This window comes from Cygnus olor, chromosome 4, assembly GCF_009769625.2.
Source record: "Cygnus olor isolate bCygOlo1 chromosome 4, bCygOlo1.pri.v2, whole genome shotgun sequence".
In the NCBI taxonomy this organism is placed as follows: domain Eukaryota; kingdom Metazoa; phylum Chordata; class Aves; order Anseriformes; family Anatidae; genus Cygnus; species Cygnus olor.
Window position 1 is genome coordinate 7,242,890 of NC_049172.1, and position 52,878 is coordinate 7,295,767.

Here is a 52,878-nt window from a genome sequence, read left to right on the forward strand (position 1 = left end):
TCAACCCCCTTGCACAGACCATACAGTAATTGCCTTCTCTTTTCAGTGCGGGAGATATGCTTTGTTTGAAGGAGCTCCTCTGCCATGCTTTTCATGGGATATTTAAGGGTAAAACGCTCTGCAGCACATTTTGGGAGGAAGCCTACAGGTGCTGTCTTTCATGGTGAAATTTTTGGAGGGTGGCTGAGAATTTTTTCTTCCTTTTTTCACATCCCTCTTTGGGTTGCATGCTGACACAGGTGAACTGCAAATCTCACTGCCAACAGCTGAAAATACTTGGTGGTTTGTGCTTCTAGCAGCTCAGAAAGGAGCTCCATTTAGTAGCAGCAAACAATTTGGTTTCATGAGGTGGTGGAGGTCCAGAGAAGTAGCCCAGTACTTCATCCCCAAAGCCTTGCCTGTGGTTGACTCAGGGAGCCTGGCTATAGGTAAGTTGGTTGGACTACAAGGGGGACCCAAGCAAGAAAGTTCTGTGTGGCTGACAGAGAAGTATCTACTAGGAATGATTAAAGTAGAATGAGACTTTTATAAAGCCCTCTGATTGTAGGCAACAGTGGGTCAATTGGTCTGTGAGACAGTTATGTCTCTGATCTCTTTTTTTTTTTTTTTTTTCCAGTTCTCCATAGGAGCTTGAAGCATTTCTGTGGAGTCTACATCGGCTCGGAAGCCATGCAAGATCTATAGTATGCACCAAATCCGAGACAACAACTGTGAGTATACTTGCAGGGAAATGTGTGTAAAAGGCTCTTTGGGCACTAACCAAAATTGTATTATTTTTCTGTAAAACCTATATTGCTTTTTCATACACAAAGCCTAGTGTTTGGAAAACTCATCTTCCCTAAATTGCTTTCTGTGAAAGCAGGTATCATACAGTGTGTTATACAGCGCTGGGGAAAATATATTTTTAAGGATCAGGTCACTATGGTAACCACTTATCTCAGAATCAAAAAGCAGTTATGATTGTAATTAAAAAAAATGTATGCTGTCTACCAAGAATTACTCTGAATTATAATTCATTTTCTGTCACATATTGGAGATATTTTTATTGCTCCCAAAGGCATCGATTTTTATTATAATTCAGCAATGCAACTCTTCATACAGATAGACTATACCCTGCTTCGAGTAGACTGCCAGAAATCATGGTCAAAGATTTCAGCCTCGGAAATATTTCAGCAAAACACCAGGAACACTTTGTGTCCTTACGAAGGGGAAACTGTGAGATAAATACAGCCTCGTTGAAAGCTCATGCTTCGTTGCGAGTGGCCACGTGTCCCAAGACCAGTGATGATGAGTTACAGACATGAAAACTATGAACTAAGAGCTCCCGCCTAGTTATTGATGTCTGCTGTTGCTGGCAGCTGGTGGAGAATTTCCTTCAGCTTGCTCAGAAGAGTTCTCCTTTAAAAAAAAAAAAAAAAAAAAGGAAAAAAAATAGATGATGAAACCCTTTCTCTGCTTTTCTTCCTCAGGCATTTGTGCCCTTCACTTCTGTTCCCAGCACCAGGGCCACGTGTGGAAGTCTTGGTGAAATCGCTGCGGCTGCCTTTAAGAGCCATAAAGTAAGTAACACAAGCATTGTGCTCCAAATGGTCCCGAAGGAGCTGCTTGGGAGTTCAAAAGTGCGTCTTGAATTTGACAGGAGCAAAACTGGGCTCGTGAGTAGGTGACCTGCTCCAGCTGGCTCTCACAGGGCTCAGCCCCACGCTGCTTTGTGGAGGAGAAAATTACATTTTTTATTAGATTATTTTAACCATTTTCAAATAGCACCAGGGTGGCCCCATGGCTTCCTCCCCAGTTTGGGTCTGCTCGCAGCTGGAAAGCCAAGAGATTGTTAGCGGGATCTCTGGCACTCACCCCAGTATTTCATTTTTTTGGACTACAACCTATTCATCCTTCAGCTAATATGCTACAGAGCAAATATCTGCTACATTTTATGTAAGCAGTAATAGAATTGTTTGCCTAAATTGTTTTTCTTTTTTTCACCCTTTCCAAGAGGGAGGCAGAACAAATGTTTATCTTCCCCAGACCTGTAGCTTTAGACACTTTTTTTTCTTTTTTTTTTTTTGGTCTCATTTCTCTATGATACAGTCAAGCGCTCCCACAGATGACCAAGCACTTTCCCTTAGAAATGGATTTACTGCTTTGGTGTCTGCAATTCTTCTAGAAGCGCACCCTGGAAAGCCTTTTTGGTGCCTAAAATGTGGGATTTACTCATCCTGGTGTGGGGAATTAGGCTCCCATGATGGGGCAGCCTCCCAGTTAGGAGTAATCAGTCAGGTTAATGAGCCAGGGACTAATCCTTTGTATTCTTTTGGAGCTGCTCCAGCATGCCAAATGATGTGAGGTGAATGGGAGGTTTTAATGAATTAAGGCCCCCATTTCTCCTTCTTCTTCCTCCATCTTTTCATCCTCCTTTTTCCACCCCTCCTCCTCTTCCTCACCAGGCCCTTGCTTTATGGAGAGAGCAGAGGAGTTTTAACCCCCCTCTCCCCAAATCCCTGATGCCCTAAATCCCTCCCAGAGCTGGCAATGGCAGGGAAAGGTTTGGGTGTGGTGATGGGATAGGGTGGGGTGGGGAGGATCTGTACAGGTGGGAAATGAGGGTGGCAGGGTATAAGGAGCCGTGGCTGCAGGGTGGTGGTGATGCTTGCTGTGTGCTTTATCTTCATGGGTTTTGTGTATTTATTTTTTCTCTGTTAAAATAGCTCACTTCCACCAGAGCAGAAAGCGGTTGTTTGTATTTCCCTGTATTGCAGCAGTACTTCTGAGAAATCTTGGGTGTTTTTTCCCTCCAGCAGGTAAGATGAAACCATACGCTTCATCTAGGCAGGATTAACCCACTCTTATCCGCTCCAGAAAGTCTGTCTGCGTAAAAGGAGTGATGTGCTTTCCTTTTAGTAACCCAGAAGAGCACAAAGACCCCCTCACCAACACCATGGCTTCCTCAGGTGGACACTGAGAGAAGAGAAATGCTTCACAGTGGCTATAATGCATTTGAATGGCAAATGACTTCATTAAGCCAGCAGTGATAATTAGTTTAATCAGCTGAAGTGCGGCTCAGCGCAGCACACTTCAGAGGTGTGTGGCATGGCAGGGGCTGCTGCTGCTGGGCGGGAAATCATCCTCGGCCCGATGTGTCTTCAGGCAGGGGGCCGAGCAGGGGGTCTTCCTGCTCCTCCCGTCATCTTTGCAATTAATTTCCTGCTTTAATTAATTCCCTGATGCCACTCGGTGAGACCAGGCTGAGCTTCTGGGAAGAAATCACAGCTTAGCTGTGATTCAAGCTACAGGAAAATGTCCCATTCACCCCAAAACCCCAATGACTTCTCTGCCTGAAATCCCACCCCAGGCACCTGGTGTCCCCGAGCCCCACCAGGGAACAGCATGGGTCTGTGGTTGTCTTTCTCTTGAAGGGGAAAAAAATACAGAATAACAAACACTGTTCTTCTCTTACTTCTTTTGGGACCAGACCCAAAGGAAGCCGCTTTGGGAGCAGCTGAGGCAGATGCCCTTCTGTGGCATGAAAACTAAAGGGGTCCCCTCATTTTGATGTTCAGATCTTTATGAAAACTGCTTCAGTACCAGACGTCACAACTGCATTAATGTGTCAATGCAAGTGTTTCGACCTCTTGCACCTATCCTGTTTGTCTTTTTTTTAAAAAAAAAATATATTTATTTTTATTTCACTTCTTGTTTGTAAAGGATGGAGGGTGTGTACAATACTCATAACTCTCAAGGGCATTTAGATTTGCAGGTTTGCAGAACCTCCCTAGCACCTGAGTCTGTCTTGCTGGGATCTGGCTGTTGTAACTTGTCTTGGGTTTTGTACCTGTGATGGTTTTAATGGCCATCATCACTTTCTAGTCTGGTAGTGCTTGTGGAGGTCGGTCTCCAGCACCACCATGGGAGGCTGGCCTCCTCTGCTGCCCTTTTGTCTTTCTAGATCCGTGATGGCAATCGCTTGCTGTTGTAGCGCTACCCCTAAATACACAATTTGATAGAATGAAAGGGGCTTGTCTGTGTCAAGGATAAGGATCCTATTTTCATCTTTCATTGTAGGGAGCCTGCTGTGAAATGCTCCTTACCATGAAGGCCGTGCATTGTGGTCCCAGACAGTGGAGATCTCAACTCCTCCCTTCATGAACCGCTTGGTGAGCAGTAGAGATGAGATGTGCTGCAGATGAGGGCAGAAAGGTGCCCCAGCACCACAGCCTCAAAACAGGAGGGCTGGCCGGGCTGCTTTCATAAAGCAAAAGGTGGGTCTCAAGCGAGTGTAACTCCCATTGTTCTTGAGCAAACTCACCTGACAATGCCTGTGCCATCTCACACCAAAGAGCTCATCATTTTGGGCGGCCTGCTCCTTCTTGGAGCCACCGCAGTAGGTGACCCACAGCAAATTCTCCTGCTCAGGGGGAGGACGCTCCGAGGCAGCTGCACCAGGCCCACACGGTGTCACACAGGCTGGATGGAGCCCAGGGACCTCCCTTTTACCCACCAACCCCTCTCCTTCAGCAGGAACCTTGTGCAGTACCATGGCTCCAGCCGTCCTCACGCTAAGCCGTGAGGAGTGCTTGTGACTGATAATTATTCAAGATTAGAGGCTACAGCAATCAGAGTGATGCTGAGCTTACAAGAGCCTACTTCAGCTTGAAGTACAGTAACGTGCCTAGTGCTGGAGAGCAGAAACCAGCGTGAAGCGCCCAGCCTCGCTTCGCAACACAAGGAGCAAATCCTGCTGCTAGAGCTGGCTACTGCGATAATCAGGCCATCCATCTGTTTTTTCAGTCTTGAATTCATTTCCTCATCCTCTGGAGAGGGTAGGACGTGATCATCTTTGCCCATGAGACCTCAGAAAGAAAATGACCTCACGGAAATGGAAGGGATTCACTCACAAGACAGAAATAGTGTGTTGCTAAGGTAGGACCAGAGCTCCCTCCAACCCATCTGTTCTCCTCCAGCAAACAAAACTAATAAAAACCCTCCTGGAGTTCCAGATCCACTGCTCTCATCCTCTACCTATGGCTCTGAAGCTAAGTACATATCCTTAAGAGCTTCTGTGTGCAGGAGGGCCTGCCCTGCAGCCTGCTGGTGGAGTAGCTCAGAAGGCCAGGGTGTCACACTGCTTGTACTTCTCACAACAACCTCCTGCCATGCTGCTGCTTTGTGGAGCAAGCTGGTTAATGGAGTCAGGGGAGAGGAACCAGGCCGAAAGAGGTGGTCAGGAGATCCAGGCAATGAAGTGTTGTATCAGCAAAGTCTTTCAAACAGGAGCCCTCGTGGATGAGAATGGAGGTGTGGAAGAACTGGATGTAAATGCCTTCAGCAGATGTTGTGTGTGAGCAGATTACTCGCTCTGAGAGGCAAGCACCTGGAAGAAACAGCCTTTCACGGTTCTCTGGACAAGTTCAATTTTCCAGCCCTGTAAATCCACCCTGTGAATAAAAATGAGGCAGAAATCCTGGGAGGTCATGAGTTTCGTGGTAGAGGTGGCCAAGGAAAAGCAATGCTTACACAAAGCAGGGACAGCCCAGTCTCACCTCCCTGCCGCTCCCACCATGTGCTGTGACATGGGATCCCAGGTTGATAGGTTTCATCTTTTCTTCTTTTCTTTATTTTAACACTGCCCTTCCTTCAGAGGATCACAAATGTGGAAGAAGAAGGTTTTCTAGTGCTCAGGACAAAACTTGAAAAATAACAGTTGCATTGCTGACCACAAGGGCTTCCTGTGTAATGGAAACCTCCACTCCAGAAACCCATTGGACACCTTCTTTGCAATAAAAGAACAACCCCACCCATCACCAGAGCCATGGTGCACCTAGGTGATGGAGCTGTGATATAGAAAGAGGGATGCATGCATGTCTTGAAAATAGTTTCAGGAAGCTTCTCTCTGCTGGGCTCCCCACGCCTCATAAGAAGGGAAATGTGTGTGCCTTTTTTTTTCCCCTCTAAGATGTGAGCTGTATGACAGCTGTGGCTGCTGTTTTGTGAACAGGCTGCAGGCATGCCACCTGAGAACAGCTGGAGGTGCTCTGCAGACCAAAGATCCCAAGTCAGTTGCTTGTCCTGCTTTATAAAATAATTTAATACGAAGTAATTCAGGCAGGGACTCAAGTGCTTTGCTGAATTGGGGCTTCAGGGCAAAACATGCTGGATTTTTTTCTTCTGATAAAATCCTTCTTATCTTAAGCAGGTGTTTATCAGAGGTTGGGCAAAACCGCTGACATTTTGCTTGGAAGTCTTTCACAAAGATCTCATTAGTGATAACCTGGACACCAGCATGCGGGCATTTGGGAAAAAAAAAAAAAAGAGCATAAACCAGCGCTGTGTTGGGTGAGTTAAATGGGAGAGGGAGAAATCATCCAGTTTAGCTATTTTTAGGCAGACAACTGTGCAGATGTGAGACACAAATAGAGGAGAACCGGGTGAGAGCCAGCGACGGTGGAGACCTTGATGGGCAGCTATTCATTTCAGAGGAAAATTGGCAGTGAAAGGGATCTGGTCAGCATTAAGCTCCGGCAGCACTTGCTCTAATCCTGTTGAGCTGACTTCTTGCTGCCACTCAATTAAATGGCTGCTTTACAGGGAGCAGCAGATATACCAGGTGGAGGCTGCTGTCCCACTTTTGGGTTTTCTTTTGAACACCAAGATTGGTTTTCAATAGCACCCAGGCACTAACCTTTTGCTAAATAACAACTTAATTCTGGACCCGTCTTGGGTCTTCAGAAGATCTCATGGCAATCAACTTCTCAGTTAAACTCCACGCAGTGCAGAGAAAAGAAAAAAATACATATATATGCTTGCAGATTGGCAGCCTGATTATTTCATTGCATGCTCCTCACTTCAACAAGAGTCACTGACTGACTGCTTCAGGCAGTAGGTAAAGATTACCTTTTAAATACAGACAATGAAGTTGCAACTGTATGTGTCTCTACCTATTTTTGGAGGAGACTTGGATGGTGTATTTGTATGTTAATGCCTCTCATTAACCCAGTATCAAAAGGCAAACATAGTAAAGCCATGGAAGAAAAGTGGTAGTTCAATCGCTTTTTCCCCAAGTTTCTGTTTTCCTGTGCCTGTATTTTTCTCAGGGTCTCAACCCATTATGTTCTCCATCTCACAGTGCTCTTTCAACAGGATTAAAAGAAACTTGAGAAGTATGAGAAATGTGGTTGTTCCCATCTTTACACCACTAAGATACAATGCTGGCTCTACAGAATTTAAAAGCAATGTTTTGGTAAGTCATGTCTATGGTTGGTGGTGTAAATGGGGCTGGAAAGGCAGGGCTGGAAGGTGGGTCAGCAGCTAGATGTGAGTGCCTGGGCACCAGTCACAGATAGTCTGGATCTCATGTTTGTCTCTGTCTTTAAAATAAATTAAATCTCTCTTTATTGTGGCTGGCAAGCAGCCAAGGATGGCTCAGCTGTGATGCTCCCCAGGATGAGCTGTGTGCGCTGTGTGTGGATGGTTTTGTTCAATAACCCCTAAGCAGAGAAAGAAAAAATTGCCAAAGCCTGGAAAAATGGGACTTCTTATCTGTAAGACCCCTGAGCTAAAACATTGTCTTCCCTCAGCAGCATTATCCAGGCTCAGCAGAGGAGACTCATTGCTTTAAAGCAGGATCTGCTCAGCCCTAGGCTCCACGAGGGAGGACGGGATGGCCTCTTGTCGGCAGTGACGGGTTACTTTTTGCCACGGGATTCCTTTATTGGGAGGCTCAATCCTCAGCAGGTGCCGTGCGACATGACGGCGTGTGTGTGTCCGGGAGGTAATAACGCTGTGCTGATGTTCTACCACGCCGCCAACCCCCGGTGCAGTGAAGTGTTACAAACAGCATTCATCTTCCCTTCTATCACTGACAACGCGCCCTCGTGCCAGGAGCCGTCTCACCCGAGCGGTGATGGATAGGCAGCGGGGAGCGGCGTGCTTCCCAAGGCCACAGTGATTTATATCACTGCACTCCACAGAGTGGAGGCTCTGGCTATGGGATGGGGCACGGCCTTGTTTTGCTGCTGTCTTGTTGCACGTGTCTTGTAGGGTCTTGCATTTTCATTGCTACTTCTGCCTCTTTTCTTTGTTAGCCTTAAGAAAGAGAAATGGTAAGAAGCATCATGGTTTTCTGAAAGAAATTTCAATCATACTCCATGAAATACTGCTATAGTTTCCTCCAAATCTACTACTAACCTTCGCGACAGAGTCCCGTATGGATGGACCTGTAAAACATTTCCCATGTTGGAAGTTTCCCATTGAAACATTTCCCATGTTTCCTTCATACTACACAAGTTGCATCTCCTTGGTTCTCTGCTGGCCAGTGAAAACCGTGGGGCTTCAGCTCAATTTCAGTAGAGGGAAAGGAGCAGGATTAGATGCGTTTGGGTAATGACTTGTATATGCATTAAATATTTTCCTGATTATGGTTTTGGATAATTGGGGAAAATTTCAAAGTAATTAGAAGCCACTAAAGGGACACGATGTTGTTTCATGTAGTAAGCTCTGATTAACTGAAGTGTGGAAAATTTGCGCTGAAGAAAACAGCCGAAAACTTAGGGTATGTCTTTCATACTGAGTGGGCCATTACAGCACTCACTGCTTTGTAGCTTACACAACCAGAGGTCATCTGTAAGAAAACCCCAATGCTGGAGACCCTACTGTCACCCTTGGCAAGTCACTGCTAGGGCTGCAATTCACCCCCAGTCCTCTGTCTGGTTTTTGTCTTAGTCCTGCTGCCAGCAGCTTGATGCCCCTGAGGCTTGCAGAAGTCTTCCCTTGGGTTTGTGCATTGCCCTGACTCCTTCAGGAAGGCGCCAGCTGGTGCCCTGGGTCTCCATTCACACATTGGCTAAATAGCTGCTGGCATCGTGAGACCACCAGTCTACCAACAGAGCCAACGGTGGGATAATGTGTAATTGCAGAACAATTACATGGCATCTGTGATTACGCAGATGTCTGTGTGTTAGTAGTTGTGATGATAAAAAAAAAAAAAAAAAAGGAAAAGAAAGCTGGCCTGGCTCTTGAATGCCCCTAAAACAGGAGAGGTTTCTGCCTGGAAGTGGTGGGATCGCTGTCCCTGGAGGTATTTAGGAGATGTGTGGATGTGGCACTTAGGGATGTGGTTTAGTGGTGGACTGGGTGATCTTAAGGGTCTTTTCCAACCTGATTCTACGGGTCTAGGTGTCAGCACTGTCCCCAGAGCCACAGCCTCACTCCCCAAATGTTGGAGGTGAAATCCAAATGACCCAAAACCAAATTTATCCCCAAGCTGTGCTGGCAGTATGAACCGCTGTGCTGCTGATCACCACGTGTCTTTTTAGCTGTGCCTGTTCCTAAGGCTTCCAGCTGCGGTCATCCATTTTCCCTGTCACTGTGCCCAAAGCAAACCCACAAAATCTCCCAGAGAGAGTCTGGACCCAGGCCATCCCGAAAGCACTGGGGTTTTCCCTGAAAACCCTGAAGACCGAACTGAAATAGGTAGCTCTGTAAGGTGCTTTTTCTGCCTGCACTTAAGAGATTTCCCAAAAAGATTTTGGCTTTGAATGCTCAGGAGCATGCATTTACACATGGGAAAGCTGTAATGTTCATAGAGCAAGCTATCACGGATGGCCTTTGGGAATACCCCAGGGGTGACTGAGTTTTCCATTAATTTCTATCATTTACTTTACTGTCCAGTGACAAAGTCCAACAGCAACGCAAAGGTGTTTCGGCTCTCTGCGTTGCACGTTAGGCTATAGGTGAAGGAACTGACCATCTTAAGGGATACCTGGAAACTTGCTGTAACGGGGGGGTGCAGATGAAAACCTCATTCAGAGGCATCTTGATAGCATCAGGGAAACTGAAACAACCAGAAATTACTTGGATTTTATTATTTATTATTTGGATTTTATTGCCTGGGCATCCCCTGTGCTGTGGTTCCTTGTGAGCAATGGGCATCCCCTGCACTAAAAGTCCTAAATCCTGTTTTAAAGCAGCTGCCAGAAAGTGCTCTATGCAGAACACCAACAAAGCATAAACACAGTGTTCACTTTGTGTCTGTCTCACATTAAGCATTTCTTAAATACTAAAGGCACAATATTGTATTTTTCCCCTTTGTAATCCACTGGGGAAGGGGTGTGGCTTATCACATGTGATAATCTGCGGGCTGAATATAGAGCTGTCAGGCGCAGGACATGGAGGTGGCAGCCCTTTAAAGTGCTGTGATGGTTATGTTGGATACCTGCATCAAAAAGCATTCATTTTAGCCTCAGAAAGTCAAATCCACCTCGTCTTCCCTCTCTGGGGGCCTCCTTAATTCAAAGCATTGATATGCAACAGTGGGATATGTAGCAAAAGGGTTTTCCTGACATTGTCTGTGCTGTAGGTAAAGTTACCTCCCCTCTGTGACCTGAATCACTGCAGTGCAATACCCAGCGGTGTGAAGCCGTGTTTCTAAGAGGGTTTTCGCAGGCTCCGTGCCCTCCATAAAATGCTGATCCTATGGGATCCTCGCGGGATGCTCTGCGCAGACCAGCTTGGGTTTGCATCTCCTGCCAGCCCAACCCTGCAGCATCCCAGCCCTTCTCAGCACCTGGTGAAGGTCCTGGGGGAGAATTACACGAGGAAGAAAGCCCCGGTGACAGCACCCATTGCCTCACACATCTTGTGGTCCGTAGCCCTGCTCCGTGCCCTTGGCGAGGCACGGTGGCTTCTGCTCGGCTTTGTGTCAGCGCGTTCCTGCTGCTTTTTGCCTCTGGTTTCAACAGAGCCTGGCTGGCGGGTGGGGGGGTGTGAGATTTATGTTGCAAGGAAATTCAGGGAAGCTTGAGAGTTTCTTTTTGTTTGTTTCTTTTTTTTTTTTTTTTTTTTTTTTTTCCCTACAAAGCTTTTGAAAGTCCACTGGGGACCCCTAATGTTTGCCTGCTGCAGAAGCACACGCCTCTGAGCTGAAGCTGCAGGAGCCTCTTTGGGTATCCCTGGGTTTGGTTGTTTTGGTCGTTCAAAGGTAAGAGCCCCAGAATGCTTTGGGGTGCAGAAATCTTCGTGCTGCCCATGTAATGTATGGGAGTCCCTTGTGCCCTGAGCCATGACAGCAGAAACGTATAACATGTCCAGCAGAAAAGTCAGCAGAAGGAAAATAGTGCTTGCTTTGCTCCATGGCAAGACATCATCCATTCAAGCGAGCAATCATTAAAGGGAAAAATACATTCATAAAGTGGGTGGTATGGCAACAGGACTTATGGTCCTTGTCAAAGGCAGTGGGAGGAATAACCCTATCAGTGGTTTTTTTTTTCTTAAGGCCACTCCACAGCCCCAAGATCAGCTTTATTCTGAGCTCTCTGAGTCCCACCCCATCCAAAAATGCTGCTGTCATCTTTCCCAGACCAGAAGCATCGTTATCTCCCACCCTCAATGTTACAGAGGAACCAAACCTATCTGAAGCTTTACACAGAACAACACTATGCTTGCAACGGGAATAAATTGCCCTTCTCTCTTTCAAGCCTCCAGCCCCAAAGCCAAGTAAATCAGCAAAACCTGGACTTTAAGTGGCTTCTAACGTACTGAAAGTCAATTAGAGTGATTAAAATGGAGCTGCTAACCACAGGTCTTCATCACCGATGCCGTGCTGAACATCTATTCTGTGTGGTTTGCAAGTAAAAGTGCATGGAGAGGAAAGGATTTTTTTTAAAGCAGCCAAATTGCCTCTAATTAGCAACACAACTGTAGTCAAAACATAATGTGAGGATAATAAATTGATATTTGCATAATGGAGACACTACCAAAATGTACTTCAAATAAGCTGAATTGGATTATAATTAGAGCTGTGTTTTGGGAAAGAAAATCCTCCTAATTGCCTCCGTACCGACAGCATCAAGGAGGAGAGGGCTGCAGGCATAGGGCATGGCCCCGAAACAGCACGGCAGGGCTGGGGGCCTGCGGGAGTGGCTCCAAAAGGCAAGGCAGGCTGCCTCTTTTCCTTTTTTCCTTTTTTTTTCCGATGTTGGGAAACACTCCCAAAGCAGCTGCTGATGCTGGGAAAACCCCACGAAGCTCCTGGCTTATTTTCTACAGCCAAAACAGCACAGCTGAGCTGCTGGGTGCAAGGCATCGCATGCCTCAGCAAATGAGGATGAGTTTAGGAGCCTGTGACTGGGCTGGTAGCAGCGGCAAAACATCCTCCTCCTTCAACACTGTGGTTCGTGTGGTTGTGCTGAAAGAAAACCTGGGGGAAATCGTGTGGGAAAACAAGCTGGGTGGGAGAAACGTGTGTCTCTGGGGAGGCAGTGCAGGGATAACAGTGCAAGTGCTATTTCTGTGCCTCGCATGAAGCCTGTGGACGAGGGGAAGCATTGGTGCTGCACCAAGTTGCCATAGCCTTCTACCAGCTTTAGTCAATCAGCAGTTACTCGTTTCTGTTGATATGTATGCAAGTTGGCTCTTATTTCCCAACCATTACCAAATTAAATAAATAAAAAAAAAACCGGCTAGCTGGAAAGCACTGGGTGACAGGATGATAAGCCACCAGCTGGTTGTATGGGGCCATGGGTACCAGCAAGGCAGAGATCGTGCACCTACACGGAAGTCCCCGGGGAGCAGTGTTATCGCCAGTAAAACACCCTGGGGCTCTGCGTAGTGAGCGAGCTTTCCATCAAATGCAATTGCTCCCGCTGTGGTTCGAATGAAGGCAGTTTCCATTAAATTTAATTACGTTCCCCCCAAGCTGGTGCAGTAATGGCGAGCTTGTTAAGGAGAGGCAGCTATGCAGTGAGGGCGTTATTTATATTTTCTATTAAACCATGGTTATTTCTATTACAAATGACATCACGCATGTGTGTCATGCTGATTTAGGATGACAAAGATAAGCTGTGATCATTCATTGCAGCACATAACCAGCACATGAAATACACGCGGCACAACTGCACCTACAAGCTCAGGTCAACGTCTGGATCTAGCTTAATATAGCAGACGAGTTGGTACAAGATGTGATTACCAGCTGGCAATTAATTATTGGTAAAGGAGAGGTGGATCACTCCCTCTCTATAACATGAGCAGTTCTTGTTCAGCAGTGTGTGTAGGTCCATTGTCGAGATAACCCTGAAGACTATTCATCTCCCTCCCACCTTTCCAGAGTTGTTCAGACAGAAAGCACTGATGAAACCAGATTCAGCACCGATCCCACTGGAAGAGATGTCTGTAACTTTTTTTCTTCCTCCATCTTCGAGAAGTCACTGCCATAGACCTCATCGTGGTGGTCCAGTGCAAAACAAATGTAGTCTCCTATTAAGGTTTCAGATACCTAAAGGTAAGACACAGCACGGACAAAGCAAGGCCACCAGGTGCAGAAGAAGGCAAAGCTGGAAGAGCATTGGTGCAGGCATTCAGGGCAGGTTTCGGCTCTTGAGGATGTTCTCCAAAAGCTCCTGAGCTTCTTGGAGCCCATGGGCTGCAGCCACACTGAGGAGTTTCTCCACTTCCCTGAAGGACATGAAATCTTCATAAAGAAAATCTAGAAGAAGGTATGGTTCGTTCCTATCTGACTTTTATTTACCCAGATTTTTATTAGAGGACCATGATTACTCAATCTGAAAGAATCTGTGAAGTCAACTCTCTAATATTCAGAAAATTATCTGGTTTTCTTTTTGCTTTTCCCTATGGTCTGGGCATGCATATTTGGGGTTTGGTGATTTTCCCAGACTAATTAAACTGAAGTAGAAATGATTTGGAGCTCCTGAAATACATACACCTACTGAATAAACGAGTCTGCCTGTCTCGGGAGGAATTGGGCCCTCATCTGCAATGGAAAGGGGCAGGAGCAGCTGGGGTTACCCTTCCTCCAGCGCCGCCGTCATGTTTCGGAGAGCTCCCAGCGCCAGGTTGAAGGAGGAGTGAGGGTGGCCCTGTCCTGCTGCCTGCCTGAAGGGAGGAGAGGGGGCAAGGAAGGCATAAAGGAAAATACAAAAGAAAAACCTAATTCGACTATTTCCCCAAGCACCTGCAGTCTCGATCTCAAGATATTTTTTGGCCTCCCACTGGCTTAAAATAAGCATGAGAGGATGGGGAAGGCAGAGCGAAGTGTCTTGACCCCAAGCGAGACTCAGGGAGGGCCGGGCACGCACCAGCGCTGTGGGATGGTGCAGCGCATCTCTCCCCGCAAAAGTATCACCAGTTCTTTTTCCTCCTCCCACACCCCGACAGACTTTCCCAGAAAAGAGCCATGCACCGTGTCAGGAGTTATTTTTTTGCACCTCACCTGAACCAGCACATGGCCAGATCCTCGCTTTTTTCCACTCCAGCTCCTGAGATGGAAACAAAGCAGCAGAGTCATGGTGAGGATGTAAAATACGGTGCCCAAAGCCCAGGGTGCAGAGCCACGTTTGTGCTCCCTGTACACAAACGTCCTCTGACAGGGAAGGTTACCTTGCAAATACCTCTGCCCCACGATGTGCTGGGCATGGGGGTACCCCAGGCGAGCGTACGCCTGCGCCACGCGGAAATGGAAGTCCTGGTGGCACAGCGCCATGTACAGCAGCAGCAGGCCAGCCGCAGCCACAGCCAACAGCTGCAAAAGAGGAGGTGCGAGGAGAGAAAGGAGCTGACGACCAGCTACAGCAAACACTTCATCCAAGCTGTAAAGCCTCCCGAAGCTCTTCCCCAAAGAGGAATGGGCGGAAAGCCTCACGGACCCACAGAAAATCAAAGTAACCTTTGATGCAGAGCCACTTCCAGCACCCATTAAAGCCAGCAGGAAAGGCTCTGCTGGCTCCAGATGGGTCCCAAGTCAATATCACTTCATTTTCCAGCAACCCTCTTGAAGTAAAAAAAAAAAAATAAAAATAATAAGCTCGGCACAAGACACTGGTCTTTGAAACTAACATCAGAGGCAAGGGCTCTTCAAACTTTTGGTGCAAGCCTGCACCAAAAGACGCCACAACTATGCTGGTCACTGCTCATACCTCATCCTGGGGTTAAAATGCTGCAAATCACAGTAAGACTGAACTTCGGGATCCTACCTCAACATCCAAGCCAGGAACTGAAGCAAGCCCTTGTCCTGGCCCCCACCTGCGTGGCCAGGACAAGTCTAGTTTTTTCTTTGTGTATCATTTATTGCTACGGGCACTTGCAAATAACAACTGGTTCTGGCCATCGCTAAGTGGGATTAGTGGGTGATGAGACTTAAAGGAGCCCTGCTGGCTAGTTAAGCTAAGTAGTTAAAATAGGTGAGCTTGAGCTATAATTACACACAAATGCCCCAGCATTTGATTTTCCGGCTGATGAGCTTAAGGACGTAATGACGGTCCTCCCTCCTGGAAAAAAACAGCTATGGCTGGAAATACGGCAAGACGTGCCCCTTGCTGGAGACACAGCTGCTGTAAAGGGTCCAGCCCCAGCAAAGCTGAGGAAAGATCTCCAGGAAAGGAAAAAACAGCATTTCTGGCAAAGAGCAGGGGCTGCTGAGTAAGGTTTCGCCCAGCGGCTGTGCACGACCCGGCAATGTTACTTTGCAGTTTGGCCACCGCGGCACCAGACAGGCTGCGAGAGGTGGTGGGGGTGCTTTCCTTCCCTGGTGACTCACTCTGAAAGCCCCCAAGCTCTGCTCATATTGCAAAATCTTTTGCAAGCCCTTCATCATGCTCCCTGTGCCCGTGAACACACAGCCCTGGGGACTTTGCAGAGGCTGCGCTGACGCTGCCAAATTCAACGCTGCCACCCCAAGTCCCACGCTTACCTCCCAGGTGCTCCACGCCACGCTGGGGGGCTCCCCCCCTCGCGGGGAAGGATTTTCCTGACGGGTGCCAGCGCTGCCCGTTCCCACCCATCGCCGCCGCGCCGGGGGCTTGGTGTCCCCCATGGCTCCCAGCCGCTGGAGCTCTGAGAGCTGCCTGCCCCCCGTCCTCCCTCGCCGCAGGTCCCCCTGGTCACCTTCTCCCAGCTTTGCTCCTGATTTATGGTGGTAGCAGCCCAGCTGCTTGGCTGAGATAAGAGGGATGGATAGGCATCCCTCAGGGCATCACAGAAAAGGGGACCATCCTCTGCCAACACCCTTTAAAACTGCTACCATTTAACTCTGCGCTGGATGCTTCTCCACCTTCAGACTGCGCCAGGGCAGGTAAACAGTTAAATTTGACAAAGTTGAGGAAGAAATTAAAAATAAAAGTGTTTTCTTTTCCTGCTTTTCCCACGAGAAGGCAAGTGCTTCGCGAGCAGTGATGACGCTGCTCAGTGCCACAAATGTTCAGCAGCTTGTTATCTCAGTTGCTTGGGCTCCACAGGCTCCTGTCGGGCTTTGAATGAGCGAGATAAGATGCGGGCCCACCCCCAGGTGAGAAAATCAGAAAGGGTGCAATGAGGTATAACCAGGGAATTATCAGAACACACAACCCCCCGCCCTGCCCCAAAGTTTGATGGGATGGCATTATTATTATTTTTTAAGCTGGAAAAGGGCTTACATGCTAAAGGCAGTCATTTTATAGCTGTGTAATTGTGCCTTTATTCATCTGCAGTAACTCCACCTAGTGAATTTCAGACGGTAAATCATGTTTTGCCTTCACAGCTGAGCAAACGTCTGTTTTTAACACCAGGTGCTGCCTCCTGCATGTTGCCTTTTCTGCTCTGGAGCCCTAGCCAAGGACCTTCACTGAGTGGCAAGGCAGATGAGATGCATCTCATGCAAAGGGCTGACCTTGCCTGGTTGCCTAAGAGTAAAAAATTAAAAGTTTTTTTTTTTTTCTTTCCAATCTTACAGCAAGGGGAGTGCCATGCTGTGGTTTTGAAGGCAGTGATGACTCAGCCTAAAACCCTTACTGAAGAGGAAACCCTTCATTCTTCTGCATTGAGGTCAGGTTCTCATTTCTGGTGTTGTGCTGCCATCATGGGGCCAATCTCATTTGCTTGGTCACAGCCACATTACAGTCTGAGGTCCATCTTCATGCTCCTCATCCTCTTGATCAAAATGCAAAGCATTTTCACAGTATATAAAGCGAATGGGACATGAACAGTCATACCGTAGGGTCAACTGCTTCTAAAGCAAACCCTGAGGAGAAGGACCTAGGCTGCAGTGTCCTTATGCTCATTTACCTTTTTTTTTTTAGCTACAATTATTGGAATTTAAAGACAAACAAACAAAAAAAACCTCATGGAGTCATTCTACTTGGAAATGAACCAATCTGTAGCTGCAGATCCCAAATTTTGGCAAAAGTAAGCGCCTGAGCTACTGTTACCATTGCTCATAAAGGATTATCTGCAGTAGATTCATCCTGACACCTAACCTAGCTCAATGAAATTATACTTTTCTCTGTACAGTCAGGTCCTGGTGCTTGCAGTTCTTCATTGCAGGTGACTGCAGTGATACATGGGAAAGTGTTATTACTTGCACATTAATTAATTGCACGTTATCAGTGAGGGGCATGCTGCTTGTGCTATAAGCCAGATGTGGTAGTGGTTCTCACGCCTGCAGTGAGCTTGAGCTGCTTCTCTGCAAAATCAGCCTTCAGCACAAGGAAAAAGTAAATCGGGTTGTCGATGCAGCAGCCAGTGATGGCTGTAGTAGCTGCCTCCTACCAGCACAGAAGAGTTGGATCACTTCTCTCTACCATGGCTTTGGCAAGGAAAGGACAAGGGGCAGGTGGCGTTTCTATTCCCCCTTTCATCTACAGCAAACAAGTTCTGAAGAACGACTTCCATCTTGTACAAATGAGCATTTTGATTGAAAACCTGGAGCCAGCCACGTTCAGGAAAACACAATTTTCCTCACGTTTCTTTTTCACTTGAAGGGTTTTGCTAATCATGTGGTTTCTCTTTTCCTCCTTGCTGTGTCGGTGTGGTTAGGGCTGGAAGCACTTAAATGCTCCATTTCAGTTGAAAGGTGGAGATTGAGTGCTGGAAGAAGAATGGGTGGCTGTGACTGGAAGGAGTTAATAGGACAACATCACTGTTCGGGAGAGCTGGTGCCTAGACTGAGTCCCAGAGAGACAAGAAAGGAAAGAAGAATAATGGATTGCACTGAAACCCATATGTGAACACTGTGTTCATCCCTTCTCATTTGTTTTCTTAAAGTTTGCTATGCTTTGTCCCGAATGAAGAAACATATAATTGTTGAAAGAATGGTAGATGAAGGCTACGAAACCAAAATAAGCCATGCCCTTAGCACATTGCCAGTTCAAACCAAACACATTGACCTCGCCACCTCAGACAGAGAATCCAGGCACTGCCTAGGAGTGTCAGTGGCTAATCAGCCTCAAGGAGTTTTTCCAATTCACTTTGTTAGGAAAAGAAATGGGTATAGCCAAATTGATGTAACTGGTACGAGTCTATTTAATCAAAGTGTCCCCTAGGCACCGGTAACATGGGGCAGATTGGATTCACCCTACTTGTTCGCCAACTTGAATGTGGTTGAGTGCGTACTCACATATGGCTTTACAGCACAATACAAAACAGTGTGAATACTCCTTATCTCAGTTACCCTGCTGGTTGGAGCTCAAATGGAGGTAGCAAGGGGGACCGAGGTGTGCAGCAGCAAGGCCTTCCTTGCAGGGCAATGGGCAGGAGGTGGGCAAGGACTTGTAGCTGGCATAGTCTCTGACAGGCTCTGGTTTCATTTTGCCTAACTCTCTACAGCCTCCCTTCACAGCTGGCTAAACAAGAACGAGATAAAAATCTATTCAGACCAGTCATTATGGCATTATTAATAGCAGACAGAAGAGTGTACAATAAGCAAGACCGTAGGTATAAGGGGAGTTCGAGTCTGTCTGATAATCAGCATGCACACATTGTCTACAGATCTATTATGGAGATGTGTGAAGCAGTTTCCAGATACCAGATTAACAAATGCATCTGTTAAACCCAACAATTGCCCCCATTCATCATCACGCGCAGCACCACAGTGCTAGCAGAGAGCAGGTGATCCTCCTGAACCCAGGCACGGCAGCCAGCAGGGAGACCTGATGGAGACTGCCCTTTAAGGTGCAGCTGTGGGCACCTGTTCTGCTTCTTCATCCATTTTAAATGGCAAATAATTTTGCCCAGAGGTCATAGACTTGTGATATATCTAGACAACACCACATTCATGGCCTGGTGGTTAGTGAGGGGTGGGAAGGGGTCCCTGCTTTACAGGATGTGTCCATGCTTCAGGGGTGAGTGAAAATGAGTGTTAGCCCCCAAGGAAATCAGATTAAGTAGCAGACAGAGCAGAAGGGAAAGCGGCACTGCATCCCCAATCTCCAAAGATGTGCCAAAAAACAGAGGGGAAAGCAATTACATTATGCAAGAAATCGTCGATCCCCAGGACAGGCCTAGGCGAAGCACTGGTAAGGCACATCTTCCCCTGAGCATCGCCCAGGTGTGGAGGTCAACTCTTACACAGTGACAAACTGGGGAACTACTTTTTGGGGCATAGCCTTCCCTGTGAAGTCCATAGGAAGCTTCAGCCTCTCATGCAGGGTGCCCCTGGAGTTCATCCAAGTTCCCTAAAAGTACCTTACAGGCTCCTGTCCTTTACTGTGATGGACATGCTACACAACAGAATAAAGAAATGCTTCCCTTGTGACCTGGTGTGCTCCAGCTAGATGTTTGAAAACCACAAATGTCAGAAAATAGATCTGTAAATCCATACCGTAAGCAAAACCTGTGTCTACCCTATACTTTGCAGACAGAGGAAAATTAATCCTGCACATTGTCCAAGCTGATCAGAGGGACCTATCAATGTTAATTGGACCAACAAATGCCAATTTACTGTGCTCTGCCCCATTGAAGCGTATCTTCCCACCGCCACCACAAGGTGGTTATGCTATAAAAGCCATCTGAGTCAGTTTTTATTTCTCTCTTCTTAAATATTAGGGAGGGAGTTGTGGCGAGAGGCTTATTAGCTAGTGTGGGGCGATCCGAGACTAGTTTCACATACTGTGGCATGTCTCTAACGCTATATATACTGCATTCAATACATACACACCTTTGCATTAGCTTAGTAGCTACATGCCCTGGTCTTTGGTGCGTGCTGAACGGGGCTGTGCTTGCTGGAAGCCCGTTGAGCAAAGCAGCACCTCAGGTGTTACGCTGCTTTGCCCACATAGTCCAGGCTGTAAGGGACCCAGGTGGCTGAAAGCACACGGCCACAGCGAGCTGCTGGGGAAGCGCATGAGAGGCCTGTGTCAGGGATCATCTCCAGCTGGTAGGAGATGGACTCCTTCGTCTTTCTAGCACTTCCCTGTACAGAAAACAGGGAGAAAATCAGCTTTCTCCTCCTACGTCTCTGTTGCCAGAGGGTCGTGTGACCGGGAACTTGGCTTCTCTTGCCCCTAAGGGAAAGGGCGAATCAAGCCTTGCTAGAGGCACTTCGGACGGGTCCCGTTTTTAAAAACAGCAGGTGGAAGGAGACCTTGACTTCCACAGGCTTCTGTAAAATCTTGATATTTTTTATTTTTAAACTCAAAAAACCCCAACTCTTCTTTCTTGCTGAGGGGAAAGCACAAACAACTAATGCTTCAAATAGAGGTACCAGACAGTTACATAAAATCAAAATGCCAGCCTCCTGCAGGTAGGAGTGTCTGATCCCAGCTTGGCCCTGCTTCTCTGTGCTTGTGGAGGTGGGTTTTTACCCCAAAGCCGCATTAGCATGTTGAAAGTAGACAAGTTGTGTCGGGAAGAGTAGCCCTACCATAACTTTATGCGTTTATCTCCTGTTAAATGTCTGTCTGCCAGAGTATTCCTCTTGCTGGGGACCTTCGATACTGAGGCAGAGGACATGCATATCATCTCCTACTGAGGTGACTGAAGTGTTTTGTGATTAGGTTGGTAACGTGTGTGGCTCGTGGTTAGGTTGGTAATACTGAGCTACTGGGTTGGCAGGCTGAGCTGCTCTTCCCTCCCAGAGCTGCCCGGTTCATGAGGTACCGGGATTTCCCCCTGGATACGCGCAGGGGACCTGTGAGGTGTACGGTGTTGTGGAATATAGCACAGTGTGCGGTTATTGACTTGGAGCTGAGGGAGGCAGATGAACTGAGGACCCCTCCAAGCGAGCTCTGAGGTGAAATGGCTTGGCTGCTTTTTTTGTGAAGCAGGAATAACGGTGCCCTGCTGGAGGCGGCACCTGAGACAAGGCACGGGGCTAAGGGTCCTTGTGAGGGGGACGCGGCCACGGGCGTGATGTTAATTAACTGTTACGCAGTTAATAGACAAAGGGGCGCGAGGCTGAAGCGATGTCCCCGGGGCCCCCCCGTAAGAAAAGGCGGGCGCCTGTCCCTTTAAGCGGGGGCGGGGCCTCTCCGGCAGCGCCGCAGAGCGCCGCAGAGCGCGACCGGCCCCGCCCCGCGCAGCCATTGGCTGTCGCTGGGGGAATCGCCCCGCCCCCGCGCGCTGCGATTGGCCGGCGGCGAGGCCGGGGTTCCCGGATGCGGGCGGCCGGGCGGTTATAAAGGGCCGGGGGAAGGCGGGAGCGGGCGCAGTTTGAATCGCGGCGGGCCGGGACAGGTCGGTGCTGTGGGCCGGGCTCGGTGCGTGCGGGACGCTCTCCTCATCCTCTTCCTCCTCCGACGGCACCCGCGCGGCGCCGCGCTCCGCTTCGCGATGGTGAGGAGACGGGGAGGTGGGGGGCGGGGAGAGGGGCGTACGTGCGGCAGCGTCGCCGGCCGATGGCGGGGGCCGCGGGGAGGCAGCCGTTGGCGGGACGGGAGGGCGAGGCTGGCGGCGTGCGCCGGGGGCCGTTACCTGCCGGTAGGTGGCGACGGGGGGGGGGGGGGTTGGGGGAGCCGCATGCGCAGCGGTGATACCGGGGAGAGGGAGGGGCGGCCGCGCATGCGCCCTGGGGCCGGCCGTGGCCGCTGGATGTGACGGGCAGCGCGCAGGCGCAGGGTGGAGGGGAGGGGGGAGGAGGGGAGCGCATGCGCGGCGCAGCGCTGCGGCCTCCCTCACGCGTCTGCTGTCCTCGTCAGGCTGGTGGCAAAGCCGGGAAGGACTCCGGGAAGACCAAGACCAAAGCGGTGTCCCGTTCGCAGCGCGCCGGGCTGCAGGTGAGCCGAGGTGGGGTGGGTATGGCGAGGTGGGGTTGGCCTTGCATCTGCCGCCTTGTACCGTTTTGAGTCCTGCTGGCAACCTTCAGACTGCCCGGACCGGTGTAAGGAGCTGTCCCCCTCTGTTCTTTTAGGGCTTCTGCGTGTCTGTGCTGGGGTAACAGCACGGCCTTGCTGCTGACGTCGAGTTGAGAATCTAGCTAAGGGCACTATGCAAAGCATTGAGATTGTGTTATGTACAGTGAGGTATCTCTGGTGTTACAGCTCAGTTCGCTTTAGTTGTACATCTTTTACTAGGGCTCTGTTGCCCAGCATCTGTTTCAGGGTGGTTTATTTCTTTCGTTATCTCTGCAGTCACAGCCTGTTCATGTTTCTGTTACTTTTCTAGTTCCCTGTAGGCCGCATCCACAGGCATCTGAAGTCTAGGACTACCAGCCATGGGCGTGTGGGAGCCACAGCTGCTGTGTATAGCGCTGCGATCCTGGAGTACTTGACAGCTGAGGTAAAATGTATGCCAAGGGTGCATGCAAGCTGTTCAGGTCCAAAATGGCACAATGACCAGAGCCTGCTGTCTCTTGCAAATTTGGACTGGGGCGCGAACTCTTCACTCACTTTGAGCCAATTTTAGCCGTGTGCTTCCTCAGGAAGCTGCAAAGCATGCGTGGAATTTCTTGCTTTGCATTTTATGAGGATCAAATAGCTGTGATTTACAGCCAGGATGGAAGTGTGAAGTACTTGATAAAATGTGTAGCTGCAGCACTTCACGTCTGCTGTAAAATATTTTGTTCCTGGGGAAAACTAAAGCCATACCTTGAAAGGGGGAACCCTTAAAGATGCATTGTGTGCTGTCTTGGTGGCACTAACAGTGCATCTGATGTAGAGAGTAAAATGGCTAATGCCATGCAGTTGTTCTCACTTGATTTGTGTAACTCATCTGAAAAACATTCTTGTCTCAAGGTTCTTGAGCTGGCAGGAAATGCATCCAAAGACTTGAAGGTGAAACGTATCACTCCCCGTCACTTGCAGCTTGCGATCAGAGGAGATGAAGAGTTGGACTCTCTCATTAAGGCAACAATTGCTGGCGGTGGTACGTAAACTGCTTGTGAACTGCTTGTGGCGAGGCCTCTAACAGATGTAGAGGTGGCTTTTCTTGAAGTGTGAAAACTAGCAAAATAGTTGAAGAGAAATAACGTTATCTTAATTGTTGTTCTCCTGTAGGTGTAATACCGCATATCCACAAATCTCTCATTGGGAAGAAAGGACAACAGAAAACTGTCTAAAGGCTACGAGGATCCCTTGTTATCTCAGGACTCTAAGTACTTATTGTCCAGTGTTGGTGATTCCAGTGGACTGTATCTGTGAAACACAACTTTGCCTTTTTGTAACTTTAAGAAGCTGAAGCTCACCTGAGCTTTCTAACAAACCAAATTTCTGCATTGAAGTCTTAACCGTATTTAAGTGTTACCATGGCTTCAAAGAAGCTATTGTATTTGCAGTGGGTTTTGATTGAGCTGACTGTTTTTAGATTGGTTTGACTAAGTAAATGGAATTTGACTAAGTAAATGTTTGGTTTTGTACAGACTTTTCATCCACTAGAGTGGAAATATTCAATAAATGTTATATGAATACTGACCGTCTCTTGTCCACTAACTGAGAAATGGTTGGTCTCTACAATGCCGCTCTTGAAGAGCGCATGGCCCTGCAGCCTGCGAGCTGTACTTGAGGTGTGGGAAACGCCATCCTTGTGAAGTACCGCACTTGGTAAACATCACTGGGAGAGACGGTGTGCATGTTCTGGCAAGAGCTGTTTTAACTTTGCATACCTCAGTCGCATATCTCAGGGTGAGTTCCCTTTAGCAAGGCAGCTGTAAGGCTTCTGCTACTGGAGGATGGCTCTGTTTGATGGCAGCCCTCACAGAGGGAGGGATCCGTCACAAAGTGAGGAAAAAGGTGAGCTAAAGGGATGGATGTTGGTAAGTAGGTGGTGTCAGCCCGTTTTGTATTAGAGACCCCAACCTTTTTTGCCACTTTTTGTAAAAGGCTGTGAAGACATCCCTAAGAAGGCACGTACTGCGGCAGTGTCTGCTGGCTCTTGATACATTAACCCTGAGGAAGTCTAAAACCAAAGCAGCAGTCAAGTGCCTCCTCCTTGACGCTTGTTCTGTTTTCCTACAGCCAAGGTAAAGCCCACCTGGCTGCAGTGGTGTGGGCTGGGAAGCGTTTCCGTTGCCTGCAACCCTACAGCTAGGTGCCAAGCTCCATGACTTAGGGACGCGGGGGTAGAGCCGTGGTTTGAGCTCACCGTGCAGCAGGAGCACCCCCAGTGCTGGGGGCCTAACGGGGCGTTATTCACGGCCCTAGCTCCCTGCAAGCCCCTTATTTAAGGAGGGGCCGCGTTGGGGGCGGGAAGCTTGTGCCCTCCGAGGCCGAGGGCTGCAGCGGCTGGGGAAGGGGAGCTCTGCGCATCCCCGTTCCCGTGCGGGCAGCCCGGTGGGGTCGGGCCTCCAACGCGGACCCCAACCCCCCGCCGTGCCCTCCCCGCTCCGCCCGTCCCTCCCGGTGCTGCCGGGGCCGGGGGGCGGCGCATGCGCGGCGCTGCCCCGGAAGCAGGCGGCGGGCCGGGCCGAGCCGAGCCGTGCCGGGCCGCGCTGCGCTGCGGGTTGGGCCGGCACCGAGCGGCACGGCGGGGCGAAGGGCGAGGGGCGAGGGCAGGGCGAGCCCGGCCCGGCCGAGCGAGGGGACCCCGCCGCCCTGCGCCCGGCCCCGCTCTGGCTTCGGGCCCCTTCTCCCTGCGCTGCGGCGGGCGGAGGCGGCGGAAGGAGAAGCCCATGGAGGGGAACCGGGACGAGGCGGAGAAGTGCATCGGCATCGCGCGGGAGGCGCTGGAGGCCGGCGACCGCGACCGCGCCCTCCGCTTCCTCGGCAAGGCCCAGAAGCTCTACCCCACCGACACGGCCCGAGGTGAGGCCCCCGCCCGGGGGGGGGACCGGGGCCGGCGGCCTCCCCGCGGCCCGGCCGTTGGTTTGGGCCCCGCTGCGGTTTGGGGGTTGAGGCGGCAGCCGGGTTGTGCTTCCCTGGGGGAAACGGGGCGCGGAGCTCCCGGTTCTCGGGGCTGCCACCCGCACCGGTCAGCGTCCTTCTCGCCGTTGGAAATCCTCACAGGAGGGGAGCGCGCTGGGGTTTCCGCGCTCGCCTGTCCCCGTGCCTTCGGGGAGCACGGCGACTTGCGGCGTTCCTTCGGTGCTCGCTCCGGGTGTCCGTGCCGCTGGGGAGGCAGGAAGGGCTGCGCCTAATGCCCTGTGCTGACCTAAGGGCCTCGCTACGGGACAAAACACATCGCGGAGTGCTTCCAGTTGCAGTTTCGCCCCAAAGCCGCGCTCCAGAAATGGTAAACGTGAGGCCTTTTTTATCGTTAGATGTCAAGCGAGGAGATTCAGTGACCGTTTTCCGTCCTCTCTTACCTCCCGACTCTTATACATAGGCAATAAGCTAAGGTGTCATCAGTGCTCTTCTTTTTTTTATAGCATATAGGGTTTGTTTGTTTTCTCTGCAAGACCGGATGGATGTGGCTGGTAAATCAGCAGAAAGAAGGTAACTCTGCTGCCTTGTTTGGATCAAGCATGTGGCACTGTTTGTATTCTTGCCGCTTTACATACTTCTCAGAAATGAAAGCAAACAGAAGCTTGCTGTGTTCCCCTAAATTTCTGTAGTGTGAGATGATGACATGCATGGAAACGCGTTCAGCTTTTTGGAATCTGTGTGGGCCAGGAAGGCTGAGGGTTTCAATTCAGCCTGTTCCACCAAAGGGCACAACTTGTTTTGTCTGCTTCACGTACCTTATTACTACCCTTTGCCTCCAAAATGAGTTAGAGTAGCTCTTGGGAAGACAGAAAGACATCTCCATGTGATTTGTTGTGAGATCTTGTGTTTTGTTCTGTTTTTTATTTTAAGTAGGACCGCTACTGCGTAACCACCATTGCAAAGTATTCAGAGCAAGAAATAGATGGCTAATTAGGCTATTGTCTGTAGGACACTTGTTTTATTCACTGTGGAAATTAGCAAAGTGTGTCACAAATGAGGTACGGATCTGGTGAAAAGAGGATGGTCCTGTGGTTGTGGTAGTGGCCTGTGATCTGGGGAACTGTGCACTAAGTGCCTCACAGCGTTTCTCTGTGAGGTTAAGTAAGTCACTTCACTCTGTTTCCATTAGTGGCAGCTAATTGTTTGTGCTTCGTTTTCCAGGTATTCAGCTTGAAACAAGGGCCTGATTTGTGGAACTGGTGGGCAGTTAAAGCTCCATCTGAAGCTAACGAGAATTGCAGATGCCCTAATACCACTGAAAAAATCAGGCCCTAGGCCTGATTTGAACTAAGTACTTAGAAATTAGGGGACACTGTAAACCTATAATATCTCTATGCTTCAGTTCGCTAGCTGTGGAGGTTGGTAATTCTTTTTTAGTCATCCCATTTCCTCCCAAAATAACACCAACTCCTTGAGTTTGTTTAAGTTTGTCAGGCACTGAAACTGACCTGTTAAGAGTGCAGAAAGCTGCAAAGACACAGAATATCCTGTTCTCAGGACAGGAACTGGAAATTGTGCAGTAAATCAGGGCTGGAATTTTACAGGGACAAAGAATAAATGAAACGCCTGCTTCATTATCTCATTGTCCTTTTAGATAAATTAAGTTAGGGGTCCACCTGGAAAAAAAAAGAAAACAGTAATTCATTAGATAATTAAAAATTGTGTCATAGCATATACACAGGAGAAGAAAGTAGTTGAGGTTTCTGACTTAATTCTAACACAAATTCTTATTTTACAGATGTAAAACCCCATAAAGGGTTGGTTTTCTATGGTGAAAGGATAATATGACAGCCCTGGTTGCCCTTGTGCTGACTTGTTCTCTCTTTGGGATATGTATTAGGAGGTACTTCTTTCCAGTTTCTCTCTGAAGTCACAAATTCACCATAGGGCATACCTTTAGTGTAAGTTTGGGAATAATTGCCCACCGTTTCATAAATGATGTTCCATCGGTAATACAAGCAGCGAGAATGGTAGTGCTGAGTTGGGTTTTGTTTTTTACTGGTGGGACCTTCCTTCTCCTCATGTTACAGTTGATTGCAAAAGGGCGTAGAGCAGGTTTTAACTGTTATCTCTAAAATGATATTACATGTGGCTTACTTTTGGCAACATTTGCATTTAAAGTTCGGTCATCAATGAAGTTTAGTTTTGCTAAACAAAGCCTGAAATGCGCTGACTGCAGCGGTGGTGCTATTTTAAGGCTTTACTAGTGTGAAGTGGAAGGTCAGTGTTTATTCAGTGGCACTTAGCTGATGACTTCATAGGAACCGTTCACGTTGACGTCACTCTTTGCTAGAAAATTGTTGTGTAATTCAGCTGCTCAATCAAAATATTAAGTTTGATTATGATTTTGATAGTGATTCATCTTGCAACTGAACGGAAACTAATTGCTTGTCTGGAAAAGATTTGTAAGAGTGGATTTAAAGATAACAAAGGATGATCTCCTTTTCAAACATATGCACCATTCTGCTTGGAGCTGAAGGCACCAGATGACATTACGGACAGCTTTATTTTTCAGGGCTTCTCAAGATTTCTTGCACTGCTTCTGATGCTGCCTTTAAATGCAAACGTTTCTTTTCAGGAGTATGTGAGCTTCATTTTTTTTGGGGGTGGTGTTCTAGTAGAAAGAAGTTCAGCTGTTCTTTCCATTAGTGAAACAGGAGTCGTGTTCGATCCACAGTGGAATCAGATGCAGTGCGAGGATCTTTCATTCAGAATTGAGTAACAGTGCACACAAGAGAGCCTTCGTACACTTGGAGGTGAGATTCATTGTCCTAACCTGCCAAGAAAATAAATCATTGACTCCTTGCATATCCTATTTTAAATCATCTGTGCGCACTCTGAAATTTCTCTTTAATACACCGTTAGTAGTGCCATTCTAACATCTGGTTTTACCACCACCAGTTCATGGATGAGTCAAAATTTGCTGTGACTATGTGAACTGAATATTTTTACCTGAAGGAAACAACAGCTCCAGACCCTTTGTAGGATTTTCTTTTTCAACGGAGAGCAGTAGCATGTTTGTGTGTGCTGTGTCCTGCTAGCTTGCAAAGTTAACGCTTACGGATTTGACTTAATAACGCTTACTTTCTGCGAGTGTCCTAGATTGTCTCCTCGGCACTGCAGCTCCATTACATAGATGAGAGCTTTGGCAAGGTTTTTAGGAAGTAGTGGTGTTGAAAGCGTAGTGCAGGCAAGGCAGCTCCTGAACAGACTTACCGCCTGGATTTGCTCTGAGGAGTTGCTGGAGGTTAGAAATGCAAATTGTTGCCTGCATCTGCGTTTCTACCATTACTAGTCCTTCTGCTACTGCACAAGCGTTAGTGTAGGGATGGGGATTTTCTAGAGGAATACAGGTACAAAGACAGGCTCTGCAAAACTGTTCATTAAGCATTGTTTATAGAGGGTAAGTCAGGGTGGCGTGATCGGTAGCATCCCACATTATACCATTATTAAATATTGAAGGACACAAAATAGAAAAAGAATAATTTCGTTTTCTCTTATCACTTATCTGGAGCAAATCTGGTCTGCAAGCGCTTCATTGTGAGGGCACTTGTGTTCACATCTCTATTCTCGATTAGTTATTACTTCACTGACCTGAGAACTTTAACTGCTGTACCAGATGGTATTAGAAGCAGCTTGCAGCTACTCAGATGGGTGCTTCAGTTATAATCCTTATTGCAACTATAGCTTTCCTGTTTTCAAGAACCTCACTTCGTCTGTAGTGAAAACATCCCCTGAGTGTACAAACCAGCATATAAATGTGAGCCTCGTCTTTATTTCCGCAGTGAAAAGCCTGACCTGACCATTGATGAATCGTGCTGAGGCAGGCGCGAACGCGAGACCAGCGCTGAAATCAGCTGACTGTCTTGGTCAGGCCGCGTGGGGCTGTCTGCCTGCAGACCTTCGGGCTGCTGCTGCCAGCGGGTCATGGGCAAAGTATCAAGTAAAAGCAAACAGGGGAGCTCTAAGAAGCACGTCTCAGAAAAGTGCTTCTTTTCCTTTTAAACAAAGCTCTGCTTCCTTTTCCTTCCTGTGCTTCTCTGAGGTACAAGCTGGAATGTGTAGGATCCCAGTTTGCTGCTGCTTTGGGAGAGACCGTGCTAGTCAGAAGAGAATTTTTTTAATTAGATTTAGGAGAAAGTCCTTCAGGCTTCTTCTCATTAGCTTCTAGAGGAAAATGCTTTTTAACAGTAAAGCTACAACATGCTTTCATGGTGCGTGGGATCTTTTTTAATGACACTAAATCTTGCTTGTTTATGAAATGCTATGTAGTTTGCCATCTTGCTCTGGAAGACTGTCTCTTCAGTAAAGAGAGGCTATTTAATAACCTATTATCTACATTATGTTTCTTGTGCAGTCCCCTAGGTTAGAATGGGACTGGTTCTGATTTATTGATAAGACGGATGTCCCCAGAATGCAGGCTTATATCCAGAAGGAAAAAGGCAACTTCATGTCTGATGCTTTGTTAAAATGACTGTATTTGAGATCTTTCCTTCTGTGATCTGAGAGAGGATTTAAAGACCTAGCAAAAGTACACTGGCTTTCAAGATTGAGGAATCAAGAGTTGGGAGTAGCTGACTGGTCCCAATTTACCTGGGGCAAACAATAGTTGAAATTGCAGCTAGTGTTGTCTGAAGGGGGGTATAGAACATCGGTTTGTGGCCACTGATGGCTCAGGTTACAAATACCTGTATAATGCAGCAGCTGACATGCTGAAGAAGCCCCTAGTAGGGTGTGTTGCAATTTTCCAGTCTGATGAAAATGTGGGTTCATCTTTCTGGTTCTCATCACTCTTGCCATGACGAGACATTATCAATGCTTTTCTGAGATGTAGGGGTTCTTGTTCACTTCCCTGGATAAGCGTGGGCTAGGTTGTGACACTAGTCAAGTCATTCATCCTGGAGCTCAGGAACTGAGCCCATGCCCTAAGCCATTCTTTGTGCATTGGAGTAAGGATGCTGCCTTTGTGTTGTCTGAAAGCATTAACACCAGTGTAATGAAGCAGCCTTTATTTTGGAATCCAAGATTGCTGACATTCACATGAGGCCTACCCCTGTTGCACAGGCAGGGAGGTACTTCAGTCCTGCTACCTATTTTCTGTTTCCTCTAAGCATGTATGTGTTCTGTCATGTTTGAATTTAATCAGGAAGTCTCTTGATTGTGACCTTACTAGAGGTAATGAGGTAACCCCAAGGCTGCTTGTTGGGAAAGGCATGGAGCTGAACAGCCCTGTTTTCCTTAGCAGCTGCCAACAGAAGCCTGCACCTTCAGTGCAAATGATGCCCAGAGTTTGCAGCCTAGTTTGGATTAGGTGCCATGGCCTTTTCCCTGGGACATTATACGTTACTTATCTTTTTTTTTATTTTTTTAAAGAAACAATGGAAATGAATTGTCAGTTTTGCTGTAAAGTCCATAACTCTTGGTTCAAAAGGCTGTTAACCAGATAAATATCACCAAATATTATTGTGTCATAAATATCAATAAATCTGTTGTCGGGACAAGTTTGCCTACTTAGGCAAACCAGGAGCTGAGTTTGGGCTCTGGGTGGAGTAACTGTCAGGTTCTTTAGGGTGTTAGATTCGTTCCTCTTTTGTTTGCAGTTGCTTATTCAAGTACTTTGATGTTTTCACCCCGAAGAATGCGTTCAGTGCCTCTAAAACACATGGAGATGGACTACCTGGAGATACTCTCTCCAGTATTAAATTACCTTGACAGAGATTAAGAGAATTCCAACCATGAATTTTGAAACACTTTTCCACAGTTTTGCCATGAAAAGGAGTTGCAGACTGGTTTCAGATATGTTTGTGGTACAAAGTGATGATTGAAAAGAAAGGAGAATATAGCAGCTACTCTTTTACGATGTAGTGCTCCCATTTAAGATACTTGAGAGTCCTGACTTAATTACTAATGCCTGTAATGATACTATGATATCCTGTTGTTTTACAGTTTTGTTGGAAGCTATTACGAAGAATGGAAGTACTGCTGGGGGAGGCGCCTACTGCCGAAAACCAGCCGGTAGCAATGATCAAAGTAAGCCCAATAGCACGAAGGAGAGCAATGCATCTGCTGCGAGTGAAAGTGGAAAAGGCTACACCAAAGACCAAATGGAAGGAGTATTCAGGTACGGCCTTGCTTAAATACACCGCTGGTTTTCATTCTGTGTGTTGTGTGCTTACGTTTTCAGAGGTAGCATCAAGAGAAGCAACAGAAAATTCAAGCATAGCTGAGAGTAGTTACCTGTACTGAACCATAACTAGAAGGGAGAGTTTTACTGTGTTCAAACACAGTGTGATACACTGTCACTTTGCAAGAAAGTTGATGCCCATCTACATAAAATAACCTTGATGAATTAAAAAAAAAAAAAATACTCAAAATAGTTATTAAGCAGATCTGATGGTAAATGGAAGTAGTGATGAAAAGTCCATAGTACAACTTGCAGGACAGCGTTTCTATTAAATATTTTTATACTCAGCTATCTAAGTTTGCATTACGTACTTACTCTTAAAAGTCTATTGTCAAGCTAATCTTGCTGTTCAGGCTGGTCTTAGAACAGTGTTAAAAACTATTTTGTTCTGGAAGTACAGATACCTGAGAAACATGGAAGCACATAGTCTAAACACCGTTTGTAAACTGTCTGGACTTCATGTAGCATGATAGTATTAAGATGGGACAACAGCAGAAAAGGAGGATGTGAGAAAAGAAACAAAGATCAATAGAAATGTCCTTCTGAGGCGAGTAACTCTTATGTTACATGATCATTATACGCTCGTTGTCAGTAGGAGTGAGAAAAATACTGTTTGAGATGTGCTCTTTTTTTTCCTTTGCTAAAGAAATGTTGATGTGGCCACTCTAAAACTGCACGCCTCAAAAAACTGCACACCTCAAAACCCACCTTTATTTTCAGATAAACAGAGCCCAGATATTTTCAAGGGAGTTCAAAGAAGGGAAATCAAAAGGTCCTCATCTCCTAGTTTGTGTAGATTGACCTATTGTGCAGAACACAAATCTGTGTGTTAATTTTTTGATGTGAAATGTACGTTGCTGTTAATATTGTCTTGGGATCTTTTCCTGACGTTCAACAATCTGTTCAGCTGTGCTGCCAATGAGGAAAAACTCGCCTTTCTTTGTTGATACAGCAGCACTATATTCAGGCAGGTAGAAAACAGCATCTCATGATTATCCTCTTATTGTGGCTATTTACTAAACTTTTCATTTACCATCATCTCCCTGCTTGATTGATACAGTTGACCTTCATGGTACATCTAAAAGTAAACTCTGAATAAGCACATGGATTTTCAACCACCTTGAGATACTGGCTGCGGTATGTGTGCATGCAGGTGAGGCCGTGGACACGTTTGTGAGCCAAAATATCCAGGAAGTAAATCCTCCATAAAATGGGGTTTAGATCAGATTAAGACATGTAACACATTTCCAGAAAGCTGCTACAAGTAAGGCTGTATTACTGCCAGTATTCACTCCCCTGTGACACGCCATTCTGAGTTGCGGTCTGCTTTGACATCAGGCTGCCTGCAAGTTGTTTCTTGTTTGCTTGTTTATTTGTTTTACGAGAAAGTACTGTTCTCTACTTCGTCTTGCCTAAAATGATGCTATAGAGCCAGCTTTTCTCCATGGTATGCTTTTATGGGATTGTTTCCTTGAAGGGCCTTACTAGATACCAGACAAAATTATTCCAGTTTGGGGAGATCAGAACCAGAGGTATTCACCCACGTCACACATTGAGAATAATATTGGTGCAGCACTGCTTTTTAGTGACTATTTCAACAATTTATTTTGTGAATAAAAAATTTGGGGTTTTAACACCCCCCCCTACACACACCCCCAGGGGGTGGTTACGAATAAGCAATTGTACTAGCTTGCAGAGTAGCCCAAGTTTGTTTATATTTTACATACAACATAGAAAATCAGCTGTTAAAACAGTATCTTGATGTTAGTCCGAGTGATGCATCCTTTAGTAGAGCAGTTAATAAGCCTTTGGAGAAAGACTGCCTTTTAGTTTAGACGTGCAGTAATCAGCAGAGCAAATCTCTAGCCTTGCTGGAACATTTTAAGAGTTTGTCACATTGTCTGTTAGTGACATCAACACGCCACTTAAAAAATTTGTGGTGAAGAAGAAGATGTTTTCCTTGCCAAGGAGAACAGTATTAAATACAAACAGTGGGCTAAAACCTAATGGAAAAATATAACACGTTCAGTGATGATAGCTGAAGGGAAGCTCGTATTTAAACCACAGTGAGAATGAGCTTTTTAGTTGGAAACATGACAGGCTGCATATGTTATTGCTTCAGTCGGGCCCCAGACTTTTCCAGTTAAATGAAACATGCCCCTCTGGGAAGGGTATTCTTTAGAGAGTCAAGCTTGTCACCACCATATGCTTCTGCCTTGCCACAGCTGAACAGTTTTCAGAACTTTGAATTGGTTATAGAAATGCTGTGTGAAAAAAAGGTGGGTTTAATTTTGTTTCATGCCTGATTTCTGTTTTTTCCTGTGAAAAAATATTTTTTTAAATAGCAAGGTAGGCAATCTTCAATTCTTTGTTAATTCTGAACCTTACAATGAATTTGAGTCCATCAAACTAAATTGTTTTGTATGCTTGTGATTTGAAAGATGGTCATTATCCTCAGGTATTCTTCTCTCTAGGAATTTTTGGTTCCGTGCTAGTAACTCAGTATAGACTTGAGAGGAGGTGTTCCAGATGTAACTACACATGCCATGTACAACCCTTTCTTACAGGCACTAGTGAGCAGTAGGACAGGGATGGCTCTGAGCTCTCCAGCTTGAATCACTGATTGGTATGCTTGGAGTTGCCTAGAAATCTTAAATTTGCTTTAGATTTAAGAAGCTTAGTGAAGACACTTGGATCAGTATAACTAATTAAACTGCATTGCTTTTCAGGGTTACTCTAATAGTGTGGGCAGATACGAGTACAAACAAACACCTGAGTGCTGTTTTTATTTTTTCCACGTACACAGGGGACGCTGATCACTAGCAAGCTATCATAACACTTTTCTAGAGCATTGCATGAGCTTACAAACAAGTTACTCGACAGGGAGAAGCCTAAGATGCAATACCTTTCCACTGATTGCATAAGTGCTGGGTGATGCTCTGATCTCTGTAAGAAATGAGCTTACTATTCCGGTGGGACAATTTGAAGGTTGAGATATTCAAAAGCACCTTGTTATTTTTGAATTGAAATTCTGTGGAAACACCATCTGCATGCATGCATCTTTTTCTTAATGGTGGTTATCTTGTCACCAGGGGCTGGATCAAGTTGCCATTGCAGTTTAGGTGGCCTGCATGTCATAGCGATTGACAAGAGACGAGCAGAAATCTATTAGGACCGGCAGTAGGTTTAATGTGTTTTCAGAGCAAGTGCTCTAGAAGTCTCTAGGCAATCGAATCCTGTCTGAGCAATGTCAAGATAAGTGCGTGAGAGTCATGCATGGCAAAAACGGGAGATTTGCTTTTGGCTTCTGCAGTCTATACTTAAAGCAATTCCTTAAATGTTCAATGTAGGTTATTGGCACTTTTTACTGAGATAAAGAGATGAAACATCTGTGTAAGAAAGAAAATGTAAACTTATTTTTCTTTTACTTAACTGGAAAAGTGTTGGTTCTTACAGATTACAGTTGTCAAAGAGCTGTTAATTACTTTCAAGTAAATTCTGTTCATAGTATATCTGCCTTCTTATACCAAGTGTGCAGATACTTTGGAAAGGTTTTGTGAAATAGCATAAAATTAAAAATAAATAAAAGAATCAATTGCCTGCTGTGTATTAATCTTTCACATTTCTTTTTATGCTGTTAAATGTGTGTTATCTTTTACTGCATAATTTGAATAAAAATGTTTTGGAGCTGTAGATAGGTTGTACACTTTACAAAGATTCCCTTTAAATGATCTTAAAATTCATGTGACATCCAATGCCTCTTTAGTAAAGAAGCTAAAGCATACATTCCAGATTACCTTTTTGAGAACGGAAAAATAACTTCCATGAGTAGTATATGTTAGACTTGGTTTGCTGTCTTGTGAAAGTTTTGTTGGAGTATTGCTTCTCCTGCACTGCTAGTGCCTGCCCCTTGGAAGAGAGCACAGGAAAGATTTATTTATTTTTTTTGTTTGGGTCTTTGAGCTAGAACCAAAACAAACCGCCAGAGGCATGAGTTCTGTAGGAACCTTGCAAGGCAGGATTAAATTTCATCCAGCAGTGGTCAACAGTTAATCAGCAACTTGACTTGAATTCACCGAGCAAACCAAAAAAATTCTCTCTACGCATTTCATGTAAGGAATGCAAGCCATGTGACTTTTTGCAGGCCTTCTGCAGAGACTTCTGCAAACTCAGCAAAAAGATATAGCGTTACTTTTTATAACATGGGGTCACGAAGATAATTAAAATAGAATAATAAGAGCAGTCAACAAGTCTTTAAAAAGAAAGAAATCAGGGCATGCCTTTAATTAGGCTTCTAGAACTGCTGTGAATCGTTGAAACATGCAGTTGAATGGTTGGGAAAGTCAAGGTAGAAATCACAGTTACAAGGTCTGTCATAGAGAAGTGACACAGAAGATACAGTGTCAGAAAGCTTTAATGTACACTTTTTACAGTTAAGCCACACCTTACAGTTAAGAAAAGAACTTAAAATCTGGAGGAAAGTATGCTAATGTGAGCATAGAGTTGAATATTTCATTTAATACACACAGGAGAAACAAACTGAGTGAGTGCATCTGAGACCAAGTACCAAGACATGCACCCTAACGTGGTGTTGCATCTGTAAGAAAAACAGCGGACTTAAACGTCTGGGACATATTTGGGGTATGCTGATAACAGCTTGAGCTCTTCAACAGCAGCATGAAGATGCCCCTCTTTCCAATCTAGAACACCTGTTGCAGACCACACTTTTTTCATCCAAACTGTGACTGGCACATTCCCAATTCAGCTGCAAGATGCCATTTGCTTCAGGCTCTCCGTCATCATTTGAGCCTATGTAGAAACTGGTTTGTGCTTTAGTACATTTTTCTGCTAAACACTGGGATCGGTAGTCAGCGTAGCTTTCTTTTGCGCAGTTCTTTATCTCTGGCATTCACATTGCTGCATGCTGTGCTGCTCAGTTTAGATTACCATCGGGAGAAATAACTGTGACTCCCAGCAGGAGCTTTTGGAGATTGTGGTCAAAGTATTTGTCTTTGGGGCCATCCCTATGCGTGCACGCAGAGGTTTTGGAAGGCCCTTTGAAATATGTAGTAGTAATCAAAATCCATAGCTACTGATCACTGCAGGTATTTGATGCAGAAATGCAAGCAGGTTTGGTTAACCTGATAAAAGCTGTTGACCTAATCTGAATTGTAGATTCGAGCAGTGGAACAAGGAGCAAAGCAATAGGATCACATCATTTTGTAGGCACAGGAGAAGCAGAGGTGGTAGCCCCAGAATTTCTGCAGGTGAAAGCAGACGTCTCTGGACCTGCTCTGCCATCAGAGCAGAGAGAGGATCGCAGCAGCAGGCAGAGCTCGCTGGGCAGTTCTGCCACAGGTGGCTTGTCTACTGCAAGCAGGAATGGTGGAGGTTTGCAAGCCATGACAAGATTCCTCTGCCAACAGGCTGTGAATGAATGTAGGCCATTGCTTACTCTGGTGCAGTTTGAGAAGACCGCTTTCAAAAAGTCAGATATTTTTTCAGGAGCATCCGGCACTTGTGCCCTCCTAAAACAGACAGTGAATCTGTTAACCAGAAGGATATTGCCAAGGTGCTGGCAGGGGGCTAACAATTCAGCAAGGGCAGAAATTAGCTAAAGAGCAGAAGGAACTTCAGAGTGATTCTGAAATAGAAGTAATCCAGCCAGAAATGAAAACTACAAGAATCACAGTTCACAAAAATAAATTGACACTGAAAGCAACAACTTTGAAATACGCCAGAAATAAACAAACAAACAAAAACCAGTTCAATACAAAAGGGGGCAGTCCATAAGCAAGTTGCAATTTTAAAAAGAAACATCTGTGTGGGGTTTACATATGCAAGTAAATAAGCACTGCGGATTACTGTGCCTTAACTGCAGCAAAACCAAACAAAAATAACAGAAATGCAGCTCTTGGAAAACTGCTAGTTCATGCTGCAAGTGCTACAGGACCCGGGTTTCAGATGTGGATAAAAGCCACAACTAACGTCAGCGATCGGCCTTTTCTAAAACATCCACTGGTTTTCCTCTAACTTTTCCCAGCCTCTGCTGGCCTCTGTTGCGTGACTGGGAACAGGAGATAAGTGGGAAGACAAGTGGACAATTGCTCCTTCCATCCCTCATGAGACAAATTTCCACAGGACAGCTCAAAGTTCAGGCAAGGGATTGTGGCAGCGTGGGATTGTGATGCCTCAGTCTACAATATCAGTTGGCTTGGAGACAAGCGGTGAGGAGTATGTCTGAAAAGGCCTGCTTCTACTAAGGAGCAGGGATCAGAAGTGGGCCATGGCTTCCCACAGCTCCCAGCAGCTGGAGAGAAGTTTCTTACAGGGATGGTGGCAATCTGAGGGAAGAAGGCTTAAGTCTCGGAGAGCCTTTGCCAAGCCCATGATCCCCGTTTCGTGAAGGTAGAGGCAGGAGGAAGTGGTGTCAGAGAAGCCTGGTGACTGCACAGCCCACGTGTGACAGGAAGGTCTGGTGGATTGCCCTAGTGATCCACTGCAGTTTGTCCTGCTAGTTAAACCAGCTTACCAGGTTGGATTTCTGATGCATTCAAGTTTTGCCTCTCATGGGTACACCGCAAACACTGATAAATTTGTTTAACTGGAAAGCACCTTCTGATAATCTTCACTTGTGCTGCCTTCCCCAGTGCAAAGTTGCTGTGGAAGGAGTTCTGGTGCAAAACTACTCAGGCTTTGCTGAGGGGGCAAGAACTGAGCCATTACCCTGTAAGGATTGCTTTTTGCCTTGAAGTGACAAAAGAATCATGCAAGACTCTTGTCTAATGTCAGGGTGTAGTGAGGGTTTCATAGCACAAAGTCATTGCTGAGAATTCCAGATACAGGTACAGTTTTTGGCCTCTGTGTATTTACACAATCATTTGATGTACTTTAGCTTTAAAATTTGATCTAACTAATCCAAAGTCCTGCTAAACTCTGCAAAATTGCCTTGTGTGGTCCACGTGCTTCACTATGAAGTGACCTGCAGCAGTGCTCCTCGGGCTGTCCAGCAGAGTACCTGCAGACTGTGTTTGCTGCTGGGGTTTGTAAGAGCCAGCACTGACCTGCTTGAGATCTGAAGATGAAGGTCTGAAGGCCAGGCAGTGAACAGGAGTCACGTATCTCAGGGTTCGTCCTGCGCAGCAGCGAGGAGGGCAGTGTACCTGGTCTGGAGGATCAGTGACAGCTCTGTGGCAGGCAGTGTTTCTGTGAGCAGACCCATCCTGACATGAACCCACAAGGAAGAATAAAAGTCTGGGGTGGCATCACAAACTCACAAAGGCTTCTTTGTTTAAGGCTGGCTGTTTAGCCTGGGCTAGCCAGTCAGGGTATGAGGGCAATTTGGAATGAGATGTGCTTGAAATACTAAGTCATAGCTTCATACAAAATCATGAATGTTGGAATGGAAATATTTGTGCATTTGCATATTTTGTTTGACAAAGCAGACATTAACAAAGATATGCGGAGAAAATAGAAATGTGTTATACCTTGGCAGAATGTTTATTTCTTGACACGTAACAGCTCGTTTGTGTGCCAGGTTCGGGATAGCAGTTTCATTCACCTCTTCTGAGGGCAAGCTCTGTATGACCCACCCAGCAGGTTCCTGCCTGCACATCCTCATCAAGACGTAGCTCTGGTTTGGTGCACTGGCTCTAAGCAGTTTGTGGGGTCAGAAACTGGTGAGTCATGTACTGACCTGCACATCTTCTGATCAGTAACAGCCATTCCTACTTTCCCCATCAGGGTTGTCCACCACGGGACTTCCACTGGCCGTGAATGGGAGGAAAGTCTGGGGCAAGTTTTTGAGGATTAGAACAGGTTGAAGTTCCTTGGGTTGGTTGTTGTTGTTTTTTTGTTGTTGTTGTTGTTTTTTCTCTGCTTTTCTCTTCATCCTACAGTGTTATGAAATATGTGCATATCAGATCTGCACAGAAGTAAATTTTAATTTTTTTTTCCATGTTTGTTACTTCCATGAGAAATGACCGTATGCTTTTGGGGGAAGAAGTTGAGGTGAACTTAGACCAGATGCTGAGATAGCAATTTCTTGAAATAAATCCTAATCTGATACTGTTAGACTTTCAAATAAAGCTGTTTGTTCTTGATACAGTTCATAAGTAATCCAGATCTTGAGGCTAAAGATGAAGGGACCACAATTTTTGCTAATTGTACAAGTTAACAAACACAAGTTTCCAGTACTCAGAGTGTAATTTAATGTATTTTCTTTCCATTACTTCTTGTTGATGGATTTAGTGTATTCTTTTTAATTAGCTTTATCAGCTTCCTAACTACAGCTTATTAAACACTACTTCAATATAATGAGCTATATTTATGTCACAGGATGTTCGTGTTGGCGGCTGCCTGCATACATTCAATTCAGTGCTCTTGTGAGCACTGCACCGAGACAGCCGTAAAAGCTCGTGTTGTTCCATTACACCGGAAAAGGGATCCCTCAAATGAAACCTGATTTGATCAATCTGAGAACTACAGAGGACCACACACGATGGTGTGGTTGTACTTCTAATGCTAGCATTCCCTTAATTACAGGGTCCCCATTCTTCATTCACGAAACTGCCAAAGGCTTGCTTACTCCCTTTTTTTCCACTTGGCTACTCTGTGTATAGTCTTTGTAACACTAAACCCATATTTACATAGAAATGTGTGCATTTAAAAGAATGTGGACACAGTTATAGCCATGTGAAGAGACTCACATTAAGCTTTTAAAGTATTTCTGGATGTAATTTCTATTTCTTGCTCAGACCAGCTGTTTTCTTTTGGTATTCACCAAATGTTAGTGTGCCTCGTTTCTGTAGCGCAGTTCTGTGGTTCAGCCTTATTTTTCTCTGTTTCTGATCTCTTATGATGAACTCTTAACTTTTTATCAAAAAAAAAAAAATAAAACTTAGCAGGATTGATTTTAAGGTGTATTTACTGGTTTGATAAGTTCTTCCTACCTACACAGAATTAACGTTCTCTCAGTCCCTTGTAACTGCAGTTTCTCTCTTCTGGCTATTGTAAAGTATACAAATCATCAAATAATTTCCAGATTTTGCTGTTCATCTCTGGGTGAGACTGCTTGTAGTATAGACTGCTATATATAATATAGACTGCTTATACTGAATATTTCCAGGTTTTCAGAGTCTTCACTGAACATTTGAGATGAGTTGAGTCTGTAATTGCAGGAACTGTGTATGTTTTTTTAACTTATATAAACACGTACAGAAAGTTTGTTAAGATCCAGGTGCATTCCCAGCAACAGAGGTGTTCTCACATACCTTATTTCCCTCAAAAGTGAATGTTTGAATGAATTGTGACTTGACTTTTGTTTGGAGAAAGGAAGGTATTGTTTTGTTTTATATCCTGCATAACAAAATACATTTGCTGTTGACAGTCAAAACTGGTCTTTCTACCTGCTAGCTCTGCAAAGTAAATTTGAAATCCTCATTTTATGCATTATTAACAGCAATATTCACATAATTGGAGATGAGGAAATTCTATAAAAACTGCAAACAGAAACCTTTTCTTACAACAGTAGTAGTTTTACAATACAAGTAGAGCAAAATAAATGTATGTAGTAAGTAATTTTGAATACAATAGTTTATTGTGCTCAGTTTTGAGCTTATTGTGAAAAATGGCTTTCTTATTTGTTTGTAGGGTGGAATTTTTTGTTTATTTTGTATTAAAAGTGAGAGTTGTAATGTTTTCCGTCAGTGCAACGTGTTACCTCATTTGCAGCTGTGTTCTAACATACTACCATTACATCTTTTGGGTTGCAATATTTTATTTCATTTTCTTTTGCAGTATAAAGAAATGTAAAAATTATTATGAAGTCCTTGGGGTGTCAAAGGATGCAGGTGAAGAAGACCTAAAGAAGGCTTACAGAAAACTTGCTTTGAAATTCCATCCAGACAAAAACCATGCACCTGGAGCAACAGAGGCTTTTAAAAGTAAAATTTTTACTTAAACTTTCTTTTATGATTGAACTCTGTCAGTTTAAAAGCAATTCATCTGCATTGTTTGATTGTCATTCTATAAAATTGTCAATGTGGTATTTTGTAGCTAATATTAAACTGACCTTTTTAGCCAAAGAAATGTTTGACCTTTATTATTTTGGCATATACCTAGAAGTTGAGATGAATAATGTGGACTTCTGGAGAGGGTTCATTTTAAGAGGATTGACTGTAATTTTCAGGTACAGAGAGAGAATACTAATGCTTGCTTTGTGAAATCCAGTTGCACTTCTTTGCTGTCATCCATTTTGACTGAATGCAAGTCTATCGGTTGAAGTTGGTTCAATGTAATATCGGTACATACGATACGATTATTCAGGTTTTTGAGGGGGGGGGTTATAGCATTTGCCATTACTTTTGCTTCTGGAAAACCTGTATCAAGAATGGTGATTTGAATGAAGAGTAGTAGTTACATGGAGTAAATATTAACAGTCCTCATAAATATGCTATTTTTTAGGATGGGAGTAGTACACTTAAAAGGACAAGTGACACTTACTGGTTGGTGCGTTGCTTTTACTGGATATGCAGCTTGTAGTGAATGATATTATATTATGAGATAAGTAAATTGATTTCTAGTTTAAGCATTGATGTAGCCCTCTAAAACATCCAGGCTGAATACACAAAATTGCCATGGGCATATTCATTTTTATATTGCTGAAATGAATAGAATTTTACTAGGTATGCATTTGAATCCATGACATTTGCTTTTGTTTCAAGCTCAAATAGCAAAGTAATACTTAATAGCAAAAGGCAGTTTTTACTGAATCATGTGCTTTGCTAAGTTACCTTTTCGTTACAATTCCTCCCATGTGTGTACTTTTGTTACTTTTTCCATACAAAAGCATTTATTGAGAAATGCCTATTAATAGTTGCCTTTGACTGTTTCTTTGGTCAAGATTTACAATCTGATCTGACCTGAGGCTGCCACGTTTTGCCCATTGCAAGGAGAATTGTTTTGAAGAAAACTACTGCTTCATCTCAGACATAGATGAAAAGCAATATGAATCTGTCTGAAATGACCATGCAGAAAGAAATGATCTGTGGTACTTCAGTATTTTTTCCTGCGTGAGGTTTATATTCAGACATTTGAAAAAAATTATCAGTTACAATTCTTACATTGGGGAAAAAAACAAAAAAGGAAAAAAAAATGCCAACAAGACTTCTCATACAGATTTTAAGGGGTAATTATAATAGCTTGTTAACAATTACAGAGAAAAGTAGATGTACCATAGCAGGAAAGTTTATCAGTGATTGTTGTTTTAATAAAGCTATGTGATGGCTTTATTGTAAAAAAGGTGTTGTTCTTATAAAATGGTCTCCAGCCGTAGAAATTAAATAATTCTTCCCTGTTAATAGCATTTTAAATAATCTTTGAAATCTTGGAAATTGGTATCTTATTATTTAATCTTTGATTTAAAATGAGCACTTTGGTCAAGTTGGATTTCTTGGACTTAATTTCACTTTCTGGTTCTTAACTAGATGAGTGCATGAACAGAAAATCTTGCTGACTAAAAATTTAAATAATTTTAAAATAATTATTTTTAAATATTTAAATAATATAAATTTTTAATCTTTAAAGAAAGCTAGCATTTTTCTTACATTGAAATGATTGTCGTCTCTTTGTATGGCTCAGTAAATGTATCATTTAGTTTGCCTTTAAAGGTGCCTGATGAATTTCTGACATACAGTTGAGAAAAGGAGTTTCATAACAAAATTTTAAGAAAATTTACTTTATTTTAAGGAAAAGTTACATTAGAAAACAGGATTGAGTTTGGTGTCAGGCAAGGTACTTAGGTCTTAAAACTACCTGGTACTACCCTTTGTTGTATTAAGCAATCTTCCTCGAGGTTTTATTTTAGGTTAGAAGTTTGTGATTTCTTCAAATATAATCACTTTTAATCTCTTGGAATCCGTTTCATTTTTATGTCCTTTATTTAAAGATAACTCTATTTGGATCAAATCTGTTTTGAATTAGCATCAAATAACCAAAAGCAAATGGTAAACAAATAGTCAAGAAAGCTTGCTGACCATACCGTGACAGTATGGTGTCTTCACTTTATTTGCTCACCTGATTAATGTCGCCTTCAATTCTTAATTGTCGAAAAAAAATCTAAGTTTTTACTACTAGTTTTATCATTGGCTGAGTAACAGAGTAATCTTGTAGCAGTATTTGCTGTCCTTAGTGTGTATCACATGCTCTCAGGCTTAATTTCTTTGAGTTTTCTTCTCCACTTAAAGTAATTCTTAATTATTATTGTTTCTAAGGGCATCTTAGGTTTAGTGAAGATGTGACTGAGTGAAGATTGTGCATTAAGTGTCAGCAGAAGTTTTCCTTAAATCTGCAAGAGCTATGTCTGTGCACAGCAGCTGGGGTCAAAGCTTGTAAAGCAGGCAGACCTTGTGGTCTTTTCACACTGATTCTTTCCATGCACACCTAGCTGAGTTTTTCCCTTTCTGCTTTCAAAATTGAAGTTGTTCGTTCATGGTAATGTAGCATGAAGCGGGACAGGCATCCAGGCCAGACTCTAAATGTTAAGGTTGTGTCAACAGCCTTAGGAGCGCACAGGTTCCTGTCATGCGTGCACGTACTCCTCACGTTACATCGTGCAAAACTTTGTGTTATTAATGTACTCCATAAGGAATCCTCAGAATCGTGAGGAAAAATATCATCTACAAGAGTGGGAATGTAAAGTTTACACACTGAAAGAAGTTACCACTTACCACATGCAACCAAAGAAACCTGCTGAATCCATGATGATTTTAAGTTAAGCTGCTAGAGCTGACTGAACTTTGCAATTGCCCAGCTTCAGAGCTTTTCTTGTAATGCTTGATTCTTTTTTCTCAGTTGCAGGGAGAAAGAAAATTTCCACAGATGTAGGTGTTCCCCTAAAAAAAGGAAGAAAACTGCCCCACCTTCTGCCTAGTTCAACAGGTTAAAAGGCCTGGGAATAGTGTTGTTGGGAAACCTGGTAAAAACCATGCTACAAAAAGTAGAGATGTTTCTGGACCCCGTTGTACTATAGGTGATTTGTAACACAGTAAAGGACATCAGTCTCTGCCTATTCTTGACTTTGAAATTGCAGTTTTCATGCTGGAATAGCTCCTATAGTTCATTTATGAGAGTTGTCTTTTATTCCTTGCTTCAGAAATCGGAAATGCCTACGCTGTGCTGAGTAATCCAGAAAAACGAAAGCAGTATGACCTTACAGGCAGCGAAGAGCAAACTTGCAATCACCCTAGCAATGGTAGATTCAACTTCCACAGAGGCTGTGAGGCAGATATTACTCCAGAAGATCTATTCAACATGTTTTTTGGAGGGGCATTTCCAACAGGTATTTGTATTCGTCGGCATAATCATGGGAGTGGTACACTCTGAGCAGTAGTATTCAGAGTGGCATTAGAGTTTGTGACATTGTAAAACAACAAAATTACTCCAAACATCCTCCATCCCCAACTCTAAGCCATGTCACATTTTAAATTTCCTCTAAGTGTTGCTAAATCCCTAAAATGTGAGTTCGATTGTTTGGGGTTTCTGTGGTGATCCTACAGTACATGAAATAGTAAATCAGTTGGTTTAAAGCTTAAAATATTTATTTTAAATGACTTTGGAATTGTGAGTTACCTTAAAGTTGGGTTATTTTATGCATCATCATGTGGTAATGTTAAATTCTCTACGTTGTTGCTCCTGCTTTGACCTCTAAATAGTTTCTTTTAGATTTTAAATATGGATATTTCTTTTCTTAGGTAATGTACACTCATTTTCTAATGGTCGTGCTGGCTACAGTCATCCCAATCAGCACCGTCAGAGTGGACATGAGAGGGAGGAAGAGAGGGGTGATGTATGTTTAAGCACCATTGACTTTAAACTGTGGATTGTGAAGTTTTTTTGTTGTCATTTTCAGCAGTGTGATTTTACAGCAGCTCTGTACTGTAGAGGAAGATCTGTACTTGCCAGTTACATATTTTAAAACTTTGGCAGGTGGTAGTCTTACTGATGTGGTAGATGGACATGCAGATTTGAGAAGATAATAGCATGTTTTTGTAAATCTGTTGCTGTATGCCACTATCATGCCAGTGACTGGTCACTAATTCTTGCTTGCATTTAAAAGTTGATTTGGTCTGAAGTAAGAATTGTACTTACGAATTATACGAAGTCCTATGTAATTACATATGACTGTATTGATGAGTCTAAATATGGAGTACTATGTGACTGAATTCAGCTATTAATTTAACAGTGTCTTGTGGCTACATGCTAACTTATGAACGCTTGCAGCTTCAGCACCCTACAGATACTGTGTATGCATTGGAAAGTTAAGATAACACTAGGGTGTTTGCAGATTTGTGGTTATAGTTTCAGAGTGGCTTTTGAAACTTAAAGTAGAAAGTCATGCTTAGAATTAAATTATGTCAAATGTACCTGCTAAATTGATACTGTTTTATGGGATACCTGAATCTGTTGTTTTTTTGTTTTTTGTTTTTTCCTTAGGGAGGTTTCTCTATGTTCATTCAGCTGATGCCCGTTATCGTGCTGATCCTTGTCTCCTTGTTGAGCCAGCTGATGGTATCTAACCCTCCTTATGCCTTATACCCAAGATCGTAAGTAATTTTCAATCACATTAGTTTAAAGCAGAGGGAAGGATGTTGTAATGACCTTTTCCCAGTTAGAAGCTTTTAAAGAGCCTTCCATTAGTTGGTCCGTGATTTCCCACAGTGAGGAAAGGGAGAGAAAGCGTAGATGAAGTGAAGCAAAACAAAACCTCTAAGGTGTGTACTAAGAATATGCTATGCGAATATAACAGAGAAAAGAGATCAACAATACTTGAGTTTAGGAGATCTTTTAATATGACATAAAGGTGTTTATGTTTCTCCAATGTATTTAATCAAATGCTGAAACCTGCTAAGGCTCATTATTCTTTTGGGAGTCATCTGTGCTTACAGCAAGCAAAGTGCCTGACGGCAAACTTACTCATCCTTATCAAGTAGATACGGACAAGAGGAATTGCCTGTTCTAGATGATGATAGTCTATCTCTGTTTTCTTGCAAGGGATTTTGATAGTGAAACTTACCTGTTTTGTACAGAAGGATCCTTTTTTTTTCCTTAAGAGAAAGAACTTTTTAAAATACCAAGCATGCAACTACCTAACACACTTGTCCCACTCGTCACAACTATTTTAACAATCCTCAGTTCCATTTAGAGCTCTCAGCTGTGCAGCAGAAAGGCTTTTTTTCACCTTTATTATTTTTTCCAGAATTCTTTATTTCCAAAGTGTGTTGTTGTTCTTTTCTGCATCTAAGTTATTGTGATATGTATAAATACTTACCTGCTAAAATGTTTGTGCACACTCCTTGATTTTTAATCTGCAGAATGCTAGCAGGAAAACGGATTTGTCAAGGGTTGCAGAAAACAATTTAGAATGGAGATGCCTGTACTGGGTTGTCACAATAGTGACCTGTTTTGTTTTTTCTTCTGTTGTGTTTAAATGTAATTTTCTATTATCAAAGCTTATATGTGGCTAAAGAGGTATAAAACAAGTGTCTTACTAAAGTGTTTTTTTAAAGATTAAGGATGAAAACAGCAAAAGTTTAATGTTCAGGTGAAGGTAGTATTTTCTTCTCTGGCAGATGGTACAGCCATTCATTTCACTACTTGTTTTGAAATGGCAAATTTAGTGATGCGCTGTTCTTCCGTAATAACAATATTTTTAAAAGTATATTTGTGTTATAAAAAAGATCAAATAAACATCTAGTCTCTCTCTCACCCACCTCTTTTTTTTTTTTTTTTTTTGCAGAAGTACAGGTCAGACAATTAAAATGCAGACAGAAAATTTGGGTGTTGTTTATTACGTCAACAAGGACTTTAGAAATGAATACAAAGGAGTGTCATTACAGAAAGTGGAAAAGAGTGTGGAAGAGGATTATGTGTCCAACATTCGTAATAACTGTTGGAAGGAGAGGCAGCAAAGTAAGTTTGTTAATATGTTTAATTTCATAAACACATGCATTACTAAAAAAAAATTATCACAGGCAAGAATGAAGTGCTTGTATTATTAATATAACTGAATGAGAAAGCAAGGGTAAGGTTCTACACCATTTCTCACTTCTTCAGACTGTCCCAGCTAGTGTCACTTAATTTTGCTGTGACCTAACCACCATCTGAAAGTCATCAGCAATTTTAACCTATCATTTTGTTATCTGTGACCATCTCTTAGAAAACAACTACAGTAAATTGATAGTGAGAAAGGAGTTGCTCTAAGTTCAGGACGAAAGCTGAAAATTCTAATCTCTTCCACGTTATTTTATCATGGCGTCATCTTTTATACTGTGTATCATCCTTAGGTGCTTTAATATAAATAAAACAAAAGCCTAGATAGATGTTTCCAGTGAGAGAAAAGATAATCTGCCTTGGACTACAGTACCAATGACACTGCTTTTCCAGGCAACCAAGGACACCCAACATGACATGTCAGAACACCATAAGCTAGAAATCAGTGCTTAATCTTTTGCCAGTGCTGAGTGATTTTTTTTTTTTCCTCCCTGGACTTGGTTCCTTGTCTACATCAGACTTTGAAAACAATCTTTTTAGTTCACCAGCTATGTTTCCAATCTAGTTGAATATCATGCAAAGAGCAATTTCCTTGAAGGAGATGCAGCATAGAACTTAGTGTTAAAGCTGAGTACTGAGTAGCATCTGCCATCTCCAAATTATCAACCTGTTATTCTATTACCTGTGACCAAATGGTTTGAACTTTCAGCTGGTAAACTTCGGTTGTATCCTACCAGAGAAAAAGTTCATTCATGAACTGTCAGTTGCTTACTGAAAGCAAATTTCACTCATTATCTGAGTGTAATTGTCTGTTTCTGCATAACTTTACTCTCTGCAGACCAGTGATGCCCAGCCTTTCTGCTGAGATGGCCCCTTAGCTTCTCCAAGCTGTAAAAGCCAGACAGACATCACAGTTAGTCAGATGCCTGCACAGGACTGCATGCATTCATTACAGTTGACCTGTGTGTATACAAATACAAACTACTGCCCATGCGCAGCATGCCGACTGCTTCCCAGAGGCATTACCCTCCATATTCATGAGTACGTATTGCGTATGCCCAAGTAAATCTCTAAAGGTTTACAAATTGCCCACAGGAAAGAAGAACTGTTGGCAGAAAACTATGCCAATCAGTCACATGTGTGCAAGAGAAACACCTGTCCTTTTGGGGGAGAACTACCAGATGATTGCCCTGACTACTAGATTTGATCAGAATAATTTTTTGCAGATTTTTCAAATACAGGAAATCGTCAGAGTATGTTTGGGTATAAAACAAATAAATATCAAAATCTCTTGTATATTTTCCAACTGTATTGTCCTTTGATTATCTTGAAATGATTGAATATGCTTGCTCTTCAAGAAATTGACATCTCATTTGCCTTCTACAAGTGGCTGCTAGATGAATGATTGGTAGTCATATATTATGAAATGGTTTGCAATAATGAGAGATGGTTGTTAACAAAAATTAAACACGAGAGAAGCCAGCACAATAAAAAGGGTACATATTCTTTGTACGTTTTTTTCAGCAAAATGTGGATTTGGTAGAACAGTTTACTTTTAGTGATCTAGTCATTACACACAGGTTTTACTGGTATATGGTATCTGTGTCTCCTGTCACATATATGTCTCCTATTTTTCCTGTCTAAATACCTTTGAAAAGGTAGATGATACACAGGTAGTGTATCATCAGGAAAAGGTAGTTGATACACAATCTCCACCTGGGTAGGGAAAGAGGGAAAAAATACCTTACCCATTTTTCAGCATTTGTCCTTGAAATGCCTATTTTGTTAAGCATGAGCAGAGTCCTTGACTACACAAAGAGGTCTACCCTTCTGTATGTAAATACTTAATGGAAAAGATTTGATGACTGGAGAAGCATCTGACCCTAGTGTAAAGAAGAATAACAACCTGAAGGTGGTGACTGTCATGTTGTTTGCTATTTGCAATTTATCAGATTGTGAAAACTACCCTAACTGACATTCAAGAAAGCAGCCCCTAATAGATTTTCTCTACTTATAGAAACAGCTGACTTATATTTTTAGAGATTTAAAACACCTGTTCTGATTTTGATTTTTTGACAGTTAAAATCTTCTTTCCAATGTTGATTGACATTTAAGAATGAATTAAAATGCTGTTGAACACCAGTATAACACAGAGAGCTCTTTTAATAATTCCTCTGAACACTAGCAGTCTGAAGCAGCATCAGTTGAAGTAATGAGCTTAACATTCAGAATGGATTTTTGGCACAGAGAAGATGCTAGAGCTTTCAAGAACGTGCAAAATGAGTGTTGTATATATTTGTTTTGTTTAACGAGACCTGATGCAAGTAGTAGCTTTTGCTTCTGTTTTGTAATCAGGTACTACTGTATGAAATGTGAGGGTGCTGGAAGGCTGTTACCACTTTCACTGCTGAAAAAGATGAAATGTTTGGGAAGACCCAGTGAAGGGAAGCCTGTAGCAGTGCTGTTTAGGTGGTGTCCGTGTGTAGTTAGAATAGACAGAAAGAGAAAAGGGTGAGGATTAAACATGAGGTGTTTTGGACAGCTCAGAAGAGGAATGCATCATGTGCAAAGCATTCAGTTTCTAACCTGAAAAATCTTCTTTCTTCTTTTCTTAAAGAAACAGACTTGCTTTATGCAGCAAAAGTTTATCGAGATGATCGTCTCCGAAAGAAAGCAGATTCCATGTCCATGGACAACTGCAAAGAACTAGAACGGTTGACCAGCCTCTATCGAGGAGGATGAGCAACAATTGTACACATACATCTTTACGTATGCCGTTATTTCTCTTGTAAATTAAGAAGAGATTTAGTTTCACCATGAATGCTGGAAAAGAGGGGTGGATGTAAAACTCTACTGTGTAGCTGTTTCCAGAAACCTTATACTGAAATATCATTTAATGGCTTCTTTACCTACTGTGAAATATAGGTAACTTTAATTGTCTAGATTTTACTTCAAAGCTTCTGTGAATTCTTTCAGCGGAGAGAACAGCTCAGAAAGGATGCTATACTTGTAGAGACTTAGTCATAGTGGTTCTCCTCTACCATATTTGCCATGTAAATATCTGTGGAAAGAACACTTTGTGTATATACGAGTTAAATGACTTTCTATTTAAAATCTCAGAAATTTAGTTCCATACAACATTTTGTCTCACTGATGGAATAAATAGTATGATTACATCACTCCTGTTCAGATGTCAAGTGTGTGGAGTTGAAACAAGATTTTTTAATATTTTATCTCTAACTCTATGTAAAATCTTTAAGGTTTGTCAGCTTAGAAGAACTTGGTATTTTTAAATATAATAGCATATATTCCTAATTATCTGTTGGGGTGTATTGATCTGGTGTAGAGTAGCAGTTCGCTGTTGTAGTTTTTTAGTGTTTCTAAGCAATGCAGAGAAAACTAAGAAAAACACTAATCTCTTTTCAAAGTAAATATTTGCAAATTCTGTACAGACCATTGAAAGCATTGCTTTTAGTACTTGCAACAGTTTACAGCAGCTCTCCCATTTGGTATTCCAGCAGCAGTAAATCCATATGTATGGATAACACGCATCTATAGCTTCCTTAATTTTCACTGGAAAGGTAGACGAAAACATGCGATAGTAAATCTCAAAAGCTCTTAAAAAAAAAAAAAAAGGCAGCTTTTTTTTTTTTTTGCTGGGAGACTTCCATTTTCTTACTATTTTTTTATTTCAAGCTAGGTCCTAACAGTGATTCCTCAATGGGTACCACAAGTGGAGCATGGAAATACTGCTAAGGACAAGCTTTGTGCCTTTCTACACTTTTGCCAACTGTTTAAATGCTTGCTGGCTTGCAGTATGCTCCTATGGTCGGAGCCATGTCACTTGTCCCGGGCCAGGAACTAGAAATATGCAGAATGATGCTATTACTTTCAGAAGCATAAAGATTAACCTGCTCTAAATATGGCCTGCAAACATTCTTTTAATATTTCAAGTGGGTGTTTCTCTCCTCGTGATTTTCTCAAGTCTTTTTTCTCAAGTCTGAAGGTTTTTTTCTTCAGAAATGTTACTGTCTTCCCTGGTCTTGCTAAATGGAATCTGCTGGAAAATTCAGAACAAGTTTTCTTGTGAGCAAGATGCTGATTGAAGAGTGTGGAGTACTGGAATCTTTTCAGATGACCTTTCCTCAGAAGGTGAAGTTCTCATTAAAATAAGATATTGGCAAGAAAAGGGAAAAATTAAATTGTGTTTTTGAAAATCCCTCAAGTTTACTAGCTACTAAGAATTAACTTCTTACTCTTTTTATTTCGTTATGACCTGTGTTGAATCTGGAATTAAAGATAGCACAAGCATGGGTTCTTGATCTCTTCTTTAAAAGAGCAAGCAGGAAAGTCCTGCAAAAAGTAAAAATCTTGGCATGATGTTTTGACATACCATGATGAAAATGAGAGATGATTTGCATCTGCTGAAATGCAGCATTGGTATCTATTCGATTTATGGAGCATCCTGAGTCGCAAGCAAGTTCAGTGTTCACATCTGATCATTTCCCTGCAAGTTCTCTAACTGTTTAGGAAAAACAATTAAATTTGGGTTTTTGACTTTTTTAAACAGTCTTGATTCTTTTACAAGTTTCCAAGAAAAGGTTAAAAAAAATGTCATCACTAAAATGTAACAGGTGCATTTGAAAAGGCAGCAGAGACAACTTTAAATTATATATGTTTTTAATATAATTTTGTAGTGAATGCCATAAAAGGATTAAAATGGGTGGGCGAGAATATGTTTTGTAAGGTTGTTTGCTCCATAAATTTCCTTTCATCCCCTAAGCAGTTGTAATCCTTCCTTCTGCTAGAGCTGTCAGAGAGAGCAGAGGGAAAATGCAATGGTAAAACCAAACGTTTAGTTTTAGAAAATGTTTTTAGTTTATGCAAATTCCTGAAACTATACCTTAAATAAGTTACCTTATTACTTAAATAAGATACTGCCTCAGGTGTCTACATCTGGTAGATGCAGTGCAGCCTGCAGCAGCAGAGGAAGCTTGGTCATTCCTGAAGGCTGGCTGACAGAGGCCCTGGTGCCGTATCCCCCTCCTGCCAGCAATTTGCTGCGCCATGCAAGTATTGATCTCGGTACACTGCTTGTCCCATGTTTCCTTGTGAAGCCTCATGCAGAGCCTACTGAGGTGTAACAAATGTAAAAATGTGTGCCACATTTGGTGTATTGTCAAAATACTTTGGGGAGCAAACAGTACAAGGTAATAAACATGGGAAAGAAATACGCCTCCTTCCTCCCCATATTTCTCTTGTCCAGGCTAACTGTGAGGCCCCTGGGTCTGGCAGGAGCTAGATCTGGGCGCCAGGTTTCTCGGCATTTGTAGAAGTGACGTGGGAACACCGTGTTTTGCTACGGTGTCGTCCTTCGTGCAGAACACACTTCTCCCATCAGTGACATTCGGGTTTGCGCACAGGGACGCTGAGTGTAGAAAGGCTGTTTGTTGTTGGCTCTGGAGACGAAATCCCCATTACTATTACCAGTGCAGGAGCAACCTCACAGACACTCCTGCGCCTTCGGTCCTGCTCGGTGTGATGGAGAAATGGGTAAAACCAACTATTCCGGGTTGTGCCTGCACATTTTGAAAT

At 43.9% G+C, this 52,878-nt stretch overlaps 2 protein-coding genes and 1 long non-coding RNA gene across 3 annotated transcripts; all 3 read left to right on the top strand.

Annotated features, from left to right (window-relative positions):
* Positions 1 to 3,763: 3,763 nt before the first annotated feature.
* Positions 3,764 to 12,685, top strand: LOC121070173. The gene is made up of 3 exons (XR_005819936.1): positions 3,764 to 6,330; positions 7,135 to 7,234; positions 10,853 to 12,685. It is a non-coding gene; the product is annotated as an uncharacterized LOC121070173 (long non-coding RNA).
* An 8,565-nt stretch (positions 12,686 to 21,250) lies between these two features.
* On the top strand, positions 21,251 to 23,597 carry LOC121070172 (histone H2A.Z). Its single transcript, XM_040556865.1, has 5 exons — positions 21,251 to 21,528; positions 21,891 to 21,968; positions 22,357 to 22,470; positions 22,926 to 23,055; positions 23,187 to 23,597. Exons 1-5 carry the CDS (start codon positions 21,526 to 21,528, stop codon positions 23,246 to 23,248), a joined length of 387 nt encoding a protein of 128 aa, XP_040412799.1. The 5' UTR covers positions 21,251 to 21,525; the 3' UTR covers positions 23,249 to 23,597.
* A 967-nt stretch (positions 23,598 to 24,564) lies between these two features.
* Positions 24,565 to 50,459, top strand: DNAJB14 (DnaJ heat shock protein family (Hsp40) member B14). Its single transcript, XM_040556854.1, has 8 exons — positions 24,565 to 24,929; positions 30,996 to 31,170; positions 41,032 to 41,177; positions 44,387 to 44,572; positions 44,985 to 45,079; positions 45,727 to 45,836; positions 47,030 to 47,202; positions 49,901 to 50,459. Exons 1-8 carry the CDS (start codon positions 24,797 to 24,799, stop codon positions 50,023 to 50,025), a joined length of 1,143 nt encoding a protein of 380 aa, XP_040412788.1. The 5' UTR covers positions 24,565 to 24,796; the 3' UTR covers positions 50,026 to 50,459.
* The last annotated feature ends 2,419 nt before the right edge of the window (positions 50,460 to 52,878 follow it).

Bases quoted from the DNA above. Each gene is read 5' to 3' on its own strand.
- LOC121070172 (XM_040556865.1), top strand. The intron at 22,471-22,925 runs GTAAAATGTATG...TCTTGTCTCAAG, and splicing joins TGGAGTACTTGACAGCTGAG to GTTCTTGAGCTGGCAGGAAA. The intron at 23,056-23,186 runs GTACGTAAACTG...GTTCTCCTGTAG, and splicing joins GGCAACAATTGCTGGCGGTG to GTGTAATACCGCATATCCAC.
- DNAJB14 (XM_040556854.1), top strand. From the start codon at position 24,797: ATGGAGGGGAACCGGGACGAGGCGGAGAAGTGCATCGGCATCGCGCGG. The intron at 44,573-44,984 runs GTATTTGTATTC...TTCTTTTCTTAG, and splicing joins TGGAGGGGCATTTCCAACAG to GTAATGTACACTCATTTTCT. The intron at 45,080-45,726 runs GTATGTTTAAGC...TTTTTTCCTTAG, and splicing joins GGGAGGAAGAGAGGGGTGAT to GGAGGTTTCTCTATGTTCAT.